The sequence below is a fragment of the Myodes glareolus genome, chromosome 1 (genome assembly GCF_982192425.1).
Source record: "Myodes glareolus chromosome 1, mMyoGla1.1, whole genome shotgun sequence".
In the NCBI taxonomy this organism is placed as follows: domain Eukaryota; kingdom Metazoa; phylum Chordata; class Mammalia; order Rodentia; family Cricetidae; genus Myodes; species Myodes glareolus.
Window position 1 is genome coordinate 54,979,636 of NC_142026.1, and position 50,499 is coordinate 55,030,134.

The 50,499-nt window shown below is 46.0% G+C and overlaps 1 protein-coding gene and 1 pseudogene across 2 annotated transcripts; one reads left to right on the forward strand and one right to left on the reverse strand.

The window, feature by feature from the left end:
- The first annotated feature begins 2,310 nt into the window (after window positions 1-2,310).
- Window positions 2,311-7,322, forward strand: LOC125403096 (histo-blood group ABO system transferase-like). Its single transcript, XM_048438276.3, has 2 exons — window positions 2,311-3,641; window positions 7,144-7,322. Exons 1-2 carry the CDS (start codon window positions 2,522-2,524, stop codon window positions 7,176-7,178), a joined length of 1,155 nt encoding a protein of 384 aa, XP_048294233.1. The 5' UTR covers window positions 2,311-2,521; the 3' UTR covers window positions 7,179-7,322.
- A 12,868-nt stretch (window positions 7,323-20,190) lies between these two features.
- On the reverse strand, window positions 20,191-21,694 carry LOC125403092 (histo-blood group ABO system transferase 1 pseudogene; annotated as a pseudogene). Its single transcript, XR_015000816.1, has 2 exons — window positions 21,509-21,694; window positions 20,191-21,418 (listed from the first exon to the last, which is right to left on the reverse strand). The product of XR_015000816.1 is annotated as a histo-blood group ABO system transferase 1 pseudogene (transcript).
- Between the last annotated feature and the right edge of the window lie 28,805 nt (window positions 21,695-50,499).

A 50,499-nucleotide genomic window follows, 5' to 3' on the forward strand; every position in this document is an offset into this window, starting at 1 on the left:
ATGCTCATAGCAGCACTATTTGTAATAGCCAGAACCTGGAAACAACCTAGGTGCCCCTCAATAGAAGAATGGTTAAAAAAGGTGTGGAACATATACACTTTAGAGTTTTACTCAGCGGTAAAAAAACAATGACATCTTGAATTTTGCATGCAAATGAATTGAAATAGAAAACACTTTACTAAGTGAGATAACCCAGACCCCAAAAGAGGAATATGGTATGTACTCACTCATAAGTGGATTCTAGACATTAATAAAGGTCTTTGAGCCTATAATTCGTGATCCTAGGGAAGCTAAATAAGAAGGAGAACCCAAAGAAAATCATATAGTTATCCTCTTGGATATTGGAAGTAGACAAGATTGCCAGGCAAAACTTGGGTGCACGGGAGTGGGGGGTGGGGTGGGTGTAAGGGGAGATAGGGAGGAAGAAGGGAGAAGGGGAGGATTAGGAAGAGCGTGGGGAAATGGGATGGTTAGGATGAAGAAAGGGTGGATATGGAAAAATGGAAGTAGATATCTTAATTAAGGGAGCCATTTTGGGTTTGCAAGAGACTTGACTCTAGAGGGGTTCCCAGGTCCAAGTAGATGTTCCCAGCTTGTTCCTTGGGCAGCAGAGGAGAGTGTGCCTGAACTGGCCTTATCCCATAGCCACACTGATGAATATCTTGCATATCACCATAGAACCTTCATCTGGTGATGGATGGAGATAGAGACAGAGACCCACATTGGAGGACTGGACTGAGCTCCCAAGGTCCAAATGAGGAGCAGAAGGAGGGAGAACATGAGCAAGGAAGTCAGGACCATGAGGGGTGCATCTACCCACTGAGATGGTGGGACTGATCTAATGGGAGTTCACCAAGGCCAGCAAGACTGGGACTGATGGAGCATGTGATCAAACCAGACTCTCTGAATGTGGCTGTCAATGAGGGCTGACTGAGAAGCCAAGGACAATGGCACTGGGTTTTTATTCTACTGCATGGACTGGCTTTGTGGGAGCCTGGTTTATTTGGATGCTCACCTTCCTAGACCTGGATGGAGGAGGGAGGACCTTGGACTTCCCACGGGGCAGGGAACCCTCACTGCTCTTAGTACTGGAGAGGGAGGGGGAGGGGGAGTAGGGGGAGTGAGAGAGAAATGCAAGGTGGGGAGGAGGTGGAAATTTTTAATAAATAAATAAATAAACAGAAAGCAGGCTGAGCAATGTATGGGGAGCAAGCCATAAACTATTGCTCATCTATGGTCTCTGCTTTAGTTCCTTCCCTGACCTCCTTTCATGATAGACTGTGAGCCAGCTGTAAGGTGAAATAAACCCTTTCCTCCCCAAGTTGCTTTTTGTTGTGTTCTTTATCGTTGCAATAGGAAGCAAACTACGATGAAGGGTTTGTCCACTGAATTTGTAATCTCTTGTTTTTTAATGTTGTTCAAGGTTGAAGCCAATACTGAGCCTGGACCTTTCACGGACAGGTTTTCCAACAGGGCTTCATTCACTCAGGGTGATGTTTGAACAAGATATTGCTAACTAGAGTTAGCAACCCTGCTCTAACAATGTAAAGCCTGCCACCTCAGAACAAATCCTCAATGGCTTCTATGTGATACTAGGAGAATAAGGGGGAAACAAACATTGATGCCTGATGTTTGGGTGGAAGTGTCACCCCAGCCCCTGGCATCCATACATCCAGAGTCTAGAATGTTTGGGTAGATGTTCCATCCCAAGTTCCCTCCCCTGGGAGTTGTCTCAGTCCAGACTCCACCTCTGAGAAAGCCCACCAAGTGATGACCCCTCCCCAGAGGTGCTCAAGACCACTTCCACGGGCTATTTAAATTGTACCCCAGAAAACACACACATCGTTTTTCGGGTCTTCCTTCTCTGACTCGTCTCTAAGGGGATGGATGGCTGCCCAGGAGCAATGGTATCCATTAAACCTGGGATTTTCCCGTTCGGTTTGATTTGGTCTGATTTGGATTATTGCGTCGGTGGAGAGGTTCATGGGGTGCAGAAACTTTTCACCTACAACACTCTCTTTACCGTGGCTACTCAATGAGTCCTTCCAAGTGAGGACCCCCCCCCCAGCAACCCACCTAGAGTGATGTGAGAGACAGTCTGGTCTCAAGGCTGTCGATTTTCCGAGGAAATGGCTTCTGCTCACGGTTTCTCTCATTGCCATCACCAAGGGCAAGGTGGAGCATGAGTGTCCTGAGAGTAAGGCCACGTGTGGTGTGTCTGCCCTGCCCTGATTTCATCACAATCTCTCCTCTTGGCCTGCTCAGTGATGTCCTCAGCTAGTCTCCTGCGCATGTGTCAGGGATCCTGAGTTTTGTCCTATCCTGCCATGCTGTTGCTTTGATGCCCATAAAGGGACACTGTCTTTGCTGGAGTTCTGTCAGGATTTTGAGACCCTGGCACTTGGGTCAGTCCTGTGGAGTTTGGAGGGCTGCTGAATGAGTGGGCTGTGCACTGGGAGACTTGGAAATCTGAGCATCTTGGATTTGACCCATCCTACCCAGCACAAGTTGCCCTCACATCATGGTGGAGACACCAAAAGCCGTGATCCAACTGCTGCCGAAATCTGAGAAATCAAAATATCACTCACTTCTTTCTGTGATCTTTTTTTTCCCACTCACCCTCTCATTGGCCTTCTCTGTCTACGCTTTCCTGGTCCTGGGAAGACAGAAGCCAAAATACATTCTAGCCGAGGACAGCGTAACAGTTAGAGAAGTGGACCACCTGAAAATAGTGAACGTGTCCAGGATGTGGTATTACCAGTCAAAACTACTAGCGACCAGTAGTGAAAACATAGCCATACAGACGCCTTGGCTGGCTCCCATCGTGTGGGATGGGACCTTCCAAATTAAAATCCTGAACCAGCAATTCCGGCTCCAGAATGTCTCCATTGGGTTAGTCGTGTTTGCCACCGGAGAATACGTAGCCTTCCTGAAAGCGTTCCTGCAGACCGCGGAGACGTACTTCATGGAGGGACACAGGGTGAAGTACTACATTTTCACTGATCAGCCAGCTAGCGTGCCACTCGTGAAGCCCTCTAAGGGGAGGCAGATGGTAATTCTGGAAGCCCAGGCTTCTGCGCATCCCCTGAACACCTACATCTACAGAATGGAGGTGATCAGCCTATTTTCCCAGGAGCGCTTTGCGAAGGAGGTGGATTACCTGGTCTGTGCCCACGTGAACATGGTTTTCTGCAACAGCGTTGGCGTGGAGATCCTGTCCTCCTTGTTTGGCACACTGCACCCTCTGTTCTTTGAATTTCCGAGGCAAATGTTGGCCTATGAAAGGCAACCTCAGTCACAAGCCTACATTTCTGAGGACGAGGGAGATTTTTACTACTCGGGGGCCTTCTTTGGGGGAAAGGTACTGGAGGTTTACAGGCTCACCAAGCTGTGCTACCAGGCGATGATGCTGGACCAAGCCGCTCACATCCAGGTCATGCGGCATGATGAAAGCTATTTGAACAAGTATCTTCTTCACAACAAACCCACCAAGGTCCTCTCTCCTGAGTACATGTGGAATAAGGAATTTCTGAACAGACAACGTTTTCTGGAAGAGTTTATAAACGGGGAAATGTTTGTAAGAATCAGCAAATATCCCTGGACTTACACTTACCAAGACTTCCAGGGGGATCCCGAACAGGGTCAGTGACAAGGATGTTCAATTGGCTAACATACTAAGATCAGAAGAAATTTTTTTTTAATTTTTCTGTTTTTCGAGACAGATTTTCTCTGTGTAGCCCTGACTGCTGTCCTGGAACTCACTTTGCAGACCAGGCTGGCCCTGAACTCAGAAAGATCTGCATGCCTCTGCCTCCTGAGTGCTGGGAGTCAAGGTATGCGCCACCACCGCCCGGCTCAGAATCAGTTTTTCCTAGCGTGAGCACAGGCTTCACAGTTCCAAATGGTTGAAAAGGATGCTCGGGTATAATTGCACCCGCACCCCACCAGACGTGGTTCCTTTGCTTTCCTTTGCTGTGATAAAACGCTGACCTAAACCTAGTTGGGTTAAAGGGTTTGTGCAGCTTACAGAATCTAATACTCCATCACCGAGGGAAGCCAGGGCAGGAACTCAGGCAGGAACCTGGAGGCAGGAACTCAAGCAGAGACCATGGAGGAACGCAGCTTGCGATCTTGCTCCCATTGGCTTGTTTGGTTTCCTGTCTCATATAGCCTAGGACTACTTGTCCAGGTGCCATTGCCCACCCACATCAATGACGAGACAATTTCTCCTGGTGGAGAAAAGTTTGATGGAGACAGTTCTTCGGTTGTGGTCCCCTCTTCCTATGGGATGCACCAAGTTGATGACTGAAGCTATGACACCACCCTCAATGTCAGCTTTATCAGACACCAAGGTACCCCCACTGCCAACACACACTTAGGCGGGCTGATTTCTTAGGTTAGGCCCACTTGGCCTTCTCTTCCTTAATAGCCCTTCAGGTAAATGAGGCCGGTTGGTATCGTCTTGTCCTGGTGAGCAGAGTATCTTAGACAACACCTTTCCAGAAGAAATGAGGTCTAGTTACATATCTGCCTTTCACGGCAACTGTCACACAGGGCCTGCTTTGATCTTTGGCCAAGGTGAGCTGTAAGCCAAATCACTTCCTCTTCAAATTCTTTGGTTGGTTGGTTGATTGGTTGGCTGGTTGGTTGATTGGTTGGTTGGTTGACTGGTTGGTTTTGGTTTTTGGTTTTTAGTTTTTGTTTTTTTTCAGAACAGGATTTCTCTGTGTATCCCTGGCTGTCCTAGAACTGGCTCTGTAGACCAGACTGGCCTCACACTCACAGACTGCCTCTGTGTCCCGAGTGCTGGGATTAAAGACAGCGTCATCAATGCCCAGCCCTCTCCAAATCGTCCCTGTCGGTGGAAGAGTTCCCTTGAATGCTTGCTCAGAGGTGATGTGATGTCAGACCAGGACCCTCTTTCCTCATGCCTGGCTTCTGTCCATCTCAAAACACAGTTTTTGACTGGCAGCAGTGAGTGTGCCTACTGATGGATTGCTCGCAGCCCCTGGGTTTAGCTTCATGATTCACCAAGTAGTTGAAGATGATTTCCTGAGAACAGAAAGCTTTCTCTCTCTTTTACTTAGAAATCCTCTCTGTGCTCTCTAGCAGCGGTGGTTATTGCAGAAACCTTAGATTTCTATGGCTCTGTTTTAGTTCTTTCTCTTTCTTTTCTCTCTATGGTGCAGAGGGGCAGAGGGTTACCCCGTAGCAGCCTTTGGCTTCCTGCTGTGCATGAAAAATGTTTTAGTTCCTGGAGCCTTCTCTTTTGAGGCTCCAAATTTAAGATTTGGTTTTGTTGTTGTTTGATACAAGGTCTCACTGTGTAGGCCTGGAACTCGCTTTGTAGACCAGGCTGGCCCTGACCTCAGAGAGATCCTCCTACCTCTGACTATAGAGCACTGGGATTTAGGGTGTGCACCATCATGTTCAGGCTTGTAGGCTGTTTACTGTTCTAGAGGCGGTGTGGGACCTGGGAGAATGACGCCAATGAATGAGGAGGACTGACGTCTTATACACTAGCCAGCTTTATTCAGAGCATCAGACAATTTATATTCTGAGGGTCAAGGAGACTCGCGTGAGTAAAGGGCACGAACTGAAGGGCAGGCTGCACATGACAGAGCATGTTTTTCCATGGACGCATAATAACTAATAACAATAGCCAGGTGTGATGAATCATCGGAAGTAAACGCACTCCTGCCCACTCCACCTGGGAGGAGCACAAAAGCAGAGTCCAAGAACAGTTCCACGTTTTGAAGAAACTAAGGACACAAGATTCTTATCTTGCTTTCTTGGGATTTGCACACACACACATTCAGGAATCTCTTTACATGACTCTATTATTGGATAGTGTTCCAACAATGATAGATAGATAGATAGATAGATAGATAGATAGATAGATAGATAGATAGATGATAGATAGATAGATAGATAGATAGATAGATAGATAGATAGATAGATAGATAGATGTATATACACACATTTCATGTCAATACTGAGAAGCTGTTTTTATAACAAAAACAATTCAGCAAAACGTTGTCTCCTTAATGGAAAGTGAAAATATACTAGTAGTGTCCCCAAGAGCCCCGTGACCAGTCACAGCAGCAGAACAGGCCCTGAGGCTCAAACCATCCCCTTTCCATCCCATCATTTGAGTCTCAGCTATGATATCATGGCTGTCCTAGGACTGGCTCCTCAGCGTCGCCACCTTCCGTCTCAGCAGGGGCCATCTCTGCCTTTACAGTTCAGCTGCAAGAAGACAGAAGTGCGCTTTGTGCCATTTCTAGATCCTCATGTTGGGTCTTCCGTGGCGTTACGCTTCTGCGGTGAGCCTGTAAAGCATGGTGGGCTCCCAGCAGTACTCTGTTTGCTGCTAGAAAGTGTAGGTCCTTCCTACAACACTTTCCCAGCATGTATTCAATTCCTGGTACCATGGAAAGAAAAAAAACCACACTCCCTGTTTAAAATGAATGTGACCTGTACAGACGTGACTCATCCTTATCACGCTTCTCATCAGGCTAACGTTTTGTATGTCATTGCCTATGAGGTCAAAGTCATGTTGAAGTCTCAGGGACAGGAGAGTTAGGAGATGGGTCAAGGAGCTGTGTCTGCCCTTCTTAGGGGATTGAGAAGTCCTCCCATAAGCCCAGCATCTATCAGTGAGGGCACCCTAATCCTCATTATCTTTCTATCACTTTGACAAAAATCCTGGAGAAACCAACTTCTTTTGGCTCCCAGTCTCGGGGTTTTTGGCCCATCGTTACTTGGCCTCGTTGCTTCAGACCTGTGGCCCATGGTGGAGGGAGAGCGTCTCAAATGCTAGCCAACAGGAAGCAAAGACCAAGAGAGAGGGGGCAAGGCTATGGAGACAAAATTATCCTTCAAGGAAACTTCCTCCCCAATGGCCTGCTTCTTCCCACTAGGCCCTGCCTCCTAACATCTACACCACCCACTAACAGCCCACTCTGTTGTGAATCTGTCACTAGCGCCAAAGCCTTCAGAATCTAGTCATTTTACCACCTTTGACCATTGCAGCTTTGGAGACCAAGCCTGCAACACACAAGTTTTGTTGGGATGGTGCAAGGCGAGGTAAAGTGGGGTATTTGGGATCTGAACTCTAATGCCCATCTTCCTGTCTTCCAGGGTTCCAGGGTAATATGAGGGATATGCTATGCTGAGTCCATTTGGAACCAAACTGCTGAGGGAGAGGAATCTTTGCAGTGATGCTTCTTCCTGCTTTGTTGTGTTTTAAAAACAACAACAACAACAACAGCTAAAACCAGTTTTTATCACAACAATTCTAATAAAGCAGCCGTGGATCAGCCCTTGGTATCCAAGCTCTGTCTGTTGTGTAGAGGATGTGCACCGTCTGGCCAGGGATCTGGGAAGATGCTGAAAGTTGGCATATGTGGTTGCACTGAGCATAGGATTGGAGTCAAAGCCAGGATGACGCTCAACATAATGATATACATAATAGTCACATGGCATTTACATTCAATAACATCACATATTTTGACAGTATTTTCCCGTTGTTACCTGCTTCTGTCACGACTCTCCAGGTGCCAGGTCAGTATTCTAAGAGGATCCTAGGCTAATAATACTGACAAAACTGCAGTAAGTTTCATCAGGAAACTAAAAGGGAAGCTGAGTGAGGGAGTTCACACCTTTAATCCCAGCATTTAGGAGGCAAAGGCAAGTGAATCCATGTGAGTTCAAGGCCAACATGATCTATGTAGCAAATTCCGGGCTAGCCAGGGCTATGTAGTGAAACCCTATCTCTAAAGGGAGAAGAAAAAGAAGGAGGAGGAAGAAAAAGAGAAAGAGGAAGAAGAAATATGGGTCATGGTTGTACATGACTTAAATCCTAGAACAAAGGGGGCAGAGGCAGGCAGCTGTCTTCAAGTTCAAGGCTAGCCTAGTCTCTATAGTGAGAGCCTGTCTCAAACAAAAGGAATTAAAAAGTTAAATTTAGTTTCCAGGGTGGAAACTAAAATCAGCCAATTCTTTCAAGCACATTAGGACAGTATTTTACCAGTGTTGAATTCTTTCAGTAGGTGGAAGGGAGGAAGCTTTCCTCTTAGCTATCTCTGCAAGTCCGGAGTTACCTCAGGCCAACAATAAACATATTTGTGGATGAATACCCTTCACAAAAGTGTATATAAAAATCCATTAGCATTTTAGGAAATTCTGACCGATCCATGAAGAAGGATGGCTGTGGTGGCTTAAATGACAATGGCCCCCATAGGCTCACATGCTTCAAAGCCTAGTCCCTAGTTGGGGAACTGCGTAGGAAGGATTAGGAAGTATGGTCTTGTTGGAGGAGGTATGTTGCTAGGAGTGGGCTTTGAGGTTTCAAGTGCTGAAGCCAACCCCAGTGTCTGTATTCTTGCTGCCTGCCAAGATGTAGAACTCTCAGCTACTCCTCCAGCACCATATTTCCCTGTATGCTGCCTTGTTTCCTGTCATGATGATAATGAACTAAACCTCTGAATGTAAGCAAGCCCCAATTAGACATTTTCTTTTATGAGAGCTGCCGTGGTCACGGTGTCCTTTCATGGCTAAGAAACCCTGGCTAAGACAGAAGTTGGTATCAGCAGTGGGGTGTGGTTGTGATAGGCCAGACTGTGCTGTTGCTTAGAGTGAATGTGGACTTTGGAACTTTAGGGAAGTAATAGAAAGCTTTAAATGGGTCTAATGTGCCACACTAGTAGGAGTATGGGAGACAGTGGTGCATTTGAACTGTGGGGGGCCTGGATCAAGAAGATTCAGAGGAGAAGAATATTAGTAAATTGCCTATAGACTGGTCTTGTGAGATTTTGGTAAAGAATGTGGCTGCTTTCTTCCCTTGTCCAAAAAGTCTGCCTAAGGCTGAATGGAAGAGTTTTTTATTTACCTGAATTGGCAGAGGACACTTCAAAACAGCTTAGTATTGACTGTGTCCTGCGGTTATTAGTCAACAGTCTTATTCGGATATATAATGAAAGTATCCAGCTGAGCAGAAAAAAAAAACACAAAATGTACAGTTCAAGCAGAAAAGGGGCATCAGTAAAAAGTTTAGAGAAAGGCCTGATGTTAAATGGAATTAAGAGAGTGAAGACCTTAGGGTAAGACACCACCCAGCTAAACTTCCAACTTGAGAAAAGGAATTTTTTTAAAAAGCTTCAGGATGGGTGGTAGTGGTACCCACCTTTAAACCCAGAACTCCAGAGACAGAGGCAGGCTGATCTCGATGGAGTCCCAGGTCAGCCAGGCTTAGGCAGTGAAGGAAACCATCAAAAACAGAAAGCTAGTAAAAATGTATTTGAAGGGGGGGGGGGGGGCGGGCATGTTCCAGTCCTAGCAAGCAAAAGAACTTGGCAGCTTCAGCCACATGATTCTGGAGTTAAGGATAGAAGAAAGGGGCTTGGAATCTTCCTCCTTGACAAAGGAAAGTGGCTGAGACCAGGCATGTCGGAGGTGTTCTTGCATGGAGGCCTAGAGAAGTCATTGCATGAAGCTGTCATAGTGAAGCTTGGATTGTCTTGGAGAGTCCAGGATGTTGAGGATGCCAGAGCCGTGGGACACCTGCTGAGGAGAGCTGCTAACAGGGAGTGGAAGCAGCCCAAGAGGAAGAAGTGTGTTGCAGTCAACAAAGGAGAAAGGAGTTGGAGACCTGAAGAGAGTTTTCACAATAGACAAGAAGATGTAGAGTTTGGAGTTTGCCCAGCTGGTTTTAGGACTTGTTTGACCCAGTATTTCCTCACTGTGCTCCCTTTCCTCCCTTTTGGAAGGGTGGTGTATGCCCTGTGCTACTGTATGTTGGGAGTATGTGGTCTGTGTTCGCACACTTTTTCATTTTGATTTTACAGGGTGTTACAGTTAAGACTCCTATGAGTCTCAGAAAAGACTTTGAACTTTGGGTTTAAGTATTGAGATTGTATGGGGACTAAATGAATTCATTTTGCATTATTTTATGGTACAAGCCTATGGGACTAGGGAGTGGGATGTGGTGGTTTGAATGAAAACGGCCCCCGTAGGCTCATAAGGAGCATGACTGTGAGAAAACTGGAGGAGACACACCCATTTCTCTTGACTGTCAGGTCATGTTCCGCCCATCCAGCTAGGGCACACTGGGTAGAGCCAAGCTTCTCACTGTGCTGGAGAGACCTCTGTCCCTGTCAACAGGTGGGCCACCTGTCTTAGGATTTCTCCTGCTGTGAAGAGACACCATGACCATGGCAGCTCTTAAAAGGAAAATATTTACAGTTCAGAGGTTTAGTCCATTATCTTCACGGCAGCAAGCATGGCAGCGTGCAGGCAGATGTGGTGCTGGAGAAAGAGCTGACTCACATCTTGACTCACAGACAACAGGAAGTGACCTGATCTCACTGGGCACGGTTTGATCATATGTGAGACCTTAAAGCCTGCTTCCACAGTGACACACTTCCTCCAAGAAGACCACACCTATTCCAACAAGGCCACACTTCCTAATAGTGCTATCCCCTTTGAGGGGCCATTTTCTTTTAAACCACTGCACCGCCTCAGGCACACCTGACCTGGAGAAGCTGTCTCCTCCAGGTTGTGCTTCTATTACTGTAACGGTCTGTCCTGTCCCTTTAAGAGACGAGCCCCGCCCACTCCTCCCCCCTTCAGTCTAGTCAAGCCATCTTTCTTTTGCTTAGCTTCCAGCCTGCACTTTCTCTGCCCTGTCTCTCTTGGAAGAGGTGGTTGCTGCCCTGCCTCCTCACCTCTCCTCATCTCTCCTCTCCTCCCCTCTCCTCTCCGCCCCTCTCCTTCCCTCTTTTCCTCTCCTCTCCCCACCTCTCTCCATTTCTCTCTTTCTCTCTCCCTCCTCCTTCCCTTTCCTTCTCATTTACTAAATAAGCTATATCTAAACTCACTCTGCATGCTGTGCCTCTCCATCTCTGTCTCTCACCGGCCGTGGCTCCTCCTCCTCCAGGGACCTGCTGCCTGCAGAGGTATCTCACCCACTGCCGCCATCTTCCACCTGCCTGGGACCCACAGAGGCCTCAAGCGGTGGGACCCAGCTGCCTCTGGTGGCCCGCTGCTGCCCTTCAGGGACCTGCCCCATTTTATCATTACAATTACCGTCTTGCCGTAGACCAGCTGTGATGACCCACACTAGACTCTCATGAGATGGGACCTTCAAATGTTCCGTTGTGGGGGGAAGGGAAGGAGGGTGAGAGCACCTGCTGCTCTTCCAAAGGTCCTAAGTTCAATTCCCAGCACCCACATGGCAACTCACAGCTGTCTGATGCCCTCTTCTGCTATGCAGATGTACATGCAGACAAAGTACCCATACACATAAAATACATAAATCAGTTTACACACACAAGCATGTATACATGCACATCTGGAACTAAATTCACCCCATAGGCCATAGTTAGCTGACTCTTACAAAATGTTGCTGAGAGAAACAGTGAAAAGATCTAAAAATTATGGGGACAATGGTCTATCACAGCTCTGTACTGAAAAAAATGAATATTTGATAAATTGCCTAATTTGGTCAGGATATTAAAATATAATCTTTGCAAGCCAGGTGGTGGTGGTACAGGCAGAGGCAGGTGGATCTCTGTGAGTTTGAAGCCAGCCTGGTCTACAGAGCAAGTTCCAGATGGGGCTACAAAGAGAAACCTTACTCAGGGAGGAAAAAAAAAATGAAATTTGAAGAAGTACTGGTATTCTTTAAAAAAAGAAAAAGATTTATTTATTGATATGTATACAGAGTTCTGCCTACATATATGCCTGCAGGCCAGAAGAGGGCACCAGATCCCATTACAGATGGTTGTGAGCCTCCATGTAGGTGCTAGAAATTGAACTCAGGAAATTGAACTAGGAAAAGCAGTCAGTGCTCTTAACTACTGAGAAATCTCTCTAGCCCCAAGATGCTGGTATTCCTAAAGAGATCAAGACTCCATGAAGGCAGATAGTCAGCATTTGAATTGAAGTAACAAAGAAAGAAAACATTTCCATACACAAATGAGTGCAGAGGTAAGGGTGACACAGGAAACGGCCATCTGTAGGATTAGAGAATCTGATCAAATATCAGCTGAGGCTAGCCTCCAGCCTGGGAGAGTCTGTTGTGAGGAATGTCGGGCTAGGGCAGTGTCTGTAAAAACAGAAACAAAACCAAAAAACACAACAACTAAAACATTCCTCCCTCACCCACAAGTGGGCAGTCAACAAGGAGCCTGTGGATTTGAATAATCCCCAAGTGGGTGGTGCTCACCAGACCACACTTGGTCAACACCTTATGTTATGGTAAAAATAAAATGCTGCCAGTCCCTGAGTGCAGTGGGCAATGAGACCATGGTGAGCCACAAAGGCAGCCGGTCCCAGGGTGAGAGACAGAGACCTATTAGGCATGCCATGCAGAGAAAGTGGGTATTTACTTAGTGGGTTATGGAGGGGTAAGGGAAAGAGGGGAAGGGGATAAGGGAGAAGAGCAGAGGAGCAGAGAGAGAGAGAGAGAGAGAGAGAGAGAGAGAAACAGGGAGAGACAGAGAAAGAGAGGAGGGGGTAAAGGGAGAAGTGGGGAGAAGGGAGAGAAGCAGAAGCTGCAGGGGGGGAGAAATGGAAAAGAAGGACTCGTAGGCTGGAAGTAGAAGAGGGGAGGGAGTGTGCAGGGCTTGTCTCCTAAAGGGGCAGGACAGACCATTACACCTTGCACCTACAATATTCTGGAAGCCAGAAGCTCTAGGCAGCCAGGCTAGGGTTTAGCAGTTGCACCTCAGTTTGTGTTCCATTTCCTGGTGCTCCCTCTTAGTCACGTGTCCCAACCATGGCGGGTGGAAGAGGTCCCAGCCAGAACACCCTCTGAGATTCCCACTCACCTGAGTACTGCCAGCACACAAAGGGCTCTTCATGGGCCATTTCCTCATGCAGATCTCCCATGCCAGCGCCGTTCCTATGATATTTCCTACACTCAACTCCATCCCAACCTCCATCCCACCTCCTCCACCCCATCCTCTCCCATTCCCAAGGCCTGCCAGCAGTCCTCAGCTCGGGCTGGTACACCTGCAGATCTTGCTTTTGGTTGCCATTCATTTGTTGCATCAGTCCAGCTGGGTGCACTCTTAACAAATTGTGTCCCTCCTGACACTGCTGGTGAGATCATAACCCAGAGTAACCATTAGCTCAGTTGCCTCAACTATACGTAGTCCGTGCAAAACGTCTTCGATAGAGAAACATCTGACCTAAAAGTTTTAAATTGGTAATTGCATCTGCAAAAAATATTCATCTCAAAATGTAGAATATGGTACCGTAAACACATTCCTCTAATATAAATGATAAAAATAAAATTGGGTATTCTTAGAGGCCAGCTCAGTATACACTGGTGTTCACATGTGGTTTTGATGAATGTTCCTCAAAATAGTTTTTGTTTGCTTATTATCATTTATTAAGACATTATCTTATATAGCCCATTTGACTCAATATGACTATACCTCCACTCTTTAGTCTCAAATTGGATTGAAACTTGTTTGCTGTCTGTAACATGAGGGGGGTCAGCTTGTTTGTGTTTTTCTGTCCCACCCAGTCCCCCCAGGCTGTTTGGCCCCAAAGAAAATAACACAGAGGAAGTTATAAAGCTGATTGGTCCATTAGGTTAGGCTTCTTACTGGCTAACTTTCACATCTTGATTAACCCATTTTTCTGATCTATTTCAGCCATGTGGCTCAGTACCTTTTTCAGTGGGGCAGATCACATCCTGCCGCTTCGGTGATCTGGGCAGGAGTGGGAGGAATCAGCTTCCTCCTTCCCAGAATTCTCCTGTTCTCATTCCATCATTTCCACTTCCTGTCTGGTTTTCCCACCTACACCTCCTGCCTGGCCAGCCGGCTTTATTTAAAACATGATTGACAGAATACAGACAATTCTCCAGCACCAGCTGTCCTGAAGTACAGCAGGACCATCCGAATGTGTTAACCATTTTGTGGTGTTCATTCCACCAAATGAGAGTAAAGATCATTACCAAAATTCTTTTTTAGTCGAATTAAACAAACTTTGTTTTCTGTCAGACAGAGCTGCTACAGAGGAATTTGAGAAAAATAGTATTTAACATAGGAGAAGATAGGGTTTCTGCTAGAGGGTTCCCAAGGGGTTTTGGTTACATAGGAACTTGGCAGAAAATCTCAAAATATTTGGCAGAACATCTTGTATTATCAGAGTGGAGGTCAGGTTATAGGATATGGGACATGTCAAATTCAAAAAAAATGGGTCAAGACATGGTCAAATCCAAGTCTTACAGAAAGTAAACTTTTTTGACCTTCTAACAAGATTGCTTCTAATCCTTTTTATTTTTGTGGGGGTTTGATACAAAGTTTTTCTGTGTAACTTTGACTGTCCTGAGATCTTCCTGCTTCTACCTACTTCCTGAGTGGTGGAATTAAAGGTGTGGGCCACCACACTTGGCTGACAGTTCCTAATCTCAAAATAGAGTCAGGCTAGTCTATCAGTGGCTCAAATAAACAATCCGCCCTAATTCTAAAATTTGTACAATATCTGCAATGTTGAAAGGGAAGCGGGATAAATTTTTCCATCTAATCTAAGATATACAATAAAGCCACAGTAACCAAAACGATGTGGCATTGGTGAAATAATAGACAAATGCTCAATAAACAAAACACAAAGTTTGGGACTGAACTTCCATAAGTATATTAACCAGAGTTTTGACAATAGTGCTAAAAGAACTGAATACCCTTATACAGAAACAAAAACAACAACAGCAAAAAGCACAAAGAACAGGCACAGAGCCACAAAGGTAAAAATGAAGCAGAGTGTTCTTTGAGGCCAGCACAGTGCACATTAGGAAAGATGCGGGCAGACATTGAGAATGGAGGTGGAGGAGGTACAGTGCCCAGCAGACAAGAGTTCCTACTGTTCTTCCAGAGGACCTGAGTAGTTCTCACAACCAACGTCAGGAGGCTCATAACCCTCTGTAACCTCAGTTCCAGGGTCTTCTGCCCTTTTCTGGTTCCTGTAGACATTGCACTCATGGGCACAAACTCATACAGAGACAGACACATAGAAAAAATAAAACTGAATTTTTGTTATTGTTGTTGTTGTTTTGAGATAGGGTTTCTCTGTGTAACAGCCCTGGCTGTCCTGGGACTCACTTTGTAGACCAGGCTAGCCTCAAACTCACATAGATCCATCTGCCTCTGTCTCCCAAATGCTGGGGTTAAAGGCATATTCCACCACTGCCTGGCCTAAATGTTTTTAATTGGTCACAGACCTTATTTTTTTTTTAAAGAAAATTAACTCATTGGATGGTGGTGGTGCACACCTTTAATCCTAGAACTTGAGAGGCAGAGATTGCCAAGTCAGTCTACAAGAGCTAGTTCCAGGACAGGCTCTAAAGCTACAAACGTTGTCTTGAAAAACAAAAACAAAAAAACCTCAAAATGCATAAAAAATATAAATGTGAAACAAAACAAAACCATGTAAATTTCTTGAAAGTAATATATAAGAGATACTCAAGTGATATAGGACTTAGAGAGTCACCATTTAGATAAGACACTGAAAGCAGTGAGGATGCCTAAGAGAGACGCTTGACAGTTTTGGTGGTCATTAAAGTAAAAATCTGGGGGCTGGGAAAATGGCTCAGCAGTTAAGAGGACCCAGGTCAAATTCCCAGAACGCAAATGGAGGTTCACAACCATCTGTAACTCCAGTTCCAGGGGTTCTGATATTCTCTTCTGGCCTTCACAGGCACGAGGCACGCATGTGATGCGCAGACATAACACAGGCAAAACACTCAGTGCATAAAATAGTGTTTAAAAAATTTGAGAGGGCCCTCAATGTATCAGCCACCAAAGAGAATAACTGACTCTCTCTGTAGACTTTGTACAGCCAGTATGACAAGGGTCTTACATAAAAGTGTGTGTGTGTGTGTGTGTGTGTGTGTGTGTGTGTGTGTGATTGTGCATGGGCACATGTATGCAGGTGTGTGTAAGTCAGTATGACAAGTGTTGCACATAAAAGTGTGCGTGTGTATGATTGTGCATGGGTACCCATGCATGTGTAGCATGCATATGTATGAGTATGCATGAGTATGTGTATGAGTGTGTGCATGTGTGTGTGTGTGTCTTTCCCTATCAATCTCCACTTTAGTTTCTAGTCAGGGTCTCTTACTAAGCTTGGACCTCGCAGATTCAGCTAGACTGGGCTGGTCATTGAGCCCCAGGACCGTCTTGCTCCACTTTGCAGTGCTAGCATGCTACAACATGCAGTTCTTGCAGATTCCATGTATGTATATTGTGTTTACAACACCCCTCCCTCCAACTCCTCCCATGTCCCTCTCCCTCTGTAACTCATGGCCTCCTTTGGTTTAGTTGTTACTGTTACACACACACACACACACACACACACACACACACGTGAATTAATATGTAAACTCAACCTGCTGAGTCAATTTAGTGTTGTTTATATGTTTTGCTTTTAGGGACGGTCACTTGGAGTGTTGGACAAGCAACAAGGGGACTCACTGCTTCTCCCTCTCTCAGGAGGCATTATTTGCCCATACGTCCTCATCTGGAATGGGGCCTGGTAAAGTTTTGACTATTCACACGGGCACTGAGTGACATAACTCAGACCCAGGAAGACAAAGACTGCATTGAGAAATAGTGAAGGAGAGGGAGAGAAGAGAAATAAGCAGGACTGAGTCTGTTTGGAAAAGCCGCAGGGCATATCACTTTGTGTTTACCTAAGACTACATGTAATATATAGGTGTGTGGGTATGCATATGTATAGGGACTACATGTAATATATACGTGTGTGGGTATGCATATGTATAGGGACTACATGTGATATATAGGTGTGTGGGTATGCATATGTATACGGTTTAAGTAAGTCACACTACAATGCTTCCTTTTATAGCACAGACTAACACAACCCCACTCCCAGGCATGAGAAACTCACTTTTGGGTTGCTGGTCAGGCGGAGTCCACTGGTGGCCTCCCAGAACTCAAGGGTGAATGCCTATTGCTGAAGACAACAAGCACTATGGACACAGGACTTGGAGGAATCAACCTAGGCCCAGAAGCCCCCTCCCTAAGGATGGATTTTCATAGTACCAGCAGATGCTATGCAAGCCACCATGGGAGAAAAGCAATCCATAGTCTACCCAGTGATACCAGCAAATCACAACTATGACTATCCTGGAGAGATGTCTCCAAAGCAGCAATAGTGGTGTTTGTATCTTGGTGGCACCTAAGAGCTCTCCAATTGGACTTCCAACCTACACATAATATGGGAATTCATGCCTGGTACCAGAAGCTTACAACTACCTTGACAGTGAGGTCATGGAACCTAGAGGGGCACCTGCTACGGTCACTTTCCTAGACCAGGGAAATTCTGTATTCTGGATACTAGCTTTATATCCGTTGCCATAAAGGAGAGCAGCTCTCTCCTCTCCTTAAAGTAGTTTCTTTTTACAACAGATAGAGACCATTACAGAGAATAATTGATGTGGGAGTCCCCTCTGTATGCTGGGAAAATGTTTTATTACCATTAGTTAATAAAGAAGCTGTTTGGCCAATGGCTTAGCAGAGTAAAGTCAGGCGGAAAATCCGAACAGAGATACAGAGAGAGAGTTGATGGAGTTGAGATGCCATGTAGCTGCCGAAGGAGAATGATGCTGGAACCATTCTGGTGGTGATACATAAATTAACAGAAATGTCTTAATTTAAGATAGAAGAGCTATCCAAAAATATGCCTGAGCCATCGGCCAAACTGTTGTAAGTAATATAGTTTCTGTGTGATTATTTGGGTCTAGGTGTCTGAGAAACCAACGTGCAGACTCCATTTACAAATAATTCACCATGGTGCAGAGTAATGGTGGTGGAGGTGGTGGTGGTGGTGGTGATGGTGGAGGTGGTGGAGGTGGAGGTGGTGATGGTGGTGGTGGTGGTGGTGGTGGTGGTAGTGGTGGAGGTGGTGGTGGTGGTGGTGGAGGTGGTGGTGGTGGTGGAGGTGGTGGTGGTGGTGGAGGTGGTGGCGGTGGTGGTGGTGGTGGTGGTGGTGGTGGCGGTGGAGGTGGTGGTGGTGGTGGAGGTGGTGGTGGTGGTGGTGGTGGAGGTGGTGGTGGTGGTGGTGGTGGTGGTGGTGGTGGTGGTGGTGGTGGTGGTGATGTGGTTAGATCCATTTGATACATCTACAAGACAACACTTTAACGCCCAGGGAACATCACTGAAAAGAAGGCAGAAAAACTCTAAGAGTCAGAAGGCCTGGACATCTACTTTGAAAATGTATCCTTCTACAAAGGACCAGAAGCCACACCCATGAAATCTCAACAACCTGGCTGCCTATGCACCTGTTTATTTAGGCTTGGGTCCTCACATCTGTGTAGCAGTTTACTGACCCAGCCACTCTGCTGCTCCATTAAAAATCATTTTTATCTCTAAGAGACAGGCTTTCATGGCAATACAAACTTCTATTTGCTACAAGTGCGATTTTCCTGCTGGTAGGAAACAGACAAATCACGACATTGACAGTGAGCTGTAAGTGACAGGCATAGGCTGGCAGAAGGCAGGGAGATTGGCTTCACTCTGGACAGAGTCTCCTGGCACTGTAGACACTGTACATGGACAAAGAGGCAGCCAAGGGCTCGGCAGCCTTGCTTTGGAATCATGCTCTTCCACATGCTGATAGACTCTTTCCACTTTAGACAGAATCTAAAAATAAAAGTGTGCTCATTCGTTTGTCCGAGGGGAGGGAGGTGGCACAAAACAGGACGAAGGAACCAAGAGTTTGTGTCTAGGAGACTTTCCCCCTAATCCCTGAGCAATGTTGTCTCTGATGTCTGGTACCTTCCATCAAGCTGAGATAGCACTCTTCTGTCTTTAGGGTCTTTAGAGAAACTCGGTGAGGGCAGGGCAAGAACTTACATCTGAGCTTGGAGACTGTCCTCCCTGAGTGTGTGTGTGAGTGTGTGTGTGTGTGTTTCTGCATGTGTTGGTGTGTGTGTGGTGTATGTGTGTTTTATGTGGTGTGTTGTATGTGTATTGGTGTGTGGTGTATGTGTATGTGGTGTGTGTGTTGGTGTGTGTGTGATATATGTTTGTGGTCTGTGTGTCTGTGTCTGTGTGTGTACCTCTGTGTGTATCTGTGTATGTCTGTGTGTTGGTGTGTGTGGTATATGTGTGTCTATGTGTGTTGGTGTGTGGTGTATATGTGTAGCATGTCTGTGTGTGTGTCTGTGTGTATGTTGTGTGAGTGTTGGTATGTGTGATATATGTGTGTATGTGGTGTGTGTTGGTGTGTGGTGTATATGTGTGGCATGTCTGTGTGTGTGTGTCTGTGTATATGTTGTGTGAGTGTTGGTATGTGCGATATATGTGTGTATGTGGTGTGTGTTGGTGTGTAGTGTATGTGTGTGTGATGTGTGTGTCTATGTGAGTCTGTGTGTGTTGGCATGTGGTGTATGTATGTGTATGAGGTGTGTGTCTATGTGTGTCTGTGTGCCTGTGTGTGTTTGTGTGTGTGTGTGTTGGTGTGTGGTTATGTATGTATATGTGGTGTGTGTGTCTGCACGTGTCTGTGTGTTTGTGTGTGTGTATATGTGTAGTATATGTGTATGTGGTGTGTGTGTCTGTGTGTTATTGTGCTCTGCCACATTTGGGACTTTGATAGGAGATGTTGACAACTTTTCTCAGCGTGCAGGGAAAAGTGAGGCTACCTTTCCTGTCAAGCTGGTTTTAAATAAAGAGAGTGTGCTGAGGGTGGGGGCTGGAGAGATGGTTTGGTGGTCAAGAGCATTCGCTGTCCCTGCAAAGAAGCAGTTTGTTCCCAGGCGCTCACGTGGCTGCTCAGACATCCTTAACTCCAGTTACATGGGGGTCAGACGCCCTCTTCTGGTCTCTGTGAACACTACACACATGTGGTGCAGGTATGTACATTCAGGTACTCATACATATAAAATAAATCTTTAAAAAGAGAGAGAGGGAGCATACTTTTTTTACTACAGGGGGAAAAAATGGATGCAATCTAGATGGTTTTGTAACCTTAGGTTGTAATCTGAGTGGAAAATAAGTACATCTTTAAAAGTTACCACTGAAATTTGAGTTCATTATTTTGTTAAAAATTGCTTTTGGAGTACTTCTTCATGTTACAGAAGCCATCGTGAAATGAAACTAGTCTAAAAAAAATTAATTGTGGTGTGGGATTGCAACTGTACCTGAAATAAAAACGTTATTGATGACAAAGAAAAAAAAAGAGGATGGTTAGAGTGTAGCAGTGACCAGCCCCTCTCTCTCTCTCTGAATAGTTTGTGGCGATGTCTTTATTATGTGTCTGTATGTAATCCTTGGGCAACTCCAAAATTTTAACTTGCTTGACGAGGCTGAACAAATTGACGTGTTCACTCACCCACCTCTCAAAAGCCATCTTCTTATTGAACATGTACTCTAAAGAGAGGATCTTGGTGGGTTTGTGGTAAAGCAGGTACTTGTTCAGGTGACTCTCGCCGTACCCCAGGGCGTCAATGTTATTGGACTGATCTGTTACGATCATCTGGTAACAGGCCGCAGTGAGCCTGTGTATCTCTGCCACTGATCCCCCAAACAAGGACCCTGTGTAGTAAAAGTCCCCCTCATCATTTGGGATATAAGCTTGTGACTTAGGCCGCCGTTCATAGGGAAATACCTCCCGGCTGGCCATGTAGAAGCTCAAATGGAGGGTGGCAAACAGAGGAGAGAGAATCTCCACACCCACGTCGTGCTGGAAGCTGACGTCCACATCGGAGCACACCAGAAAAGCCACCTCCTTGTGAAAGCGCTGTTTGGAAAAGATGCTGATGAACTCCAGACGCTGCCTGGAGATGTCCTTCTGGTGCTCAAAACTCGGGATCTGGAAGGTGATCGCTTTTCTTCCGCTCTGGAGGGGGATCTGAGGAACCACGTGAGGTTGGTCAGTAAAGATGTAGTAGTTCACCCTGTGTCCCGCCATGAAGAACGCCTCCGCGGACCTTAGGAACTGCTCCAGGTACGCCGTGTAGTTTTGAGAAGCAAACACAGTCAACCCAATGGTAGCATTCCGGAGTTGGAACTGCTCGTTTAAGATGTCAGTGTTGAAAGTCCCTTCCCACACAATCGGGGCCAGCCAACTGGTCAGCACAAGGACATCCCTCCTAGTGGGTTTAAGTGCACTTGGCTGGGGATATATCAGCTTTGGTAATGGTCTGTCTTGCAGCCAATACTGTTTTCTCTCACCCGCATCTGCCCTGATTAGCTCACTCCTGTGAATCTGGTTCTTCTGGTGCCAGTAGCCACAACCAAAGATGGCCAAGAGAAGAGCAACGAGAAGAAAAGTCACTTGGTGAAGTGACAAGTATTGCATAGACAATGTCCACAATGACCTGGCCATGGCCCACGTCGGATAGATGACGGCTGGATCTGTTAACACGCTCAGCGACCTGTCCCTGCCAAGAGACGAGGTGAGATGCATGGATCATGGGACATGCATGTTTCCTCCCACTCCTCCTGAGCCCCTATCACAGTTCAAGAGGTACCTGAAAGCAGGGTGTTCAGGGTTCCCCAGCGGAGGATGGTTCCAGAGATGCTACATAAGTTCATAAATTCAGTTTGGACTTGAGGTTATGCCAAAAACTTGCTCAGGAGGACCCAGTCAGCAGGCAAATGGATCTTCAGGGCCAGAATATGGAAATCAGGGCTCCTGAGACAGGGTGATGTGGACACTGAGCAGATGAAGGGCATATTGTGATGAAAGCAGGACAGGCAGGGCCACCAAGGGGTCAGAAAACCTGTGCCCTGCCCTGCCCTTCACCCTTCCTGGCTTGAAACCTTCATTTATGTGAGGTATCACTTGAGAAACAAGAACTAGAAATCCCGGTAAGAGAGGCAGGAAATCTCCAGGTCAAAGGTTACTTTCCCTTAGACCCCAAGGAGCAATTCAAAATCCCTCAGGGGTCTACTTAGGAGGCAGGCGGCCGTACACTGTGTTTACGGCTGGACTGTTAAATTCTTATATTATTTTGATCCCACAGAAGAAGCCTGTGTGTGAGCGCTGGGGGACCCTCCCAGCACAGATGAAGAAAAGCCCCAGAGAGATGGCTAACTAGACCTGGATGACATGGCCGACCAGAAAGCAGAAGCTGCATTGTTAGCCAGATGCTGAGTGTGAGCTCTTGCACCCCGATGTACCGTCTCGCATACATGTCTTTTGGGGGGCTGTTTTATGCCTTACTTTGCTTTTGGCTGCTGTGATAATGACCATGACCAAAAGCAACATGGGGAGGAAAGGATTTGATTGGGTTCTAGGTTACACACAGTCCATCATCAGGGGAAGCCTGGGCAGGAACTCAGGGCAGGAACCTGGAGGTGGGACCTGAAGCAGAGACCACTGGGACAGGGTGAGTGTTGCTTACTGGAGTGTATGCTCCTCCTGGCCTGTTCAGCTAGTTTCCTTATACACCCGGAACCACCTGTGGTAGGGGTGGTACCACCCACGGCGGGCCGGGCACTCCCACATCTTTTCTCAATGGCCCAATGTGATGGAGGCATGTTCTCAGCTGATGCTCCCTATTCCCAGGTAACTCTAATCTGCATCAAGTTGATGGAAACAACAACGAAACAGGATGTTTTACGAGCAAATTCTTTTACCTAAAGCATGTGTGTATGTGCACATATGTGGCATGCTTGTGCATGTAGATGTCTGCATGTGCACATGTGTGGCATGCCTGTGCATGTAGGTGCCTGTATGTGCACTTGTGTGGCATGCTTGTGCATGTAGATATCTGTATGTGCACATGTGTGGCATGCTTGTGCATGTAGATGTGTGTATGTGCACTTGTGTGGTATGCTTGTGCATGTAGATGTCTGTATGTGCACATGTGTAGCATGCTTATGCGTGTAGATGTCTGTATGTGCACATGTGTGGCGTGCTTGTGCATGTAGATATCTGTATGTGCACATGTGTGGCATGCTTGTGCGTGTAGATGTGTGTATGTGCACTTGTGTGGTATGCTTGTGCATGTAGATGTCTGCATGTGCACATGTGTGGCATGCCTGTGCATGTAGATGTGTGTATGTGCACTTGTGTGGCATGCTTGTGCATGTAGATATCTGTATGTGCACATGTGTGGCATGCTTGTGCATGTAGATGCCTGTATGTGCACTTGTGTGGCATGCTTGTGCATGTAGATGCCTGTATGTGCACTTGTGTGGCATGCTTGTGCATGTAGATGCCTGTATGTGCACTTGTGTGGCATGCTTGTGCGTGTAGATGTCTGTATGTGCACATGTGTGGCATGCTTGTGCATGTAGATGTCTGTATGTGCACATGTGTGGCATGCTTGTGCGTGTAGGTGTCTGTATGTGCACATGTGTGGCGTGCTTGCGCATGTAGATATCTGTATGTGCACATGAGTGGATGCTTGTGCATGTAGATGTCTGTATGTGCACATGTGTGGCATGCTTGTGCATGTAGATGTCTGTATGTGCACATATGTGGCATGCTTGTGCATGTAGATGTCTGTATGTGCACATGTGTGGCATGCTTGTGCATGTAGATGTGTGTATGTGCACATGTGTGGCATGCTTGTGCATGTAGATGTGTGTATGTGCACTTGTGTGGCATGCTTGTGTGTGTAGATATCTGTATGTGCACTTGTGTGGTATGCTTGTGCATGTAGATGTGTGTATGTGCACGTGTGGTATGCTTGTGCATGTAGATGTCTGTATGTGCACATGTGTGGCATGCTTGTGCATGTAGATGCCTGTATGTGCATTTGTGTGGCATGCTTGTGCCTGTAGATATCTGTATGTGCACATGAGTGGATGCTTGTGCATGTAGATGTCTGTATGTGCACTTGTGTGGCATGCTTGTGCATGTAGATGTCTGTATGTGCACATGTGTGGCATGCTTGTGCATGTAGATGTCTGTATGTGCACATGTGTGGTATGCTTGTGCATGTAGATGTGTGTATGTGCACATGTGTGGCATGCTTGTGCGTGTAGATATCTGTATGTGCACGTGAGTGTCATGCTTGTGTGTGTAGATGTCTCTATGTGCACATGTGTGGCATACTTGTGCGTGTAGAAGTCTGTATGTGCAAGGGTGAGAGGAAACCTTCAGGTGTTAGTCTTAGGATGTCATCCACTTCCTTTGTAACAAATTCTCATTGACCCAGAGCTCAACAATTAGGCTTGACTGACTAGTCAGTAAGCTCTGCGGATTCTCCTGCCTCTGCCTCCCTGGCACTGGGATTTCAAGTGCATGTCATCGAGCCAGTCTTTTTGTTTATTTTTTTTTAATCTGGAAAGTTGTCCTTTATTAGTCCTATTTGTAGAAAGTTTGTTGTTTGGGGGGGGCAACTGATACACTTCATTCTGTTTCATTGATCTCTTCATCTGTCCTCACAGCAGAACACACTGCCCTGAATACAATGTCTGTTCATCTGTCCCGACAACAGCACCACACTGCATGGATTACAGTGTCAGTTCATCTGTCCCAACAGCAGCACACATTGCTGATTTTTTTATCTGTCCTGACAGCAGCACACGCTGCACTGAGTACAATATTAGACCCTGTATTGATAGCAGACATAAGGTGTTAACACACTCCAATTTTGGCCTGCAATTTCAAAAGTAACTTAAGCCAGGCTTTTTAAAACAGATGCTTGGCCTAGAACCCAGGTACTATTGCTTGTAAGGCAGGCACTCTACTAACTGAGCAGCCCCATGACAAGTTGTTTTACAAACGTATCTTAGCCTTCCATTTCTGCTGACTCTCAGACACCGCCCACTTGTTCTGGCTAGTTTTAATGTCAACTTGACACGGGCTACCATCATCTGAGAGGAGGGAGCCTCAGTTCAGAAAATGCCTCCCTTAGAGTGGGAAGTAGGCAAGCCTGTAGGTAAGCGTTTTCTTAATTAGCAATTGATGGGGAAGGACGCAGCCAATTGTGAGTGGTGCCATCCCTGGACTTGTGGTCCTGGATTCTATAAGAAAGCAGGCTGAGCAAGTCATGAGGAGCAAGTCAGTAAGCAGCATCCATGGCCTCAGCATCAGCTCCGGCCTCCAGGTTCCTGGCCTATCTTTCTTTACAGTGCTGTGGAACTGTAAACCAAATAAACCCTTTCCAACCCAAGTTGCTTTGGTCCTGGTGTCTTGTTGCAGAACTAGAAACCCTAACTAAGACAGTGCCAGATGGGGAACAGGGGTGTTCTTTGCTTATGAACGCTACAAACATGCCTCCTCTAAGCACTTCTGAGTATGTGCCTCATCAAAGATAAATCTGACATGGACTCACGGTAAGACTGACAGAACATAAGGTAGAGACCCACGGCAGGGAAAGAGCACACACTGTTTACAAAGTGAAGCTGAGTGGTGGCATTTATGTCTGCCTTCTTGTGTGAGGGGTGGCTGGAGGTGTGCCTTTTCATGGGCTTCTGCAGTCCCTTTAGGGCACTTCTGAGACCATGACAAAAAGAAGGGGTAGACAGGGTTATTATGGGGCATACATTACTATTCTTTCTTAGGGACAAGGTTTGACGCAGGCCAGGCTGGCCTCACGTTTGGTGTGTAGCTGAGGATAACCTGGGTGTTCTAATCCTCCCGCTTCCCACCTTTCTAGGGCTGGGGTTACAGATGTGGACCACCATGCTTCCTTTATGCTGTGCTGGGAAATGTCTGGCTTGACCTTGGAGCAACACAGAAAGAGGAGTGTGGTACACAAAGGCCAGCAACTCCCTAGTTATGGAACAAAAGATGGAAGGGCTTGAGAATTCCAGCAAACTCTGCCTTCTGCTTAGCCACATCCAAGAGAACACAGCATACGCACTATTAGCAGAGGCCCCTTCCACTGTTCTGCGATACTCTTCCCTGTTCACTAGCATCACTTGACATGTGTTTTGGTTGCTTTTCTGTTGTCATGACAAAACACCATGACCAAAGAAACTTACAGAAGAAAGCATTTACTTTGGGGGCACACAGTTCCAGAGGGTTAGAGCCTATGACCGTCATGACAGCAAGCATGGCAGCAGGAAGGTGAAGCACTGAGCAGTAGCTGAGAGCTTACATCTGATCCCCAAGTATAAGACAGAGAACAAACACCCTGGGAATGGAGTCAAGGACCTCAGCTCTTGCTGCCCTCAGATACACTGAAGATCATCCTGACTGCCCTCTCCTGAAGCTAAAACAAAGAATTCAGAGCATTCAGGGCACACAGTGGGCCCATAAAGAAGCATGGTGTGTTGGTTTGAATGAGAATGGCCCCCATAGGTTCGTATGCTTGAATGGTTGCTCCTCAGTTGTTAGAACTCTTTGGGAAGGATGGGGAGGTGTGGCCTTGTTGGAGGAAACGTGTCATTGGAAGTATGCTTTGAGATTTCAAAAGCCCATGCCGGGCCCAGTGTCTCTTTCTTCCTGCTACCTGAAAATCTGGATATAGAACTCTCAGCTACTTCTCCACAGCAACAGAACACTAAGACCCTGTCTTAAAAAACTATCAGCCAAAAGGGAAAAACAATAACTGAGCAAGTAGACCCATTGGCAATAAATAAGCAGTCACATGAAAGCACACCATCTTTGTCTTATTTCCTTTTACTTTTAAAACAATTATTACAGTTATTTATTCTGTGTTTGTGTGTGTGTGTGTGAGAGTGTGTGTGTGTGTGTGTGTGTGTGTGTGTGTGTGTGTGTGTGTGAAACAGAACATGTGTGGAGGTCAGAGGACAGCTTGCAAGAGTTGGTTCTCTCCTTCCACCATGTGGGTCCTAGGGAATGCAACTCAGGCCTTTGGACTTGGTGACTGTTGTTCATACCTATAAACCATTTCATCAGTTTATTTTATTATTTTTTTAAAGAATTGTTTCTGTGTGTGTATTGTACATGTGTGTGAACACAGAGAGGCCATAAAGAGGTGTTGTGTCCCTTGGAACTGGAGTTACAGGCATTCAAGAGCCTTCCAATGGGAGTGCTGAGAATCAAACTTGGTCCTCTGCAAAAGCAATCTCACCCAACACAGGAACAAGTGTGTAGCTGGATCTGTGACTGAACACAGACCTGGCAACAGGATGGGAGGTCTGTGTGATGAGCCAGTCCTTCGTCTCCTGAACCCTATATCACTTAGGCTTTGAGACAAACGTGAGCCATGTCTCTATGTGACCGCATGTTAACTGCTTCTGTGGTTGCTGTGAGCAGCTACCTGATGTGATGTCCAAGACCTGTCCTATCTGTGCTCATATCCGGATCTCTTCCAACACAAGCCTTGAATGAGAGATTAAATTTAGTAAGGTTTTTTTCTCTTTAAATGTACATTTCATATTTCTTTTGGAAGGAAAAGTACACGATCTTACAGTGAACCTTTCTAGGGTTGGCCCAACACTCAAGGGAGGCGACAAGGGAGTGTCTCCATCTAGAGGGATATCCTATTCCTATATTTTCATATCCTATAAGATATTCATCTCTGGGAGAATACAACCTGAGACAGACCGAACACTCCTGACTTCCTCCCCAGCTCAGCTTGTGGGAGTCCCTGATAGCAAACACCACATGGCAAAGAGAAGTGTACCCATGAAGGAAGGAGGAGCGGGAATAACCTTTAGGAGTCTTTGTTACATCCCCGTGACTTGTCCTGTAGAAGGGATTCTGGGAGCAAGCACATTGCTGTGTGGAGAGCAGTCACTGGGCACGACTGTGGGGTGCTTGCCATTCTCAGCTGGCTTATTACAGGGATGCCTATAAAACCATTCCTTTTTATGGATATGTAATAGATTGCCACACATAGAGCAGATTAAGACAGCATCCATTTATTGATTTATGCATTATTTTTATCTTTGTCTGTGGGGGGAGCTGTGGAATAATCTTTCTGTACACTCATATGTGTATTGCTCTCATTGGCTCAATAAAAAGCCCACTGACCAACAGGTACACAGGAAAAGGTTAGTCGGGACTTGCAGATAAAGAGAGTGCAGGGAAGAAGGGGGCAGAATCGCCAGCGAGATGCAGAGGAAGCAGGAGATGAACACGCCATGCTGAGAAAAAGGTACCCACCACATGGTAGAGTGTAGATAAGAAATATGGGTTAATTTAAGTTGAAAGAGCTGGCTGGTAACAAGCCCAAGCTATTGGCTGAGTATTTATAATTAATAAGTTTTGCGTGGTTATTTGGGGAGCAGACAGTCTGACGAAAAACTACCCACAGAGAGAGTGGGGGGGGTGCATGCTGTGTGTACCTCTACAGTTTAGAAGACAATCTCAGAAAAACAACACCCATTTAACATCTAACTTTTCTTGTTTGTTTGTTTTTTTGTCTTGTCACTATAATTTTATTTTCTTTTTTGAAAATAAACCAGGAGTTTAAATTGCTCCAAAAACCATAAAAAGAAAATAAAGGACACACAGAAGTTTGTGAAGTGGGGAGAGGGAAGGAAATGGAGGCACAGATTGCGCTAGCCCAGACCAAGCTGACAGGTTGGGATGGAGCATTGGCCTCAATCTGGGGAGCTGGAGAGATGGTTCAGTGGCTAAGAGCACTCGCTGCTCTTCCTGTAGACCGGGGTTTGGTTCCCTGTACCCATACGGTGGCTCACAATCACCTGTAATTCCAGCTCCAGGGGAATCAATACCCTCTTTTAGCTTCTTTGAGCAGACACACACACACACACACACACACACACACACACACACGCACGCACACACACACACAAAACATGTACTCACATAAACATGTGTGCATACATGTAAATAATTTTTTTGAGTTGAACAGCTTGGATGAGGTCTGCTTGGATTATTAGAAGGCCAAAGACAAGGTGTGAGCTGATTGGGCTTGCGGAGGGAGGAATGGAGTGAAGGACTCCGCAAGGGCTCCAGGAACACTGCAGAGGGTTGCTTCTCGGCTTGGAACTGCTAGGTCTATTCTGACCACTAGAGGGCACAAGAACCACAGTCCCTGTGCCTTCCGCTGGCGGATTCTGCTCCTTCCAGCAGCTGTGGCCCAGAAGCCAGCAGCAGAGCCTCCTGCTCTAACTCCAGACTCACAAGATTTATTCATCGCTTATGCTCTCAGGCATTTCCTGCGCATGGAAAAAGCACCTGAATTCAGTGGTTCTCATCCTTGACTATGTGCGAGAGCTGTTGGAGTTTTTAAAAATGCCTGTTTCTAATTGGAGAGATCTCAGTAGTTACAAATGTTTGTTTCCTGCTCTTGGAGAAAACTTGGATTCAGTTCCCAGCATGACAGCTCATAACTACCTGTAACTCCACCTCGAGGGGGGTCCAACTCCCTCTTCTGGCCCCTGTCAGTACCTGTATGCATGTGGCATACATAAACACACACACATACACACATACATACAAATATGTGTTTTATGTATATACATATATATATAATATATGCATATATAATACACGTATTTTAAAAAAAATATTTAGTTATTTTTCCTGATTTCAAGCCAGATGTGGCTATGCGTTCTGGGATCATAATGATTCATTATGAAACAGAAGGATCGCAGTGAGTTCAGAACCAGCGTGGAGTACACAGCTAACCCTGCCTCAGTCTCCCATCCCTCCAACTCTTCCCTCTCCTCAGCCCTGTCCTATTTAATGCCATTTCATTCTAGAACAGAGAAGAAGATGATCTGGGGGGAGAAAGGGAACCAGAGAAGAAGTATGGGGAGATGGAGGTATGCAGTAGAGGAGGATGTAATTAAGAACAAATTATAATGAATACACCATATGTATGAAAATACAATAATAAAACCCATCACGCTGTATGCTAACCTTAAAAGTCAGCTGTGCCAGATCTGGTGGCACACACCTTTAGTCCCAGCACTCAGGAGGCAGAGGCAGGCAGATCTCTGTGAGCTCCAGGTCAGCCTAGTCTACATAGTAAAATTTAGGACTGCCTGGGCTATGTATTGACCCTACCTCAAGAAAATAAAAATAATTAATTGAAAAATTCCTGATTCGTGGGCCTCCACTTCCAAAAACTATGGCTTTTCCTGGTCTGAGGTGTGATGAGATTATTATTTATTGTTATTATTTGAGGCAGAGTGTTTCAACTTAGCCCAATGGTGGCACACGCCTTTAATTTTAGAACTCGGGAGGCAAAGGCAAGTCGATCTCTGAATTTGAGGCCGGCTTAGTCTACAGAGTGAGTTCCAGGACAGCCAGGGCTACACAGAGAAACCTTGTGTCAATGACTACAAAAAGGAAAACCCTAAACAGATTTTAGGATCGGAATGTGATTCAGTCACCACAGCGCCTGTTGGGTAAGCACAGGAACCTGAACTCAGATCCCTGGGATCCATGTCCGAAGCTCAGCATGGAGGTCTAGCCCTGCAACTCTAGCACTAGGCTGGCCTTGGACTCACAGAAATCCCTGCTTCTGCCTTCTAGATGATAAGATTAGAGACAAGCACCACCAGGTCTGGCAGAAGTTTGCCATTTTGACTAGACTGGCTGAGCAGTGAGGCCTGGCATCTGTCATTCTCCATCCTCAAGGACTGTGTACAGACAGGCATCACCATGCCGTCAGGACCAGCGTTCTACACGAGTGCTGGGGACACAACTCAGGTCCTGAGTGTGTGCGCGTGTGTGTGTGTGCGTGCGTGTGTGTGCATGTACACGTGTGTGTGTGTGTGTGTGTGTGTGTGCGTGTGTGTGTGAGAGAGAGACAAACACACTTTTTAAAACTCAGGAACCCACTCTGGAGGTTACTAACCAGTCGCTATGGTGATGACATCAGCCCATTCCTGAAGATGGCACCTCCGTGAACTAATCTTAATACCGTTCTCTTAATACCGTCGCAACAGAAATTCAATTTTCAATGACTTTGGAGGGGACATTCAGACCACAGTGTCATTCCTCTCTCAAGCATTTCTTTCCTCTCCAGCAACCCTCCCCAAACTGATATCCTATGATTCTTATTGAATTAATTTTCAGGGACTGTATCATGTGACTAGGAACATGGGCATCAAGGTGAGGCATGTGTGTCCCACCGTCAGAGTTCCTCCTTGGGCAGCGCTCACTGTTCTTTCTTCTGCATGGATCTGTGCCCTTTTCTCCATCTGAGAAAAATTGTTCTTCCGCCCCACTCCAGAGCTCTGGGATGTGGAGCACTGGGATGTGGAACACGGGGATGTGGAGCACTGGGCTGTGGAGCACTGGGCTGTGGAGCACAGAGATGTGGAGCACTGGGATGTGGAGCACAGGGCTGTGGAGCACTGGGCTGTGGAGCACTGGGCTGTGGAGCACAGAGATGTGGAGCACTGGACTGTGGAGCATGGGGCTATGGAGCCCAGGGCTGTGGAGCATGGGGCTGTCACTTTGCTATCATGCTGTGTCTGTCCTCCATTTCTATTTCATGGGATCCACTCGAAACACAACTCCAGAGGGAACGGAGCTAATTTATTCAGTGCCCCAGGTAAACGCATTGTTGAGGAAGCCTGGCAGTCTGAGTTCAATCCCTAGGACCCATGTGAGCCAGCTTCACAAAGCTGACCCCTGGCTCCCACATGTCCACTATGGCACACAATAGTAATTTTATTTTTAGTGTAAAACGAGGGGCTGGACGGGTGGCTATGTGGTTAAGGATGCTTGCTGCTCCATCAGCTGACCCCAGTTAGTTGTCAGGACTCACATTAGGTGGTTCGTAACTGCCTGTAATGCTCCTCCAGGGGATCCAACACCCTCCTCTGTCCTATGGGGGCACCTTCACACACTTGGCAAAGACACACAGGCACACATAACATACAGATAAGTAAGAACAAATTGTCTAAATTTTTTAAATATAAAAAGAGATAATTTATTCTGAGTCAAATAAGAGTGGCCACAGCCCAGGATCACAGACTCAGGCTACCCCACATGACCTTTGCCCTGTAGAACTTCAAGAGTCACGGAATACAGTCATCAAACAACGCCTGTACCAAACACGTTGCTGGGGCCTTGAAGTGGGCAGGTGATACTAGAAAGGGGCTAGCCTCTCCTACAGGTGTCAGACCCTGTCTTTAACATCTTAGTGTTGGGGACCTGGCAGCCAGTGGTCTTCTAAGCAAGTGCAGTCCTACATGCATTACCTACGACTCAAAGACATTAGGTCAGACGTGGAGGTCTGTAATGCATGCTGTTAAGGGGACTGAAGACAGGCTGAGACGATGCTGATTGTCCATCCCGCAACACTCTGCCTGTCTGCAATTCCAAGGTGGCTAACCAGTCAGCCCGCACAGCCTCCAAGCCAGGCGTCTTCTTCAGGCAGGGCAGCCTCTGCTCACATTGCTTCAGTCACTTTGGTGGAAATGCCTTCCAGAGGCCTCCTCAAAGAATGCTCACTGGTAATCCTTCCAGACCCTGCTTGACCTTGAGACACTGTTGCCCCCAAATGGCTACTCTTGCTTACACTTGGTTGGTTGCTGCCTAGAAGTTAAGTTAAATAGCTGTTCTCTTTCTTGTCCCCCAGACCTTCCAGTGTCCTTCCAACCACCAGCTGGAACAGAAACTGACCCCTCTCGAATCTCATTCCTACATCTACCAGCTGCGCTGGGTGTTCTCCACGTCTCCCCTAATCTTGTTCAGATGTGGGAAGCTCCTTTCAGCATGTCTTTAATATTTTACTTGCTATTCTATTTCCTCTTTCTTGAAATTCTAGATTTATATGTTGTTCCGCGCTTCCTCTCACCAGCAAGAACCACGCAGGACACAGGATTCTTCTACAGAAATAGCTTTTATGCCTCTTGGGAGCTAGAGCATAAGCCACATGGCCGGAGACCCAGATATGAAGGAAGCCATCCCTTATATATGAAACAGACCCTGCTTCGGGACATGTCACTCTTGGATTGGTCAATTGTCCATAATCCCAGGTGAATGCCTCGGGAGTAGGCGGGGACAGTAGTGGAAAATTACCAACACGTGCGCGTTCACCTGGTGGTGAAGCCAGATGTCAGCGCCATCTTGTGATGGAGAATGTGGCTGTGGCCCTCTACATTTATACTCCAATATTCTTATTTTTTCTGTTGTTTTCCATGCTTAATTTTTAGTCTAAGACTCTTCTAAGACTCTTCTTCATGTAACATTTGTAGATAATGTTTCATTTACCAGCTCAATTTTTTTTTTTCGAGACAGGGTTTCTTTGTAGCTTTGGAGCCTGTCCTAGAACTCACTCTGAAGACCAGGCTGGCCTCAAACTCACAGAGATCCGTCTGCCTCTGCCTCCCAAGTGCTGGGATTATGGGCCTGTGTCACCACACCCCAGCAACCAACTTAATTTTTTAAGAGTAAAATTAGTGTGTGTGTGTGTGTGTATGTGTGTGTGTCTGTGCGTGCGTCTGTGTGTGTGTGTGTCTGTGTGTGTGTGTGTGTGTGTCTGTGCGTGCGTGTGTCTGTGCGTGCGTGTGTTTATCAGCCTCCTCTCTTACCAGTTTCAGGATGTACTCTCCTGTTTCTAGTTTCCTGGGTGATTTTATTCATGCATCAATGTGGAATTGCCTAGATTTTTTTCATCTTTTTATCTATTAATAAGCTGGGTTACATTTATTGGCTTGCTTTGTCAAGTCATCATCACCTTCCTGGCACAAAGTGGTCCGTGAACTTCCCCTCACTAATATTTTTACCTATTGTGTTTGCATCTGTGTTTATGAGTTTAACATTTCCCACACTGAAAACTGACAAGCTGGTCAAATTTTGATGTCATGGTAGTTTTGCTAGGGGTTAAAGGAGCCCTGGCTGTTATCCTAAGTGGCAGCTGGCAACAAAGAAAAAACCAGGTCCCGAAGCCCTGCGTACAATAGGGGCCAGGAACAAGCTGTGCTTGGAGCCCGCAACGATGAAAACAGCCTCAGCGAGCAGTCGCTCCAAGGAGTAGAATGTGGTACCCGCAGTAGTGGGTACCCAAGCAAAGGTGACTGGAACATGGCTGGGGCAAACTATTTCAAACTCCCCTGTGAGCTGTTTTGGGGTGGCCTTCCCATGGCGGGGTGCCAGCTAGACTGCCATTACTTCGGTGGGAAGAGCAACCAAGCCACACTGAGCAGGATGGGAAGGCTCTTGGCAGGCTTGCCTTGTCCCCATTCTCCAGGCTTTGTCAAAAAGCTCTGTCCTGATTGGTTCCATTCCTACCGATTTGCATATGCATTTACCCGGGAGAGCAGGGCGTACCTGGCTCTCTATAACAAGGCTCACCGGCTTCTCATCAGCAGAGTCCTTCACTCGCTTATCTTCAGCTCATCCTCACTGGAGGAGGAGACGAGGGAGGAGGTGGAGAAGAAGGAAAACTGCCTTCAAGGCCAGTAAGAAGCTGGCAGTGATGGCGCACACCTTTAATCCCAGCACTTGGGAGGCAGAAGTGGGCAAATCTGGGGGTTCAAGGACAGCGTGGTCTACACAGTGAGTTCCAGGACAGCCAGGGCTACCTAGAGAGACTTTGTCTCAAACAAAACAAAACAACAAAAAAAAAAACCTAGCAGGAGACAACTTTCCTGTAGACTCAGGCCCCCAAGGTTTTTGCCTCAGACAGGGAACCCCCAGAGGCTCCCGCTGCTCCAGCCTCCAAGCCAGGTCCTGTGGCCAGCAGTCAAGGAAACCCATTCCTCCCTCAGCCTTTGAGCCTCTATACTCCCACTGCAGAAGAGACTCCATACCGACTGCTGCCCTGTGCCCACTAAGGCCTGTCATTTCTGAGGCTTGCTGCACTGCGCCTTGTAACTCTCCTGGAGACCTACAAGACTGTGACATTTCTAACATGTGCCAGCAAACTCTGCGCCAGCCTCCTGCTGCTACCAAGAGTTCAACTTCCTGGGCGCCATTTAATTGTGGTGGCCTATCTTCTCTGCTTGAATTGCTAATTTCACATTAATAAAGTTCCCCTCGGTTGCTCACCCTTAACTGCCTACTTCACTCCTGGGGAAGGCAAGGCAAGAGTCAGGTCAGAGGCTAAACCGACTTGTGAGGCAGACCAGGAAGTAGCTCTCACTTTTCTTTCTGGAGAGCATTTCAATTAGACGGAGTTTTACCATTCCCTTGAGAAGCCAGCTCAGAATCTTTAGTCTATGTCTGTGTGGAAATGGGAACACGACCTGGAGAGATGCTGCATGCAAGGCGTGTGTGTGCGCGTGTGTGTGCGTGTGTGTGTGTGTGTGTGTGTGTGTGTGTGTGTGCGCGCGCGCGTGCGTGTGTGTGTGTGTGTGTGTGTGCGTGTGTTCAATTAGTAGCTTAATTATTGGCTTTTTATGTAACTCCTTAGGATTTTTTAAATACACTCAGTAATTCTTAGGAATGAGATCCATTGTGTCTAAGTTTTAAATATATTGACTAAAATTTGATTAAAATATACTCAATAATATTTTAATATTTGTTGGATAAGTACCTTCCTCCTTGACATTCATTCTCTCTTTCCTCTCCCTTTCTTCTCCACCAACGTACCCAAAGATTTATCAGTCTTCTATATGAATACATGTGTCCTTGGGTGCTCACGAGTGCACCCAAGTCTAGAATCTTTTTATTTCCCCCAGTGAAGTGAACTTATGTATTGCTCTATCATTGCTATTCATTTCCTGTTTTATTTTGAAGCAAAGATTCATGAAGCCCAGACTGGCCTCCACCCAAGCTCCTCTGCCTTAACTTCCTGAGTGCTGGGATCACAGACATGTGCCACCACACCCTTAATGTTTGTCCTTTTAAGAATGTTTTTGCTTTTGTCCACTATTAAAACCACATCACCTTTTCTGTTATTGTTTCTTCCTTGTTCTTTCGTCCTTCCTCTTTCCCATGTGTCTGTGATTTGTGACAGCTAGATCCTTGCTTCTCGTTTGACAGGTTTTTTTTTCTTTTAACTTTCATAAGCGGTCCATTTTCTTGTATTATCATTGTCTTTTTTTCAAAGATTTATTTTACTTTTATTTACGTGTATATGTGCATTTGCGTGCAGTGCCCATAGAGGCCAGAAGAGGGCGATAGATCCTCCAAAAGCTGGAATTAACAGGCAGTTGTGAGCCACCTGATGTGGGTGCTAGGTCCAGTTAAGTACCTAGCCATATTTCCACTTTTCATGTTTTTTTAAAACATTCTATCCCCTGTGTCTTGTTTATTTTCTCTTTATCCCACTCTCCCATTTTCTCTCTGTTTCTTCTTTCTCCTTTAGTGTCTTTGGACTGACAGCTTCTGCTCTCAGTTTGGATTCCACACTCTATTGTTTTACACAAATTTCATCTTACCGCCAGTCCTTGTCAGTGACCTTCACTCCCCTTGAACAACATGAAGACTATGAAACGTGTTCCCTCCAATGTTCATCCTGTCAGTCCATCATTACCACATATATGGGCTCTGTTGTAGTTGGGGTTTCTTAGGTTTGTTTATTTTATGCTTGTATGTGTATGAGTGTTTTGCCTGCATGTATTTATGTGCACAAAGAACATGCCTGGTGCCTGGAAAGATCAGAAGAGGGCTTTGGATCCCCTGAGACTGGAGTTACAGATGACTGTGAGCCACCAAGTGGGTGACTGAACCTGGTTCCTCTGCAAGAATACCAAGTGTTCTTAACTGCCAAGTCAGCTCTCCAGCCATGACTCTTTATTTTGAAACCAAACACTAGGTAGCCCAGGTTGGCCCTGAGTTTATAATTCCTCCTGCCCCAGCCTCCTGAGTGCTAGGGTGACAGACTCCTACCTCTGAGGTCACCTCTTATGCCTGCCTTTAAGTTACTGTGTCTGGCGCATGGCTGAAGGGAAACGTCTTCCTTTGTGCCCGCTAACCAGGAGCTTTGTGACGACAGGGAGAGGAGCGCTTCCTGACAGGAAACTCTGTGGTGACAGGAACCACGTGACTTCAAGCATCGTTCCTGAGCTACAGGACTGTGTGCTGAGAGGGTCTGCGCCTTCCTCTGCCCTTAACCCGGCCTCATCCCTGCAGACAGGTCACCTCCTGCCCAGTGTGTGTTGACCGCTCTAGTGCCGGACCTCAGCATCCGCGGCTCCAGCTGCCAGAGTGCATCTGGCTCTTCACAGTCAAAACAACGGCCGACCTCTTGGGCTCTGCGGGCTGAGTTTGAGGCCATCACCAAGGGCATGCTTTCTTTCCTGGCTTCGTAGACTCTCTTTTCTCTTTCTTTCTTTTTGGAGAGAAGGTCACACCACATCACCCAGGCTGGTCTTCAAAGCCTTATCTTGCTGCCTCAACCTTCTCCACTGGGAACCCAGGCCAGATGCCACCACAGCTGTCCTCGGAGACTGGTGACTCCGTCCTGGCAACCTGTCCTGCCAGGCCACAGTTTGGTCTTTCAGATACCAACGGCTCAGTTGTGAATGGGCAGGACATTTCTGAATCGCCCTCGCCGGTCAGGTGCGATTCTACAGAAGGATTATAGCAAAGAAAAGTTTAAAGGATTAAAAAAAAAAAGTGTAAATTGTGTGTATTTCTGTGAGCGTGTGTAGGTTTGTGCACATGAATGTTGATTCCTGTAGAAGTCTGTTCATCCTGCAAGCCACATCATGGGAGTGTTGGAAATCAAACTCCCAACGCTCTGCAGCTCTTAAATGCTGAGCCATCTTCCCCGCTCCCAGTTCTGCCTGGAGCTGTGTCAACGGCAAAGCATCCATGCTGAGGCCAGTGGCAAATTTGTTGCTTTGCTTACTGCACAATATTCTGTATTATGAACGTACGACAATTTGCTTTTTCATTCTGTCAGCAATAAACATGTGCACTCTCCCAAGCTTGGGGCCACTATGAAGACAGCTGCTAATATAATTTTTAAAAATATGTAGCTTTTAGTGGACCTTTAGAGTCTTTACTTGAGTGTTGTAACAAGTTGAACTGCTCTGTCCCCAAAATGTCTATGTCCTAACCATGAGCACCTGGGGCCCTTACCTTATTTGGAAAAGAGATCTCTGTGGAGAAGATTAAGTGCAAGGTCCCAAATTGAAGCTGTTTTGGATTACCCTATGGGCCTAAATCCAATGACAGGAACTAGATGGGAAGAAGTAAAACAAACTCCATTTTGAAAAAGAACTCCATTTTAGACAGGACCAAACTAGGGGGCTGAATGCAGTCCAGCAAAGTCATAAATGTTCCCAAGAAACTGTGTCTGCCCTGGCCAAAGTGACCCACCAGGTACTCAAACAACATCTGTTTACATTTGTTTGCTTTAATCGTCCTTGAAGTACCTGATTAACCACTGTTTTGCCCCTGCAGTTAGCACAGGGTCAGCAGATATCTGGAGGACATAACGGGGGGGGGGGGGGGGAGGGTGTTGCTATCCCCCTTAGATACTAATAGCCTATCAGGAACTAACAGATTTACCTCACCTTTAGCCAATTGTGATATAGGATAAGTAATTTTGTATTTTGAGACTGTAACCTTATGACTGCTTTGTGGTTTTTGTCTTTATAAACCCCTTACAAAAACAGACGGGGTCCTCCTCCCACCATCTGCTGTGTTAGACTGTGAGGCAGAGGACCCGTGCTAGCCCGTACTTAACAATAAAACCTTGCTTTTGCACTTGGAAGTGTGGCTCAGTGGTGGTCTTCTTGGGAGCCCTTGGACCCAAGCACAACACATAAGACCCTGTTCCTCACCTCCAACAAGACAACAAACCAAGCAAATAAAAAAGAACGACATCTAATTACAAATGTCCCCATGAATCTGGGCAGTAGTGGCGTGTGCCTTTAGTCTCAGCACTCAGGAAGCAGAGTCAGGCGGATCTCTGTGAGTTCAAGGCCAGCCTGGTCTCCGGAGTGAGTTCCAGGACAGGCTCCAAAGCTACACAGAGAAACCCTGTCTCGAAAAACTGAAACAAAACAAAAACAAAAACAAAACAAATGTCCTCATGAGGGCATGAACTGACCAGCTCAGCTACAACCCAGTGCATAGCTGGGCCTGGGGTTGGCCCACTCTAACACCTACCCCCTCTAGGACCTGCTGGAGCTCATGAAGGGACTGTCTCTGTGGAACAATACTCACAGGATCTCCAAGACACCAGGAGGCCACAGGATATCCCAGAGGAGTTCCGGTGAGGATACAGTGATGACAGTGGACCAGAAACCAGAGGCTTTGAAACAGACCAGTGACTCATTGCAATGAACATTTGCCAGTCAGGCTGATAGGACAAAGTATTTTGAGAACAGATTTTTCCCTCGCCAAACTAACACTTCACTCTGAGAACAGAGTGTGAAGTGTGAATCCAAAATGGCCCCCTTCAGGTTCATATTTTGAACATTGTGTGCCCCAGCTCAAGACACTGTGTTCAGGCTATGGAGTTCTTAGAACGTGGGACGTGATGGGCAGAAATAGGTCACTAGGGGCAGACCACTGAAGGTTACAGCCACCCTGCTTCCTGTTGTGTTCTCTCACGGTCCAGGTTCATCATGAGGGAGGAGCCCCTAGCATGGACACCAAGACGTCCTCCTGTGACCCAGATCCACCTATTCTTCCTTAATCTGTTCCTGGCAGGTATTTAAGTCACAGTGGCGCAAGGGCAGCTGTTTAGTTGGAAGCTCTGCTCGGCTGGGAACCCAGATGCACTCCTCCCATTCCAGGCCCCGCCCCCAGAAAGCCCGCCAAGGCTCAGCTCCTCCCCCAGAGCAGCTCAAGACCATGCCTACAAGGTATTTAAGAATCAATCGCTAACCCTACTTGTGCTCTCTCTCTCCTGCCTACCAGAGAGTCATCCAGAGTTGCTTAGCTCTGCTTATTTACGTGGATTTATTAATTCGGCGGGATTTGGCTTATTGCATTGACCGAAGAACCAACTACCGGGGATTTTTAAAATACTTATCGGTAGCCAATACAAGTTGGAATTTGTATAATGTGAAGTATGAGAGAGTGGCCTATCTTTGCCCTCTTGGGGTTTAATGGACTGACCACCTTAGACTGGACAGTACAGACTGAACAGAAATATATCTGTCTCACGATTTATGGTTCTAGAGGTGGAAGTCCATCCCACGTGGTTAATCTATTTGTGATTGTTGTTTTGTTTTGACACAGGGTCTCACAATATCCCTCTGGCTAGCCTGAAATTGTTAAGTAGATCAGGCAAGCCTCACAAGGATCTGCCTGCCTCCGCCTGCCTCCGCCTGCCTCCGCCTGCCTCCGCCTGCCTCCGCCTGCCTCCGCCTGCCTCCGCCTGCCTCTGCCTGCCTAGTGCTGGGATTTAAACATGTCCTGTCACACCTGGCGATGGTTAAGCCTGATAATTAACTGACTGGATTCAGAAAGTTCACAGGGTTTAAGTGGGGAGGGAAAACCCAACCCACAGGTGGGCTAGACTCCTGGACTGAATACAACGAAGGCAAGCGGAACAGCTGCCGTTTCACCTCCTGTTTCCTCCTGTGAGTGCTAAGACCAGCTTCCTTATCTCGCGTTCCTGCCTCTGCACCGTCCTCGCCACGATGGACTGTATTCCCAAATGCCTGTCTAAACAAACACGCCCTTTTAAAAACTGCCTTTGTCCATTATTTTGCCAGGGTAACAAAACTAATGTAGGCCCCATATGTCAAAGGCTTTCTTTTTTAAGGCCATCTGTTTTATTTTGTGTGTGTGCCTGACTGGACGTATGTGCACCGCATGCATTCAGGGCCCGAAGAGGCCAGAAAGGGCACTGGATCCTTTGCAACTGAAGTTACAGGTGGTTGTGAGCCACGTTGTGTGTGCCAGGGCCCTCTACAAGGACAGCGAAGTATTCTTTACATCTGAGCCATCTCTCCAGCTCAAGGTGTAAATTTTTAAAAAACCTTTAGTTTTCTATAAGTACGTAAAATTGCAATCCATAAAATGGGGGAACTTGACTAACCAAACAAAAGGTTTGGACACAGAAATCACTCAAGTCTGTTGGGGGAGTCTAACTGAGAGATAGGAAGAAGCATTCACTCTGGACAGAGAGGGCACTGACGGCCCAGAGAAAGGCTCCATTCTTTGGGGCTGGCAGGATGGCTCGGAGCGAGAGGATGACCGCTGCCAAGCCTGACAACCTGAGTTCGATCCTTGGGACCCACATGATGGAAGGAGAGAACCAACTCATGCAAGTTGTTCTCTGACTTCCGCGTCAGTGCTGTGGCACATGTGAATACACACGCACACTCACATACACACACACACTCACACACACACACACACACTCACACACACACACACACGCACACTCACATACACACACACACACTGAGAGAGATAAAAAAAAAATACATACATAAAGAGTAAATAAGTAAGAAAAGGAAGAGGACGATTCTATCCAAGCCAGCGAGTTTATGGAGTTACAGCTGGAACATGAACAACTCTGGGGCAGATACATTAAAGTCCCAAACCCCAGTCAACTTTCTACTGCCTAAAAAGCTTCAACCCTCCCAAGACCACATGCAGCACAGGAAGGACATGGTGACTGGAATCTCCAGTCCCCAGGGTTCTTGCTCTTACTCCCCAGCAGGGCCTGTTAGAGCCTCACCACCGTTCCCACAGACCTGACTGTCGCTATTTGTTTATTCTTCTGCCTTGACCGTGGGCCAAGGTAAGGTTACCAAGGCAACTGTACATCGTGGTGGCGATGGTGGTGTCGAGCCGGAGGAAGCAGGCTCCTCGTACAGCTCCTCCCAGCTTTGTTCCCCTGAAAACATGCAGGCATCACCAGTTCGTTTTTAAGACCTTTCCTGGCAAGCAGGGTGGAAAAACACCCCAAGCTCAACCTAGCCAACCTAGGGAAATGGCAAGCATTCTAGAAAGGGTAAGCTCGTTCTGGCTTTGACCCCAGCAACTGGCTCCCGGCATCCTGCACAATGTCGGTGTCATGATCAGCTGTGACCATGAAGTTCATGCAAATGCTCCTTTGGAAATACAAAGCAATAGCTTCCTACCACAGTGGCTGGGCACTCGGGTGGCTACTCCAGCCTAGGAAAGCTTGTTGCTTATAGGATCCCCTTAGAGTCTCCTAAAATCTTTTAACACCTAGTGGGGACACTGCACATGCTCAGCAAATGAGGCCTGGAAACAACAGCAAGAACTTTATCTGCAGCTTAAGTCCTGTTTTCTTGCCTTTCTTTTTTCAGTGCTAGAGTTTGAATCTAAGGCCCCACATGTGAAGGTAGGTGTTCTACCACTGAGCCACACCCCCAGCCCCTCACTGGGCGTTCTAGGCAGGGGCTCTACCACTAAGCCACACCCCCAGCCCCTCACTGGGGGTTCTAGGCAGGGGCTCTACCACTGAGTCACACCCCCAGCCCCTCACTGGGGGGTTCTAGGCCAGAACTCAAATACTCAGCTATGCCCCCATCCCTGCTCTTACTTTTATTCTGAAACAGGGTCTTCTTAAGCCTTCATTGACCAGACTGGACTTGAGTCCTCTCTGTAACTCACCCAGGCCGTGCCCCTTACAGTTCTTCTGCTTCAGTCTCCTACGTGGCTGCTGTTGACAAGCCTGGATCACCAGACCCAGGTTAATTCCTAGTCCAGAAAAGCAGCTGACAATGAGTGTACCAGTCCAATGGGAGAAGAGAAAGCCTGGGACGTTATCATGACTGAAAGCCTTCTGAGTAGCTCTGTGGGAGCGCTGATGCTGAGCACAGTCAGAGCTTGGGACTTTTGTGACCACAGACAACTCAGTGAGCTTCCATTTTGCAGTCTTCTCACCTGTCCCTAGGTTGGGGCTAGAGTCTGTCTCTCGTGGTCCCGTCTAACTGCTTAAAATAACCAGGAAATGTTAGACACTACCACAAGATCTGCCCAGAATCAAGCATCTGCCCATCGGAACATCCATGTTTTGTGCCTTCATTTGCCTTCTCATGAAGGCAAGAAGATGGTTGAGAAGGACCTGACAGTTTGTCCCTAGACACCTGGTCAGCACACAGAACTGCTTCAGAATTCCTAGAATTCCTAGCAAGAATCGAGAGTGGAACATCAAAGGCTGGTGTCAAGGCTGGTGTGTGCCTGTAATCCCAAATCCTTGGAGAGCTGAGGCAAGGAGGAGAACAAGCAGCCGAAGGCCAGCCTGGCTATATAATGAGACCCCCTTCTTAAAAATAAAAACAACTAGAGACTTTCTGAAGTGGTAAAGAGTGGGGTGCGGTCCGACCAAAACCAGACACATTTGATACAGAAACCTTTCAAGTACAGAGAATGTGGGTGAGGTGTGGCAAGATGTCAAAACTTCCTGGGTGGGAGTACTCAGGGAAAGATTAAAAGCAAAATAAAACAAAACAAAGCGAAAACATAAAACTAAGACCACAGTTCGCTGGAAACAGATACAAATCTTGCTGTGACTGAGGCACCCATAGCCACCCTGGGACAGCGTGTTGTTTACCAGGAATACACGAGGCTGCTGGGCTGAGCCCCACACTGGAGTGAAGATGATCTTGTCAGGGGACAACGCCTGCACAGTGGTCCTTATGTGGGAAATTCTAGAATGGACACGGGCTCTGGACATTTAGTCCCCTACCCCATCTCATTTGGGACTCTGATGGGCAGTCTCATGGTCCTGTCTGCCACTCCTCTGAATGTGGGGAGGAAGACAAAATGCGGAGGGGGCCCTACAGTTTACAACCGAAATGTTCCGCAAAGGCCTGGTGCTCGAAACTTACTTTTCAGTTTGATGTTATTAGGAAGTGGCGGGGCCTACGAGCAGTCGAAAGTTATGTCATGGAGGCAATGAAGGAGGGACCCAGGCCCCTCCTCTTCCTCTTTTATTTCACAGCTGAGCCCCAAGGTGATTCCCCACCACCTCCACAGAGAGTGCTGGTTTATCACAGGCCCACAGCAGTACAGATGATGGTCCCAAACCTTTCCTCTTTATACATTGTCACTTGGGGTCTTTGTAACAATAACAGAAGCTGTTTGTCTTCGTCGGGGTTTCTATGGCTGTGAAAAGACACAATGACTGTGGTAACTCTTATAAGGAAAACATTCATTAGAGCCTGCTTACAGTTCAGAGACTGAATCCAGTATTATCATGGCGGGAAGCATGGCGGCATGCTAGCAGACATGGTGCTGGAGAGGTTGCTGAGACTTCTACATCCAGATTGTCGGGTAGTAGGAAGAGAGAGTGCCAAACTCTCTGACTTAAGCATCTGAGACCTCAGAGCCCACACCCTAGTAACACACTTCCTCCAACAAATCCACACCTACTCAAACGAGACCACACCTCCTAATAGTGCCGCTCTAGGAGCCTATGGGGGTCATTTTCGTTCAAACCACCATAGTGAGAGGGGCATCATTCAATTAACAGAACTTTTATATTGGGAAAATAGAGGGGTATCTTATCCTGCTGTGCCTCCAATTTTATTTTTATACCATTCACTTTTTCTTTTAAAAATATTTATTAATTTGTGTATATGGGTGTTTGCCTGTATGTCCGCCTGTGGTGCGGGAGAATTGTCTCTATCCTGTCAATCATGTTTTAAATAAACGCTGATTGGCCGGGCAGGAGGTGTAGGTGGGGAAACCAGACAGGAAGTGGAAATGATGCAAGGAGAGCAGGAGAATTCTGGAGAGGAAGAAGTTGATTCCTCCCACTCCTGCCCAGATCACTGAAGCAGCGGCATGTGAGCTGTCCCACTGAAAAAGGTACTGAGCCACATGGCTAAAATAGATCAGAAAAATGGGTTAATCAAGATGTGAGAGTTAGCCAGTAAGAAGCCTGACCTAATGGGCCAATCAGCTTTATAACTTACAGAGATCTATGTGTGGTTTTATTTGGGGTTAAACAGCAGTGGGAACAGGGCAGGACAGAAACCCCAACAAACAAGCAAGGCCCCTCATGTTACACGCCTGTGTACCATGTGCCCAGGGAGGACAGAAAGGCAAACAGGAGCTGTGGGAACTGGAGTTACAGGCAGCTGTGAGCTGCCTTGTGGGTGCTGGGAACAAGAGTAGTCAGTGTCCTAAACCACAAGCCATGGTTCCACTCCCACACAGGTGCTGCCTTACTCACTCTTCTATCGCTGTGAAGAAACCTCAGAGCCCACCCCCAGCTACACACTTCCTCCATTAAGGCCACACTGACATGGGATATCCTTTTGTATATGTGTTGCTTTTATTGGTTAATGAATAAAGCTGTTTCAGCCAATGACTTAGCAGAGTGCAGACGGGGGGGAAACCTGAACAGATATACAGATATATATATATATATATATATATATATATATATATATATATATATATAGAGAGAGAGAGAGAGAGAGAGAGAGAGAGAGAGAGAAGGCGGAGTGAGACAGAGGCCATGCAGTTACTGAAGGAGACAGATACCGGACCTTTACCAGTAAAGCACAGCCTCGTGCCAATCCATAGATTAATAGAAATGGGTTAATTCAAGATGTAAGAGTTAGCTAAAAATATGCCTGAATCATTGGCCAAACAATGTTGCAATTAATACAGTTTCTGTATGATTATTTGGGTCTGAGCAGTCAGAAAACGAACAAACAGCCTCCGCCTACAAAATGGTGCCCAATGTGGGACTAACCCACGTGGCCAGCCCCACACTTCGGGTCCGGGTGCTTGTATGACCGCATGGGGTTAGGAGAAAAGTAGCTGAGAACATGTCTGCTGCTCAGCACTCCTGCTGGGACAAGCAGCTGGATCTGCTAGGTCTGCTAGGCATTCAGAAGCAGAAAACCATGGTGGATTCCCGATACCATGCACAGAGACATTTTCCCGGCCACACAGCACGCTGCATGGCAGATTTAGCTTTGACTAAGACAAGAAAGGCTTATGTGCTGCGCAGTGCTTCCCAGAGTTGAAGTGGAGAGCACGGCTCCCACCCAACAGTCCCAGAGCTGGCAGGAAATGTACTTTTGCCGTAGTAAAAGGCCAAGAGAGGTGGAGCCAGCATCCAGGACTGCCGCAACCACATTGCTTACCATTTAAAAATGTTCCTTGTCATAAAGGATTTCAAATACACAATAGGACAGAATCAGACATAAAAGACCTCTAAACAAGACACAGTGTGTTTAAAAAATGTTCGTAGGCTTGGGAGAGAAAAAGAGTATAGACAGTTATAAAACAGTAAAAGTAATAAAAAAGAGTACCGACAGTCATAAATTAAAGGAGTAAAAATAATATAATAAATATTAAAAATAATAAAATAAACCATGTAAAAATAAAATAAACAGAGTCTGGATTATGTATATTATTATGTTTTCTTTAAATTTTTGACTACAAGGAGACATTTGATTCTGGGGGCTGCTAAGTTAAACCACCATAAAGGTATCTTAACTTCAAAATTTGGGTTTAAAGATGTGTTATTTTAAAAAAAAAAAAAAAGAAGTTCTGCTTCTGTTTCCACAGAAGATAAAAACCTATGAGTTTCTTTCAGGTTAATATGGTTTGATAAAAGAAACAACAACAACAACAAAAAAAGCAGTTTAAAATAAACAATGCTCAAATTCCCAAAATGACTGCTTGGAAATGTTTATTTTCATTTAAAGAGGGTAGATTATCAGTGGTAAATGGTCACAGTCAATCTCTTTCTTGGAAAAGGGGAGATATGTTATAGAGATGAATACTTTTTATTGGTACAGACTTTGGCCTATTAATAAAAATGTAAGGTCGATTTGTAACACTGTGTTGCAAGGAGAGGGCTGCTTGTTCTTCCTGGCCTCCCAGTTAACTTGCACCCAAAATAACCACACAGAAACTGTATTAATTAAAACACTGCTTGGCCCATTAGCTCTAACTTCTTATTGGCTAACTCTTACATCTTAGTTTAACCCATTTTTATTAATCTGTATATTGCCACATGACAGTGGCTTACCGGCAAGATTCTAACCGGTGTCCATCTCAGGCAGAGGAGCCATGGTGTCTCTCTGTCTCTACCTTCCTTCTCCCAGCATTCAGTTCTGTTTTCCTCACCTACCTATGTTCCACACTATCAAAAGACCAAGGCAGTTTCTTTATTCATTAACCAATAAAAGCAACACATAAACAGAAGGACCTCCTATACCAACTGTGTATATGTATTTCTTCTCTTATTTAAGGTATTATGTTTGTGTAGCTCACTTAAAAAGTAATATATAATTAAAATACAAGTTAATAGATAGTCATCTATAATAGTAAAACTGTAGTCATGTTAGTTAAGTTTTCTAGATATGGGGCTGGAGAGATGGCTCAGCGATTAAGAGCATTGCCTGCTTTTCCAAAGGTCCTGAGTTCAATTCCCAGCAACCACATGGTGGCTCACAACCATCTGTAATGAGGTCTGGTGCCCTCTCTGGCCTGAAGGCAGACATGTAGGCAGATATTGTATGCATAATAAATGAATAAATAAATAAATTGTTTGAAAAAAAGTTTTCTAGATAGATAGAGCTATATTTCAGTCAGATAATCTTCAAAATTTCAAAGACCTACACAATATGGCATATAAAATGCTTTAAAAACTCAGACTTTTCTTAACAATGAGACATGTCTGCTTCTGGCAGCACCAATTACTTCAGGGAAATTGATGGGCATTGAAGAAGCTTATTATGGAATTTGTCTTCAGTATGACAAGACTAGCCATTTGGGCAAGAAACTGTCCTTGCCTGGACTGCTTGATGGTCTGCTGTATCATTGGACATGCAGGACACACAAAAAACTGCCAGACATTTACAGGGTACAGACAAGGCAAAACAGATCTTCCCATTTCCAGCTTCACAGACAAGTCTGCCCGATATTATGGGCTTGTATGCTGAATATGGATGCCCCAACATTACAATACTGTCCAGGCAGTGAGACAGATGTCTCTGTCAATTCTAGAGTTTTAGAAGTTGCTTACAATGCACTTTCTGTTAACTTAGGTAATATTATATCCTTCTGGGGTCTTTAATGGAGTTAAAGACTAGATAGTTATAATTGCAGTTTTCCTTCATGATGATAAAAGATAAATTAGATATAAAACTTTCGACTCACAAAGAAATAGACTAAATATTACAACTATAATTCTTGCTGGATAATTGTTTTGTATATGTAATTTTACTATGTTAGAGCTAAAAACTTACTTTTTAATTAGACAGGATAGGGGAGATGATGTGGGATATCCTTCTGTATATGTGTTGCTTTTATTGGTTAATGAATAAAACTGTTTCAGCCAGTGGCTTAGCAGAATGTAGCCAGGCAGGAAATTCGAGCAGAGATATATAGAGAGTAGGCAGACTCAGGGAGACACCATGTAGCTGCTGAAGGAGACAGATGCTGGATCCTTACCAGTGGACCACAGCCCCATGCCAATCCATAGATTAATAGAAGTGGGTTAATTCAAGATGTAAGAGCTAGCTAAAAATATGCCTGAATCATTGGCTGAACAATACTGCAATTAATACAGTTTCTGTATGAGTATTCAGGTCTGAGCAGTCAGAAAACGAACGAACAGTCTCCGCCTATCCCACACCTCCACGACCAAGCATTCAAATATATGAGTATATGGGAGCCATCCTCATTCAAACCACCACACAGTGCTTTCCAAGTTTTCAAGATCATTGATTTCAAATGGCTCAAAAACCCAAGGTCATTAGGTTTTGTTTTTTCTTTCTCTCTGGGGCCCCAATTCTGTCTCAAGTGTACACTAAGAGTCCAGCTCTCCAAAGAGTCAGTCAATTGAAGGTCCTAAGGCCAGCAAGGATGGGAAAGGAAGTGCTGGGTGAAGTGAGGGACAGTGTGGCAGCTAGATGCCATGGGTCAGGGTGGTCACCCTGTACTCATCATAGACTCCCAGGGGCACCATATTTCACCAGGTGCCCACTGGACCATCCCTTCAGAGTTCTCATGATCCCACTAATGAGTTTTCTCCACAGACCTTTCAATATTTCACTAAGAAACATTTTTATCTTTTCGTGTTTCTCATGTATGATGTGAGATGCGGGTGTGTGCTTCAGCACATGTGTGGAAGCCACAGAACATTCTTGGGTATTGGTCATTTCCTTCCACCTTGAGATGGGGTCCCTCTTTTGTTGTTTGTCCCTGTGAATACCAGGCTCGCTGGCCCCACTGGCTTTTGGGGATTCTCCTGTCTCTGTCTTCCACTTGGCCACAGCAACACTGAGATTTCAAGCACATGCCACCATGCCTGGCTTCACGTGGGGTCTGGGGATTTGAACTTAGGTCCCTGCAGTTGGGTAGCAAGCGTTTGATCCACTGTGTGATCTCCCTAGCCTTTCTCTGTAAAACATTCTTACTTCAGCTCTCCACTGGCCCTACATTTGCTAAACCAAAGGCTGAGCCTTCTCACTACAAACAAACAGGCAGAGGTCATGCATGTTATGAGGAACAGCAATAGGGCAGTGGTTTTCACCCTTCCTAACAATATGACCTTTTAGTACAGTTCCTCAAATCGTGGTGACCACCAACAACAAATTTACTTCGTTGCTACTTCATAACTGTACTTTTGCTGCTGTCATGAATCGTAATGTAAATATCTGATGTGCAGGATATCTGCCATGTGACCCCTGTGGAAGAGTCATTTGACCCCCAGAGGAGCTGTGGCCCACAGGTTGAGACCACCACCATAGGGGCACTATGCAAACTTCAGTACAAATTGAGATCTACTTTGGGAGATTTTTGGAAACACCTGTGTGTACACAATGTGATATCTTATATCTTTAAGTAGCAAATTTTGTTCTATTCAAGTAGCAAGATTAAATTTTGTGGAGACATGCTCCAATCTATGCAGGATATGAATGACAGCCTTGCCCAGGGTATCCATGAAGTATGTGCCACCCATCAGATGGTCCTGTGGGATAACCCTTCTGTACGCTGTGACTATGTGTTACTCTCATTGGTTAACAATAACTCCGATTTGTCCTGTAGCAAGGTAGAATAAGACTAGAAGGGAAGGTTAAACTGAAAATACAGAGGGAAAGAAGGGCAGAGTCAAAGAGACGCCAGAAAGGCACCCAAGAAGCAAGACCAATCAGCACATGGTAATACATAGATTAATAGAAATGGGTTGCTATTACTAACTAGTAAGAACTAGTAAGAACTAGTTAGTAATAAGTCTGAACTATTGGCTGAGCATTTTGTAATCAACACAAGCTTCTGTGTGTTTATTTGGGACCGAGAAGTCAGGACAGAAAAACTTGACCTCCATTTACATATGGAACTCAGTTTCCACACAAAATTCATTTGTGTTTTATATATATCTCCTATGCATAGCCCAAGGTAATTTTATTTAACATTTTTAATAATTTTATATATGAAACAAGGTTTGTGTACAGTGAACCACTGTAGTGCGGGAACATTTTGGAGATCTGGGATTTCAGATTTTCATACCAGGGTAAGGCCTGTGTGGCAAACATTTTCGAATGGAGTAGAGCAGTGAAATTTTCACTATTAATTTTCCCCCTCTTTTAGGACTTTACACTGACTCTGATCCAAGAGGAAAAGACAACTTCATTCTATATCAAGACTGAATATAGTGATAACATAATTGAGCCATTCTTGTAGCCCAGGTTTATGTAGTAGGCCAATGGCTCAACCTGATCTCTCAGAATCAGGCTTACAGAGATGAGACAGGGTAGCTGGCGATCAGCAGCCCTCTGACTTACCCAGACACATCATGCCAACTCCATTCATCACCGTAGGAAAAAAAAGAGCGCACTGTCTACA

Coding starts and splice junctions, on each gene's coding strand:
- LOC125403096 (XM_048438276.3), top strand. CDS start 2,522: ATGGTGGAGACACCAAAAGCCGTGATCCAACTGCTGCCGAAATCTGAG. Junction 3,642..7,143: donor CCAGGGGGATCCCGAACAGG/GTCAGTGACAAG, acceptor CCTGTCTTCCAG/GGTTCCAGGGTAATATGAGG.